The sequence below is a fragment of the Tenrec ecaudatus genome, chromosome 13, assembly GCF_050624435.1.
Source record: "Tenrec ecaudatus isolate mTenEca1 chromosome 13, mTenEca1.hap1, whole genome shotgun sequence".
Lineage (NCBI taxonomy): Eukaryota > Metazoa > Chordata > Mammalia > Afrosoricida > Tenrecidae > Tenrec > Tenrec ecaudatus.
The window spans coordinates 32391240-32463328 of record NC_134542.1 but is presented as its reverse complement, the minus strand read 5'-3'; the positions used below and the strand labels follow the sequence as shown (position 1 = coordinate 32463328).

The 72089-nt window shown below is 41.1% G+C and overlaps 1 protein-coding gene across 4 annotated transcripts; it reads left to right on the top strand.

Annotated features, from left to right (window-relative positions):
• The first annotated feature begins 24396 nt into the window (after positions 1-24396).
• Positions 24397-56704, top strand: ZDBF2 (zinc finger DBF-type containing 2). 4 transcript variants are annotated; one of them, XM_075528903.1, is made up of 6 exons: positions 24397-24578; positions 31264-31311; positions 32024-32098; positions 32900-33004; positions 42276-42403; positions 46442-56704. In XM_075528903.1, exons 4-6 carry the CDS (start codon positions 32945-32947, stop codon positions 53523-53525), a joined length of 7272 nt encoding a protein of 2423 aa, XP_075385018.1. In that variant the 5' UTR covers positions 24397-24578; positions 31264-31311; positions 32024-32098; positions 32900-32944; the 3' UTR covers positions 53526-56704. The 4 variants fall into 4 exon arrangements, with proteins under 4 accessions (XP_075385018.1, XP_075385019.1, XP_075385020.1 ...); XM_075528904.1 differs by having other exon boundaries at positions 24397-24598; XM_075528905.1 differs by lacking the exon at positions 32900-33004.
• The last annotated feature ends 15385 nt before the right edge of the window (positions 56705-72089 follow it).

The following is a 72089-nucleotide window of genomic DNA, read 5'->3' as shown; positions in this document are numbered from 1 at the left end:
AAGGTATCCCTTCTCTTGAGGTCTTCCTTATTCCTTGTCCAATTTTCACATCCATATGAGGCTATTGAAAATAACATGGCTTGGGTCAAGTACATCTTAATCCTCAAGGTGACATCCTGGCTCTTCAGCACTCTAAAGAAACTCTAAAGTACATCTTAATCCTCAAGGTGACATCCTGGCTCTTCAGCACTCTAAAGAAACTCTAAAGTACATCTTAATCTTCAAGGTGACATCCTGACTTTTCAGCACTCTTCAGCACAGAGGTCTTGTGTAAAAGATTTGCCCAAAGCAATCCCTCATTTGATTTATTGACTGCTGCTTTGTGAGCACTGATTGTGGATCCAAGCAAAAGGCAATCCCTAACAATTGCCACCTTTCCCCATTCATTGTGATGTTATTTATCCATCCAGTTGTGAGAAGTGTGACTTTCTTTACACCAAGTTGCAATCCACATGGAAGGCACAAGCCCTTGATCTTCATTGAAGAGTGTTCCAAATCCTCCTTGCTTTCAGCAAACAAAGGTGTGCTATCTGCATATCTGATGTTCTTAGTAAGCCTTCCTCCAAATCTGGTGCTGAGTTCTTCATAAGCCAGCTTCTCTGATTATTTGCTCAGCACACACTTTGAATATGTGAGGTGAACAAATAGAACCTTGGTGTACACTTTTCCTGATTTTAAACTATGCGGTGTTCCCTTGGGCTGTTCGTATACAGGTTCTACGTGAGCATGATGAGGTGTTCGGCAACTCCCGCCCTTCTCAAAGTTATCCTTAATTTGTTCTGATCCACACAGTCAAGTGTCTTTAAATGATCCACAAAACACAAGTAAATGTATTTCTAGTACTCTCTGATTTCATCCAAGATCTACTTGACACCAGTAATGATATCCCTTATACCATGTCCTTTTCTGAATCTGGCTTGAATTTGTAGCAGATCCATGTTGATGCACTGCTGCAACTGTTGTTGAACAAGCTTAAGCCAGATTTTACTTGGATATGATAGTAATGATATTGCTCAATAATTCTGCCTTCTGTTGGGTCACTGTTCTTTGAAATGGGCAAAAGCCTGGATCATTTCCAGTTGGTTGGTGTGTTAGTCTGGTTAGACTAGAGAAACAAATTCATGGACACTCATATTTATATAAGAAAGAGGTTTATATACAAGAGCAATTGAATATTGAGAAAAAAATCCCAGCCCAGTCCAGATCAAGTCTATTAAGTCCGATATTAGCTTATATGTCCAACATCAATCTATAACGTCCTCTTCAGACTCATGAAACACATGCAATGACACCAAATGCTGGAAGACCACAGGCCAGTGGGTGGATAGTCTTGTGGATCCAGTGGTGGTGGAAGCATCTCAGTGCTGGTGTGGGGCTCAGCGTGGTTCCTCCAGGTCCGTCAGCATAGAACCATGTGTCTTGTCAGTAGAGAGTCTCTTAGAGAGTGAGTGAGTGACCCACCTCCAGTGAGCTATTTATCTCCTGAGTGTCTCCAAATGAGGTCATCAAGCTATGACCTGATTGACAGACTAGATTCCACCCCTTCACTCTTAATCCTCTCAAATTGACAACACATTATGTAACTACCATAATTGGCCAGGTAGCTGTCTTCCAAATTTCCTGACATAGACAAGTGACACCGAGTAGAATTATATAATTACTGCTACAAATTTCCAGCAGATGGCAGTAAAAAATATTGTTATATCAAAATCAGTGTATTATGACAATTTTTTGACTGCTTGAAGTAAAATATCTTAAGGAAGGAGGAACAGCCTTGGGCTACGATATTAAGCTTCTGTCTAATTTATATTGTACAGATATCCTCAGTTTTTATGGTATTTCTTAACTTAGCTTGTGCTGTGTTTTGTTATTATGAGTCTTCATTTAATGCTGTTCATCATAGGGTGACCAACTTGCGCCAATCTGCTCAAGACTGTCTCCATATAAGCTTAGAACATCCCGCCTTTCCTTGAAGATAAACAAGCAGCCATCTAGCTGAGAAGCAACAAAGCCCAGCCTGTGTGATCACGAGGTGTTGATGGGATCAGTATCAGGCATTAAAACCCAGAACAAACAATCACATCGATGTGAATGAGGGAAGGGCAGAGTGGAGACCCAAGACCCATCTGTAGACAATTGGACATCCCCTCACAGAAGGACCACAGGAAGAGATGAGCCAGTCAGAGTGCAGTGTAGCACCGACGAATCATATACGACTTTCCTCTAGTTCTTTTTTTTTGAGTTGGAGAATAATATACACATTTTAAATTTTGATAGACATTGTCAATAAACTTTAAAAAATTGTTTTATTAGGGGCTCATACAAATCTTCTGACAATCTATACATACATCCATCGTGTAAAGCACATCTGAATATTCATTGCCTTCATCATTCTCAAGAACCTCTAGGTCTTTAATGCTTCCCCCTCCCCCACTATCATGATCCCAGTTCTACTTTACAAAACTGGTACAGATCAGAGCTGGAAACACAGGGAATCCAGGACAGATAAACCCCTCAGGATCAATAATGAGAGTAGCGATACCAGGAGGGTAGGGGGAAGGTGGGGGGGGGGAAAGGAGGAACCAATCACAATGATTGACATATAACCTCCCCCCCTCCCCCAGGGGATAAACAACAGAAAAGTGGGTAAAGGGAGATAGCAGTCGGTGTAATACATGAAAAAATAATAATTTATCAAGGATTTATGAGAGAGGGAGGGTGGGGGAAGGAGGAAAAAAAATGAGGAGCTGATATCAAGTGCAAAAGTAGAAGGATGGAAAGGGGGAACTGATTACAAGGATCCACATGTGACTTCCTCCCTGGGAGAGGGACGGCAGGGAAGGGGAGGAAGGGAGACTCCGGATAGGGCAAGATATGACAAAATAACGATGTATAAATTACCAAGGGCACATAAGGGAGGGGGAAGCAAGGAGGGAGGGAAAAAAAAAAAAGAGGACCTGATGCAAAGGGCTTAAGTGGAGAGCAAATGCTTTGAGAATGATTGGGGCAGGGAATGTATGGATGTGCTTTATACAATTGATGTATGTATATGTATGGATTGTGATAAGAGTTGTATGAGTCCCTAATAAAATGTAAAAAAAAGAAAAAAAAGTAGAAGGAAAGTGTTTTGAAACGATGATGGCAACGTATGTACAAATGTGCTTGACACAAAGGATGTGTCTATGGATTGCTATAAGAGCTGAAAGAGTCCCCAATAAAATGACTAAAAATAATAATAAATAAAGTAAAAGAATTAAAAACCACCAACAAAATCCTGCCTTCTAAGAAACACTTTATCCATTCATCTATTTTTTCCATTTTGCCCATTCATCTATTTTTTATATAAATATCTACACTTTAATTTCCAAGATCTCTAAAAACACCACAAGTGCGTGTTTTTAATGAACAGTAATTCATCGTCTCAGAGTTTTGGAGGCTAAGAGCACCATTTCAGGGTCTCAGCTGAGTTAAACTCTCTCTCTCTTGTTCTCTCTGCTGTCTCTAGGTCTAGGGGAAGATCTTTGTCTCTTTCAGTTTCATAGGCCTGAGGCATTCTCTGAGTCCCATGCATATGTATCTTCACGTGAACCTGTCTGTCAGGAGAGACCAGTCCCGGGAGGGGCTAGGTCCTTTACATGCCTGGTAAAGCAGAAGGGCAGTAAAAAGGAGGAAGGTTCTTGACAAGATGGACCGACCAAGGGACTCAAGCGTAAGAACAATTGTGAGGAGGATGCAGGACTGAGCAGTGTGTGGGTCTGTTGTCCACAGGGTGTTATGAGTCAAAACAGACTCAACCACCCCCAACAACAAACGTGAACTAATATCAAAGACAGACTCCTCTTGGGAACACCCAGTTTGAAGAAGACTGTGGACCACAGTGGAAGCCCAAAATCCATTTGCGGGGCCCACGCACATGGGTTACACCTCTGGGGAATCCCCGCTGACCATACGCGAGGGATGTGAATAGCCTTGGTCTCAGACAGATCTCATTTTAAAGTTGATTTTGGCAGACATAATTAGGTTAAAGTGTAATATCATTTGATCTCTCTATTGACTCATTTTAAAGTTGTTCAAGTTAGAGAGAGAGAGAGAAATACACGGGGATGCAGCCTTTGTTGAATCCCCGCTGACCATAGACCATGGATGTGACTAGACCTTGCTATCACACAGATGACATCGGAAAGCATATTACCACAGCAGATGCATTTAAGTTAGAATTTAAAAACGTATCCTTTTATCTCCCTCTAACCCATTTATAGTTTGTTCTAATTGTATAAATTTCTGATTTCTTTCCAATTGAGGATTTTCTCTGTTTTACTTTGTTACAGTTGTTGGTATTGATTTAATTTTTTGGTATGTTTTTCTTTATACAAAATACCGGATAGGTAAATCTACAGAGACAGTAACTGGATTAATGGTTTCTTGGGATTATGGCAGGGGAAGCTGAAGGTGGGGTGGGGGATGGGGTGCTAATGGGTATAAGAAAGAAGAAAATGTTCTAAAATGGATTATGGTGATGATTATATAATCCTTAATATGTGATTAAACCATTGGATTATGTGATATGTGGATTATATGTATGCTCACAAAACTGTTAAAAATTTTAAATTCTGTGTTAAAAATAAAACAACAAAAAACAGCGAATTCCTCCCGACATCCATCACCCAAATATAATTCAGTATATATCAGTAATAGGAGCATGGTCTTGTGAAGCCTGAACTACATCTGGTTACAAAGCGAGCTCACCTCAGCAATTTATGTCGCATTAATCTTCTCAACAATGCATCAGAAAATGGACTTTCTCCTTCTAAGCAATCTAAAAGTGGACACACACATAGTATAATTGCGCCAAACCCCAAGTGGGAAACAGATGGCTCTTCAGCCAGAGACATAACCCATCATCTTATGACCTTCTTGTCATCCTTTTCACGAAGTAAATCTGGCAGATGGTGGGGAACATGAGCTTACCACAAAGCATGGCAGCAAAAATATTTGGATCTACTGTATAATAGTTTCATAATGAAATAAGAAAGAATAGAGTTTGCGTGGGGGTAGGAATTATGAATGTGAAGGCTATTTTTTTAAAATAGTAATTCCACCATAGTTTAGTGAATACAATGTTTAGAAGAATTATATATTTTAATCCCTAAAGTATTCAACAGCATACTACTTTTTCTACCATTCCCTTACACCCTTAAAAAAAAACAATGAAAACTTTACCCTGTAAATTGGATGGAAGCTTGGGTTTTCAATGAACAATCCATATTCATTTTAATTCATTGACTGGAATTCCAACAATGTAATATCACTTACCCCACTTCTCCTTTCCTGTTTCCGTTGCTCTTTCCCTAACCCTGTTGGACTTTGTCCTTGGGTAGTGCTGCCCTTTTGATGCCAAGAGGTTGATGATTGTAAGAGTGTGCCCCACACTAGTGTTATCTCATTGTCGTCCCACCAATTCTGCCTCATAGTGACCCTGTAGGACAAGGCTTCTCAGACGGTACTCTTTCTGAAAACCTCGTCTTTCGCCTGGTTCCTGGTGTGGATCTGTCTATTTGAGCATTCAGCCACGAGGGAGAGTTCGTTTGAGGACTTGAAGAGTTGCGAAGGATCGTGGTATCGGTAGCTCCACCAGTTTACATCTGACCAGTAAGCCTGCTTTTCATGCCTCGGAGTTCTATTCCACACTTTCTCCCACTCTATGCAGACGTTTCTAAGGTGGTTCCTTTCAGATCAATATACTTTTAGGAGGATGCTATTGAATCATAATGTATTGTATCTGGACAGCACTCTAATCTCATTTTTAAGAAGATCTAGAGAAGTTATGTGGGCCCAGAGATAGTTAGTGACAGAATTGGAACTAGACAATAAATATCATGAAAATCTGTAATACTACATTACTATTTCTCACATCATGGGGGTGACCCCTGATGGGGATGAAGAATAAGGAATGTGATGGTTCTGTGGTTGTGAGGGGCCACCGAGTTTGGTTTGACTCGTCGTGACCTCATATGCACTCGGGCAAAATACTGCCCAAACCTGTGTCATTCTTATGCCTTAAGCAATTGTATGCTTAAGCAATTGTTATGCTTAAGGTGATTGTTGCAGCCGGTGTGTCAGTCAATTTCGCAGAGGGCCTTCCTGGAGGCTTTCGCCCCCATAAAGAGTTTCAGTCTTCGAATCCCACAGGGGCAGTTCTACTCTGTTCCGTGGGGCTGCTATCAATTGGAATTGACTTGTTGGCAGCGAGCTTGGTTGGCTTTGCTACTTTACCAAACATGATATCCTTCTCAAGGGATTGGTCTCTTCCAATAATATGTCCAAAATATGTGAAATAAAGTTGTGCTATCATCACGTTTACGTAACATTCTGGTTGGATTTCCTTCAAGACAGATGTGTTTATTCTTTTGCGGGTCTGTGGTTGAAGAAATGGTGCAGGAGTCATGTATGACCTCCTCCACCTACCCAAGATGGAAGGAGAATTGAACTCACATCTTTCCCAAATGATTACTGTGTGACAGAGTTCAGACATGCTGCCACCCTCCATACTTCTTTGACAATTCCACCTAAGATTCTCCATTTATCATGATGTTACCTATTAGTCCAGTTATGAGGATTTTAGTTCTTTACATACTAAAGGCTGTAATACTTGTTTTTTATCAGCAAGTGTCTCAAGTCCTCCTAATTTTCAGCAAGTGAGTTTGTGTTATCTGCATATCACAGGTTGTTAATAAACTTTTCTCCAATCTTGATGCTGCATTCTTCTTCTTATAATCCAGCTTTGCTGATTCTTTTTTTGCTCAGCATGCAGATTGAATAAGTATGGTGAAATGATACACCCTTGAAGCACACCTTTCCTGATTTTAAACCATGCAGTATTCTTTTGTTCTGGTGATCCAAGTACAAGTTTTGCACAAGCACAATAGAATGTTCTGAATTCCCGTTCCTCTCAAGAATCATAGTCTATGATTCACATAGTCAAATGTTTTGGTATAGAGAAAAAAAAACACTAGAAAACATCTTTATGATATGATCTGCTTTCAGCCAAGGTCTATGTGATATCAGTGATAATACCTCTTGTTCCATATCCTTTCCTGAATCTGGCCTCAATCTGTAGAAGCTCCCTGTCCATGTATTGCTGCAGCCATTGTTGGAGATCACTGTACTTTAAGTGCATCAATTCTCCCGCAGTCTTCCTAACTCACGGTCCAATTTCTATATGCATATAAGGCAATCTTAAATACCTATGGTAAATACCTATGGTCAGGCACATCTTAGTTCTCAAAGTGACCTCTTTGCTCTGTAACACTTTCAGGAGGTCTTGTGCAGCAGATTTGACCAAGGCATTCTGTTGTTTTTGATTTCTTGACTACTGTCTCCATGAGTATTCATCCAAGTAAAATGCGATCCTGGATGACCTCAATGTCTTTCTCCTTTTACCACGATGCTGTCCATTGGTTTAGTTGTACGAATGGTACTACTGGTGGTGAAACACATTTGTCAAATAATGCGCAGTGCTTCGTTTCCTAGGGCTGCCATATAAGAGCACACAAACTGGGTGGCTTAAAGAAACAGAGATGGATTCTCTCACAGCACTGGCAACTCACAGTCTGAACTCAAGTTATAGGCACGGTTGGTTCTTCTGTTCTCTACCTCTCGGTCAGCTGCTCGTGGTTGGCAGAAATCCTTGGCTTGTAGCTGTGTCGTCCCGTCTCTGCCATCGTTGTCATGTGATGTTCTTCCCAGGATGCAGCCACCTTTCCTCTTCTTCTTATAAGCTCTCCACTTATATCAGAGTTAAGGCCGACTGTAATCCTGTATGACCTTATGTTAATTTAACCAATTGCTCCTGTAAAAAGGCAAAAACTATTTTCAACGAAGTCACATTCTGAGATTCCAAGAAGGGCATTGATTTTGGGTGGGGGGGAAACTATACACCCAGTAGAAGTAGTATTTTTTTAAAAGGAACAATAGGAAAATCAAATGCATAACATAAGGTGAGATTAAGTAGTATTTTGTTCCCTATATCTAGAAAACATTCATGGAAAAATTCCATTATCTTTAAATTCAGTTTTTCCATGCAATTTCTCCATGTTTGTCTGTGTACACATAAGAGAGTAAGAGTATTTCTACTAGGGTTCCAGTCCAGACATTGATGAATTTATTCCAAACCAAGTGTGTTTAAACATGTCCCTGTAATCAGTGGATGGCTGCGGATGACCCAGGAGGTTTCCCATAGGCCAGAGGTCAGATATGACTCTTAACATGCATCCTCTGTACCCTATTCTGACTCCTCCCACAGCACTTTCACTCCTCTGGTGAGCTTGATACTCCCCAGCAATGGCACACCCAACCCCCCGACCATACGCAGGATTATGGGGCTCTCTTTCGGAATTAACAGGTTACATCAATTGAGGATCAGAAAAGATTAAAGATACAGACGTTTTTGTCCACAGTGTCTCTTCCCAACCATGTTGACAGGCCCGATAGTGAGTGCGTGCGTGTGTGCGTGTGTTCGTATGTCTCCTCCTCCTCTTCCTCTCAGTTATATGGCCCCTTGGCTTTACTCCATCTGTGGGTTGAGAAGTGCATTAGGCTGGGTTTTCTAGAAAAACAAAGCCAGTAACACCCATGAAGGTATAATAAAGGATTTGATATGAAGACAGAATTTTAGAACTATTGAATTGTGTGACATGTGAATTATATGTCAACACAACTGTTACAAAGAATTTGATATCAAGAAGGCAGCTCAGCCGGTCTGACTTTCAGACTCACACAGCTGCTAGTGGATGAAGCATGAAGGCGAGGGAAGAAGCTGGGAGATCATATGCTTGCTGGTAGTTAGACTCATGTGGATCCGAGCTCTGCTGGAACATTGAAGGGTGCTGACAACTCTCAAGTCTGAGAGGTCAACTGGTCTGCCGACTTAGATGTGACACACAGATCCCTTTCAAGTAGGAAAATGAGAAGCAAAAAGTATCTCCTCTTCAGTGTCTCCCTTATAAAAAGGTACAACACAAAGAGTATAATTAATGGCACTGAATTATCCATGTAGAAGTTGTTGAATTGGAGAATGTTTTGCTGTATGTGTGTTATTGCCACATTAAAAAAACAATTTCACAAATAACAATGCCTACAAGGAAGAAAAATGTTCTGAGATTGTGATAATTATTGTACAACTCTTCTTGATATGATTGAACTATTGAATTGTAGGAAATGTGGATGAAATGCCAATAAAGCTGTTAAATAATAATGAAAGGTCGAATCTCCAAGAAGGCATCACCAGGCTATGACCTGATAGAGAGGTTGGACTTCACCCTTACCCCTGCACAGGTACCATCAAATTGACATAAAATCTCACCATCACAGGAACCCAACCGCATGGTCTCTGCTGCTACCCAGACAAAGACTATAATAAAGCCATGCTTTCACTCAACACAATACAACTAACATGTGTACAACCAAAAATGTAGTAACCACATCTACATTTTATATTTTATAAATGAACAAAACAAATATATTTGGTTGATACATACACAGAGGAAATACTCATAACAATCACAGTGCTTGTTTCTGCAATTAATATTGTGGGTGTAGCTGGTTTTTCGAATTAATTTCTTCCACCGCCCATTCATTGGCCTTTGTTCCACCGTGTTCGCCATCATTTGGAAGCAGCTGACTTGATGTAATGATGGAATAGTCTTCTAAAGACTTAATTATGGCATGAGCAAGGTGGCAATACCTTACAGGGTTAGGCCTTTGTTCTCCAGGAGGCTGTATATGCTCTAAAGCAATATTCAATATATGGTACTGTTTTTCCAATAGCCAGGATTCATGCATGCACTATTAATCCCAGTGACCCACTCAAAACCATTTTATTTACTGTGCCAACATCCCTATGATATTAAGATCTGAAGGCTTTAGTTCTAAAGAGAGGAATAATCCCACCTGGAGACACAATATTGATTCTGCTGAACTTGAAGTTAATAGTCTCTCAATCACTTTGGGTACATGATCCCTTTGGATCAACAAACAGCAAAGGGAGTTATTATATTGAATGGTGTGAAATATTATGATTACCAAGGAGACATCATATTAGTAATATATAATGGAGTCAGAGAAGAATATGTCTAGAAGCCAAGAGATTCCTTAGGACATTTAAGCAGATTCGTACAGGTACAAAGCTGACAAAGGGTGTATTATGATAGGTGAGTTTGTGTCAACCTGGCTGGGGCAGGATTCTTGGTGGTTTGGCAATGAAGGCCTAGTAATCCCTCCTGATGTGACCTACCTCAATTTAATCAAGTCCACAGGGGATCTGCTGTGATCCGCCAAATCTTTGTAAGATTAGGGTGAAATATAACCTTTTTGTTCAGTCCCAGCCTGATGCAATGGAAGCAAAGTTTCTCCAGAGAAGTGGTACTACTATGCCGTGTGATTAAAATCAGTGGTAAACTACAGCAACTCAATTCTGACATGAGTACTAAAGGCCCAGGTTCTTCAGAAATGAAGGCTTGGGTCATCCCAAGGCAGAAACCTAGGCAGATAACCATGACCATCGAGGTGCTTGCTGAGAGCAAAGGGAACATGGTAGTTCTAAATACAAAACTAGGGTCACATGATCAGTTGCATAGACTGTAATTGTTATATTTCCTCGTTATATATATGCATTAGATATTTTGTTTTGTTCATTTATAAATTATATGTGAATGGAGTAGTGTGTTTTCAGTTGTATGTGTTAGTTGTATCAAGGTAGGCACAAGTATGACTTTATCATTATCTTTGTTAAAGATTTTGTATAGCTTAAGATGTGTACAGGTGCCAAGTTGACAGAGTGGAGTGTGATAGTTTAGGTTTTGTGTCAACTTGGCTGGGTCAGGATTATCACTGGTTTGGCAATGAGGGGCTGGGAATGCCCCCTGATGTGACCTAGCACAGTGTAATCAACTCCATAATGGATTCTGCTGTGACCAGCCAATCAATAATAAGAAGGTTTGGATGAAACGCAACCTTTTCACTCGATCACAGCCTGATGCAATTGAAATGACATCTATTTGGGGGTGTGGCCTACTTCCTGCATAAGGACGCCATGGAAATGCTTGCTTGTTTATTTTATTTGCAGCCCTGAAATCTACATTTGACTCACTGACCTCTGGTTCTTTTGAGTTCAGCTAACAGCCAGTTATATGGCATGCTTATTCCAGGAGCCGTCATCAGCCTGCCACCTGAGCTGCTGACGGTGGATTCATTCATCTTTCCAGTCAAAAGCCTGACTTGCTCACTCTGGATTCATCTACAGCCACCAGTCTATTGGAACTCAGGCAGCACTGGCACTTGCCCCCTTCTTCGACCATGTGAGCCCTTTTCTTGAAATACATTTCTCTCACTCAGTCACTGGTTTTCTTTCTTTTGAGAACCCCCTCTAACACAAAGCCCTCAGCTAACTTTTATTAGGTTACTTAGTTGTTTGCTGTTAATTATGTGAATTTTAAAATATATTTTGGTTTTTAATCCTTATAAGATATTGGCTTCCCAAAATTTTTTTTCACAGTGTGGAGGTTTTCTATTAACTTTCCTGAAAAAAAATTCTTTGATCAACAAGCTTTTAATTTTAATGAAGATTCATTTATTTCTTTTGTCTCTTAAGGTTTGTGCTTTTGGAGTCATATATAAAAATATTTTTTAAAACTAGGTCTAAAAGATTATGCCTCTGTTTTCTCCTAAGAATTATATAGTTTTCATTCTTAGATTTAAGGGTTTTGTTCTTTCTTGTTTCAACTACAAGAAGCCAACATCCCTTTATTAGACCTGGTAAAATTATGGTCAAGAATGGGAATTGTATTATGGGGAGGAATAAAAATGAAGACAAAAGGGATGTGGACATTTTGGGACTGTTTAATGAATTTTAAACTACGATGTGGATCGGGCATTGAATTAATTCTTTATTAAAGGTAACTTTATACTATTCCGTAAGAAGAGATTCCAGATAAGTACTCACTCACCTGAAATGCCTAATCACCTGAAGCAAATCCATTGTTGTTGATCCCAACTCATAGCTACCCATAGGACAACGTAGAACTGACCTGTAGGGCTCCCAATGCTGTAATCTTGTGGTTGGCAGTCCAATGCTTAGCCCACGGTGCCACCCAACCAACTTGGGTTCAATGCTGTAATCTTTATGGGAACAGATCCGCACATATTTTTCCTAGGTGTGGCTGGTGGGTTTGAAGTAGCAGCCAAGTGCTTAACCACCATACCACCTGGGCTCCTTATAATGACTGCAGCTGACTGTAAATGGATTAAATGAAGTCCATAGGAATAGATTTTACAGGGAAAAGACAATTCAAATCCTAAAATGATGGGATCTAAATTAAGTCTTAGGAAAGTGATCTAGCTTCTATCCCTTAGAAACCAGCTTAATATTCGCTTAAATAGCTTACAAATTATATGCAGTACTAGAATGACTTCTGAAAAGAGAAAGCATTTTTTATTCTTTCTTTAAAGGCTAAAAAATCCTTTCTCACCCTGGGCTTGGGATACTGGGAGAGGGAATGGGGCACCTACAAACCCAATCTTGATTTCAAGTGTCCTTTAAGTATTTGCTGAGTGAATGAGTTTAGATCTATAATCTATATTAAAATCTGCAATAATTTAATAAAGTATAAGGGTCAAATTCCAACTTTTTTGCTTAACCTTATCATTAAGATCACCCATCAAAATGTAGTTAATAGAATGCTTTGTTGAAAATCTGGTGCAGGATGGCACAACACTTCTTAATTTATATGAAAGTCCATTTGGAAAAATGCTGCTGACTAGTCTATAGTGCAGTGATTTCTTATAATTTAGCTTGAAGTCACCAGCTACTGCGTGGGAGTAAAATGGGCCTCTCTACGTCTGTGAGGGTCCCAGTCTCAGAAGCCCGCAGGGACTGTTCTACTCTGTCTGCTAGGGTCACTGTGAGTCAGAATTGACTCAATGGCAGCGGGCTTCTTTCTTACTTAGTGAAAGTCTTCTTTCAACCTTAGCTACAGATTATTCGGTGTCACTATTGTAGACACATAGGAAAGGAATTATATATTTTGTTTATAATTTTATGTTTATAATTTCATCACACTGCCTGGTGTGCTGCTTTCAAGCACACTTAGCTGACTTACTAGGATGGCTGCTTGTTTCAAGACAACCCTGTAAGACCCCAGCTGCTAGTCTTTCTGATAGAGGGGCACCATCTGGTTGGCTCAGTATACTTTGGTATAGCACCCATATCTTCAGTGATCACTTCGTGAGGGCAAGTATTATGCAAGGCCACATCATAAGAATGAATTGTTCTTAGATTAGGTCTTACAATTAAGTGCAAGCTCAAAATCTATTTGTATATCTATGGTTCATATAAATTATTGGTCCACTTTAAAGGATAGCATTAGCAGGTTTCTTGAGAAATGTGTTAGTCTGAGTTGACTAGAGAGCTTTATAGCAAAGAGTACTTGTATATTAAGAAAACATCCCAGCCCAGTCCAGAGTAAGTCCTTAAGTTCGATATTAGCCCACTTGTCTCATACAAGTCCATAAATTCTTCTTCAGACTCATGCAACACATGCAATGGAAGATTATAGGCCAGTGGGTGGAAAGTCTTGTGGATCCAGTGGTGGTGGAAGCATTTTAGCACTGGTGTGGGTCTCCACATGGCTCCTCCAGCTCCGGGGGTCTGGCTCCATCAGCAAAGCTCCCTGTGGCTTTGTCAGAAGGAAGATGAAGCAGCGAGACAATGTCTTCTGCCTCCAGCGAGGAAGACAGGAGTTCCCAGAATCTTCAGGAGAAGGCCATGCCCACACAGATGCATGAGTGGTTATGACATGAATGACAGGCTAGACTCCACCCCTTTGCTCAAGTTGACAGGAGATTATGTCACTGTCACAAAATGATAGAAATACTCTCCTTGGGACATTTGGTAATTCTAAGCAAAATATTTTCAACCTAGCCAATAGTATACAATTTAAAATATTGAAAAAATATAAAGCATTAATGCATGTGTGTGTATACACACAAGAAAAAATTTTAGACAATGTTTTCCAGGTCTGTCCATGTCATGAAGTGCTTCGTGATTTCATCAATTTTAAAACTATGCATCATATTTCATTGTGTATGTAGCAGTGCTTCTGAGGTGGGGTGCGTGGCTCTGTGGCAGCAGTGGCATTCACCTGTGGAACCATGGCACGGGCACACTTACAGAAGAAAAGGAAACAAATGGAGAACATGCTCCTCTGGGGAGACCCTTGGGTTGGGCGAGTACACTGAGGAGCTGGTACGGTGTGCCTTCTATGTAGGGCCCCCTGAGGCTGTAGTTCCTCATGCTGTGGTGACCCCCCAACCATAAAATTATTTTCATTGCTATTTTATCACTGTCATTTTGCTACTGTGATGAATCAGGCAACCCCCTGTGAAAGGGTTGTTCGCCCCCCAAAGGGGTCCCAACCCCCAGGTTGAGAAGTGCTGCTGTAACAGACGGGAGGTGTGGCTGGATGAGGAGAAGCAACAGGAAGGGGGTGCTGCCCACAGTGCAGGTGTGAAGAGGGTGGGGAGGGGTGATGCCCAGGGCAGATCCGGCTGCTGGTCAGTGGGGAAAGGGAAACAAAGCGGTCGTGCTGGCTCCTGGTGGCAGGTGCACAAGGTTGTCCCAAGCATCCAGCAAGAGTTGCCAGATGCCATGTGTGTGTCACCACTGGCCCCTTCCCTTGCCCCATCAGTCCCCAAAAGCTCTGCCTTTATTTACTTTTTAAGTTGTTTTCCTGGTTTCCAGGAAGTGAAGGAGTTCCTTCTTGTTAGTTTTTCTTATCCTTGTTTGGGTTGGTTTTGAGGTCTTTCGGTGCCTGTTCCCTGGAACTCCGCTCATGTAATATATAAATATATATAAAATTTAATCATTTTATTGGGACTCATACAACTCTTATCACAAACCATGCGCCCATGCATTAGTGTCAAGCACATTTGTACATTTGTTGCCCTCATCATTCTCAGAACATCATGTAACATTTTGTGGTGAAAGATTCACCTGCCTTTTTCCATCATGAGTAAATTCACCCAAATTGATCTAATACCACAAAAAGTTTGAAAACGTTGTCTCTTGTTTCCTAAGCCAAAGCAAATAAAGTTAATTATCTTTCAAACATCCTACAATTTAGCCCCCCCCTCCCCCCGCAAGCCCATACTACCTTTCACTGGACATTCTGCTTTGAAGCAAAACTTTGCTGTTCCATCTTCAAACCAAACCAGTAACATACCTACTAGGCATTCTGCCTTCTTTCTAGATTTCCAGTCCAGGTTACAATTTTTTTCCAATCATTTTATTAGAGGCTCATACAGCTCTTATCAAATTCCATACATCCATCCATTGTGTAAAGCACATTTGTACATTCGTTGCCCTCATCATTCCCAAAACATTTGCTCTCCACTTAAGCCCTGGCATCAATTCCTCATTTTCCCCTCCCTCTCTGCTCCTTTCTCCCTCACGGACCCTTGATAACTTATAAATTATTATTGTGTCATGTGTTACACTCTCCAGCGTCTCCCTTCACCCACTTTTCTGTTGTCCATTCTCCAGGGAGTAGGTTATATGTAGATCCTTGTAATTGGTTCCCCCTTTCCACCCCATCCTCCCTCTACCTTCCCAGTATCACCACTCTCACCACTGGTCCTGTAGGGATCATCCGTCCTGAATTCCCTGTGCTTCCAGTTTCTATCTGTACCAGTGTGCTTCCTCTGGTCTAGCCAGATATGTAAGGTAGAATTGGGATCATGATAGTGGGGAGTGGGCGGCGGGGGGAGGAAGCATTTAGGAACTAGAGGAAAGTTGTTTGTTTCATCGTTGCTACACTGCATCCAGACTGGCTCATCTCCTCCCCACGACCCTTCCGTAAGGGGATGTCCAGTTGCCTGCAGATGGGCTTTGGGTCTCCACACTCCCCCTCATTCACAATGGTATGATTTTATTGTTTTGATGATGCCTGGTACCTGATCCCTTCCGTACCTTGTGATAGCACAGGCTGGTGTGCTTCCTCCATGTGGGTTTTGATGGCTGCTTGTTTACCTTCAAGTCTTTAAGACCTCAGACACTATATCTTTTGATAGCCGGGCACCATCAGCTTTCTTTGCCACATTTGCATATGCACCCATTTGTCTTCAGCAATTGTATCATGGAGGTGAGCACATGGTGATATGATTTTTTGTTCTTTGATGCCTGATAACTGATCCCTTTGGCACCTTGTGATCACACAGGCTGGTGTGCTTCTTCCATGTGGGCTTGGTTGCTTCTGAGCTAGCTAGGCACTTGTTTACTTTCCAGCCTTTAAGACCCCAGACACTATCTCTTTTGATAGCCGGGTACCACCAGCTTTCTTCACCACATTTGCTTATCCATGTTACAACTTTTAACTAATTTTTAAAGGTGGCCTTCATCTTACTTTATATACTTGCTGCCATAGAGTCAATTCTGAGATCTATAGGACAGGATAGATCTTCCCCTTTGGGTTTCCAAGACTGTGACTCTTTAGGGAGTAGAAACTCTCATTTTTCTCCTGGGTTTTCATTTAGTAGCCTAGAATACACTAAGTACTTTCATATGGGTTTGCCACCCCAAAAGCCTACATTTAATTCAATGAATATGGTAAACACACCTTTTCTAATTAGAGACGATACAGCAATTTGAAGAGGCATTAAGTTAAAAAGGTAGATATCAATTCAACTGCTGGTAAGTTATTAATTTTTCTAAGTTATTAAACTTTAAAGGGAGAAAATTAGCAATTGAAATAATAACTTAAGTCAACATGATCATCACAACATGTAAACGTTTACTATAGTAATTAGATAAAACGATCAAGATAACGTCCATGACAGCTAAACAATGGGGCCTTGGTGTCTTAATGACCCGATGTGCAGAGTAGACTTAGAATGCTCTTTAAGTGAAATTATCTAGACACCATGTGAATCCTCAAGCAATACAGAAAGTAGTAAAAAGCAAAAACAACCCCCCCCCCAAAACCCAATTGCACGAAAGGCGACATAAAGAACAAAGCAAGCATGGTACAGGTTAGGCTAACCACAAAAAGGCAGCAAGTTTAGGTTCTATGACGCCCCATGAAGTTTTGACTTGTCAGGAATGATCTAAGAAATCATGCTGAAGCATCAGCTTTTTTTTTTTTAAGACCATGTAGTTTGGTAAATCCGATCTACCCTTTACCTAGATGCCACACTATTCAAAGAATAAATTTTATTTTCAAACTAGTAATTTTTCCCCAATGACAAGAAACCCAATTCTTCATGTTATTAAATATTAATGCACCTGCACCCTTAAACCATAAATTAATTAAACTTTTAGTCAGATGAGCAAGTTTTTGTATATCAAATAAATTTATCATTAATAAGTTCCTTAAACATTGTCCTTGTTCATTCCTTATGCTAACCCTTTAAAATAAAGAAAATAAAAACACACTATTTAGAAGACCTGAATATAGATATATCTTTTCCTTAAAAAGCATGTTAACTAATTACCACAAATATTTATTTTTTACAACAAATATTAACTCAATTATATATTAGCAAATTCCTTAAAGGAACTTTAAGTTATTTATGTATCACAAGACACCGCTAAAATAAGATTCATTTTAAGTTTAAAAAAAACTTATCTAAATTTAGTTTTCTTCTAAAACTAACTAAACTCACTGCCATCGAGTTGATTCCAACTCATAGGAACCCTGTAGGACGGGGTAGAACTGCCCCTGTATATTTCTGAGACTGTAACTCTTTACAGGATTCGAAAGCCTCATCTTTCTCCAGCAGAGTGGTTGCTGGTTTTGAGCTGTTGACCTTACCATTAGCTGCCCAATGGATAATAAATACCACACTATCAGAACTCCTTAGATTCTTTAGAAACGTCACATTTTTTATCGAAATATCCCTGCTGTTTACTTGAGTCTGGCACATAATGGTCTCAGAGAATAGAGTAGAAGCTTCCCTGGGTTAGAGATAGTAAAAGCCAATGGAAGCAGAATAGCTGAATATATTTGAATGGCCATCTGTCTCAAAATTGCCGTGTTCTGGTCAGCAGTCCAGCGCTTGACTTACTGCCCACATGGACATGTCTTCTTAGAAATATCTATAAATGACCCTACTCACTTGCATATATGAATCAGCTCAGGTTGAGCAAAGTGAAAAACCTTTTTTTCTCCCTCTTCCTCCCCACCCCACTTTTTTCCCCTTGTGAAACATTTTAATTCAATATCAATTCAAGTCGCTTGTAAAGATCTAGATTCCAAGGTTGATATATACATAAAAAACTCCATCAAAATGAATATATACACATCTTATATTTTTTTTCTAATGAACAATATCATCCAGAGGTAACAATGATATATTTTTTTCTATCAATGTTTTGCTTGAACAAGAAAAGCCTTGTTATACTAATCAAAAAATTAATAGGTTTTCCTACAGTGCCTTCTTTAAAAGGACTGCCTATTCCAAAATCACAAAAGGTAGTTTGTTAATGGAAGGGAATGAGATGGCTCTTAAGGGTGAGAGCGAAGTCCATTGTGAACTGCCATCTGCCATTTCCAGCTCACGCAAGAAGCCAGGCACCATTTTTCATGAAGGTCAATGCCTACTCTCTAATAGGCTGTAATGTCATTCACTGTGTTGTGCCTTCTGATATTTCCTCTTATAAAGATTAACAACTGCACAGCAGGCTCAGAGTAGCATAGACATTTCAAAAGTAGTGACGTAATTTTAAACTCTATCAGATTAACCACTTTCAAATGGCTGAAAAATGTTCTGTAAAGGTGGCCAATGATGGCCTAAAGCGGGATCGGGGACTGTCCTGCCTGCAGGCATATTGAGGCCTGTGAAATAATAGTTCTAGTCCTCACATTAGGGCGGGAGGGGGAGTAGTTGTGAGGTGCCGCCTGACTCATGGCAGTCCTATGTGCCACAAGATGAAACATTAGGGGTGGGTTAATGAAATGTTTGACCAAAGATAGCTGGCTAATAGTTAAGTTGATCATTTTGTATGGCCCGCAAATGGTGTTATAAGTAAAAAAAAAGGCCCATGGCAGGAAAGCACCCCCCGCCCCCACCCCTGTTTGAAAGTACCGTTGGTAATTGAACAGTTTCTGTGGCATGAGTAGGGAAGAGGCATTCTATCTCACCAATGAGCAGCACAGGTCAGCACAAAGCGGAACTGTCGCCTCTTCCCCGTCTCCTCTGGGTGAGACCACCCCAAACATACACAAACATTCTGGCAACAATACACAGTGGCAATAGTGCATGGATCTTTTATATATACTTACATGGACATGCACATACATGGGCACGCCTTCTAAAAGTTCAGTGCCATGTAGTCAATTCCTACGCATTGTGACCCTGTAGGAGAGAATAGAAGTGACCCCGGGGATGTTGTATTTTCCGTTTGTTTAAATTTTTACAGGAGAGAGAAGCTTCCTCTTTCTCCTGCAGAGCAGCTGGTTGCTTTGAATCTTTCAGTGAGCAGCCCAAAGCATCCGCTTATAGTTGCCCAGATTCTTTGAAAAATTAGGATTACTTATTTCCAACATGTGAAGACGGATACAAAATGTTTCAAAACAGGACACTGTTTGCAGGTTTACTCTGGGTCACAAAGCGAAACCACTCTATTACCAGAGCATTATAACAGTTACACGCATTTATTTTTTGCATTGCCACCAAACGTGTGCAAAACATTGCATCAGAATCCTACTGAAAATAGGAATCACTGGTGTTGAAAGCCAAAGTATAATGTCAATTTTCAAAAGACTCTGAGTCATATAAAACGTAGGCATCAAAGGCAAGTAGGACAGAGAGAAAGAAGGAACAATCATGGCTGAGAAAATACACAATAATCCCTAATAAGACTTAATAACATTTCGGAAAGCCTGAAACCTGGTTCTTGATTCCAAGAAAGCTTACCTTTGTGGAGGGTCCAACGGTCTGAGAAATGAAAACCCTTTCTTTGAGTTCAGTTTCTTCCTTCTTCCAGATCCCATCAGGAATCCTGCTGACCATGTCACTTGTTTTAGGGTATAAGAGACCCCCAATCTTACATTTAAGAACACCCGAGTCTTAAACAAGACAGAGACCGGCACACACATTGTGGATGAGGGATAAGAAGTCATAATGATATCCAAAGGTTGGCTGATAGAGCTTTTAAAAGGAAATGAAAGGGTAAAGGAAACTGTCACAAAAGCATGATTGGTGTCAGATCAATTATCTTCATTACTGGTAGAACTACAGAAGTGGGAAATGGACAATGATCAGAACACTTACGTTCTGTTAGGAGAGCTCACAAGATTGGTCCAGGTCTTTCTGACCAAGGCAGTCAGGGCACAACTCATGACAATGTGATGCCCAATGTAGGGATCTCCATCAAGGGCACAAAGGAGCTCTAGGGGCATAAAGATTACACATTTGGCTACTATCTGCCAGGTCAGAGTTATAGTCTCAGAAACTCAGAGGGGAAGTTCTACCCTGTCCTACATGAGTGAGCATTGACTTTGATGGCGCTGAGTGTTGGTATCAAGGACACATACCGGGCAAGCCCCTGAGGAAGCATGCCCCTCTGGTGGACGTAATCTAATTTCCAAAGCACTCTACCTGGGGCAAGATTATTCACATCCTTTCTTTAATTGTTTTGGTTGTGTTTGTTGACTTTTTATTGTGGATCAGGTGAAGGTTTGCAGAGAGATTATCGTTTGATGGCCACCAGTTCATGCAGCTTTTCTGACGATTTTCTCACATCCATGGCGACCCCGACACACCCTCACATATCCTACTTCCTCCTTGTAGTCTCTGTTTCCCTTCTTCCTCTTTTCCTAACCCGCTGCACTTTCTCCTGGGGTAAATGTTGCCCATTTAATTGAATTATTTCTTAATCATTTTATTGGGGAGATCTTGCAAATCTTATGACAATCCATCATTAAACTCTATTCAGCACACTTGTACATATGTTGCCATCAACATTTCCAACACATTTTCTTTCTAATTGAGCCCTCGGTATGGGTTCCCTTTTTCACCTCCCTACCCCACCCTCCCACTCTTGTGAATCCTAGATAAATGATATATTATTGTGTCTTACACTCTCTGTTGTCTCCCTTCACCCACATATGTGTTAATCATCCCTCTGGGGGGTAGGCTATATATGCAACCTTGTGATGGGTTCCCCTTTTCTGCGCCACCCCCCATGCCATGATATCGCTACTCCCACTACTGATTCTGAAGGTTTTATCTGTCCTGAACTCCAGGTGTCGAGGGCTTTTATCTATACCAATGTGTGTACTCCAGTCTAGCTGGATTTGTAAGGTAGAACTGGGCCATGGTAGTGGGGTGAGGAGGAAGCATTCAGAACTAGCAGAATGATGTGTATTTTGTTGGTGCTGTGCTACACCCTGGCTGAATTGTCCCTTCCTGATCACCCTTTTGTGGAGGGATGTCCAACTGTTTTCAGATGGGCCTTGGGTCTCCACTCTAACCCCCCCCATTCACATCGATATTGTTTGTTTTGAAGCTTTTGATACTTGATGCCTGATCCCATCAACACCTCATGATCACACAGGCTAGTGTGCTTCTTGCATCTGGGCTTATTTGCTTCCCTGCTAGATGACTGCTTATTTAACTTCAAGTCTTTAAGACCTCAGATGCTATATTTTTGATAGCTAGACACCATCCACTTTTTTCGCCACATTATCTTATGCACCTATTTTATCTTCAGTGATTGTGTTGGAAAGGTGAGTATCAAAGACTGCCAGGTTATTAAAGCAAAGTGTTCTTGTGTTTAGAGAGGCCTTGAGTAGAAGGCCTTGAGTAGAGGCCTTGAATAGAAGGCCTTGAGTAGAGGCCTTGAGTAGAGGCCTTGAGTAGAGGCCTTGAGTAGAGGCCTTGAGTAGAAGGCCTTGAGTAGAGGCCTTGAGTAGAGGCCTTGAGTAGAGGCCTTGAGTAGAAGGCCTTGAGTAGAAGGCCTTGAGTAGAGGCCTTGAGGAGAAGGCCTTGAGGAGAAGGCCTTGAGTAGAAGGCCCAAAGTATTTTAATACTTAATATATAAATATATGCACATTGGCCTGTATCCCTTTCATTTTAAATTAATATATTTACATATCTATAACTACACCTCTATAAATAGCTTTTGCTTCCTACTTTTCCCCTCAATTTCCTTTCACCTTCCTCCTTTCCCACGAGCATGCTCACCCTCCACACGACTATCAGTAACTCCAATTATTCACATCCTTGTTCAAAGATCCGAAGGAATCAGTGGTGGGTTTCATCCACATGGGGACGCTGCAAAAAGACTCTGGCCTTTCACTGTCCTGCAGGTGGCGTAGTTGGTTGACCTTGAGCTGCTACTAAAAATGTCAGCACTTTGAGACCACCAGCTGCTCTGGGGGAAAAGACGTAGCATTCTACTCCTGTAATAATTTTGCACTCTCAAACCCACACGATCATTTCTACTGTGCACTACAGGGTTGCTATGAGTTGAAGTAGATTTGATGGCAGTGAGTTTTTAATAATCTGCAAATGGGGAGCTCAGAATTTAAGAGCTCTAATAAAAACTCTCAAATGCTAAAAGTTTGGTTTCTGTCTCACGTATTAACTGCACTAGGGTGGGATGGGGTTTGATTTCACAGTGGGGCCCGGACTCGTTTCCTGTAAAGAGTCTCAATGTGGGGAAAGGATTAGGCTGTAGTCTAGCATCAGGGGTAACCCTGAAATTCCTACAGTTCACCTAACATTAAACCTCTTAGAGAGCTTCCAGGCCAAGTTTCCACTGGATGCTTATATGGCCAAGCAAACAGCTGTAAGAGGCACTCACACACCCAGCTTCTTCCTCACTCGCCACGTGTGGCCAGTGGATTTAGTTTCCGTTCTAAAATAGTTTTATTGAGATGGAATTCATAGATCATACACTTCCATAGTTCAGTCATCTTATGGAGTTGTATAGTGAACACCACTATCATTTCTAGAATATTTTCCTTCTTGTAATTCATTACTAGTTCCCCATTTCCCTCCAACATCCCCATCCATATCCCCAGTACACCATTACACAACTTACTGTCCCTAGAGTTACCGAACCTGGATTTTATATCATGGAAAACATACAAAAACAAACGCAACAGGCAGCATATATATATTTTTTTTTTTTTAAAGAGAGAAAAGACCGACAGTATTAAAATAAACCAGAGGAAAAACCTCAATCACAAAAAAGCAGGAAATTAAAAACTGGAACAAATTTAAAGTGGGTCAAAAGAGAGATCAAATGATCAAGTTTTACATTTTAACCTAATTGCATTGACCATAATTGAGTTTACAAAACTCTGTCTGGCAGGTAGGTTAGTTAAATCCTTCAGCTGTGGTCAGAGGAAATTCATCAGAGGCTTAATTCATGTAGGGACCCTGCAAATGGATTTTGGGTTTCCACTATCCTTCAGAATCTTCTGCAAATTAGGTGTTCACAATTTAAGCTCGGAGACCATTCTCACCTCTGGATTTGGATTTTGTTATTTATCATCCTTGGTTCACACAGGCTGGTGTTTTGTTCCATACCTCACTCACATGGTTCTTTGAAGACAAACACTTAAGACCACAGACGTTATTATTTTTGATGGTACGACATCTCATTTCTTCACCACACTTTGCTATAGCACCCTTTATCTTCAGTGATCTCTTCAGGAAGGTGAGCCTCAACCCCTTCCAGAAGAACGAATACTTTCCAACTTTGGGCTAGAATTAAGTGTGAGTCCCTAATCCATTCATATATCTATGGTTTATATGTCTCTGATTCACTTTAAAGGCCTCGGTATCATTTCGTGACAGAGAACATTGTGCATCGTCTCCCCTGGGGCACAAGGTAATACTATTGATAAAACGTCATTAATTTTTCCAGTGGGTGCAGGGTGATGGGCAAGGTTGAGGTCATGAGGTCCTGGGGTCTGGGGTAGAGTTTGTGGAGCTGCTAGGTAAATGTCTCAGGTAGCGGTCGCGGGGTCCGCCGGACGGTGCCGGGTCGGGTCGCCGTCATGGGGCGGGTGACAGACGCGGGACAGAGTCGATAACAGGGGTCAGGGTCGTTGGGTAGCGGTCAAGGGGCCGTGTTGCAGGCCTGGGCTGGTTCGCAGGGTCCAGGTCACGGGTGCGCGAGCACACCGGCGCGGACTCGCGGGCATGGGGCAAGGACCGAGGCGCAGGGCCGAGATCCAGACAGTGGGTGCGGGTGGGGTCGCGTGCATGGGGTGGGGAGGCAGGAGGCGGGGCGCGGGGCGGGGCTCGGGGCGGGGCGCGGGGCGGGGCGCGGGGCGGGGCGCGGGGTGGGGCGCAGGCGCGGGGCGGGCGCAGGCGCTGGGCGGAGCCTTCTTGCGCGCAGCCTGAGGTGGGGCCTGCTTCTCCACAGCCCCCGGCTTCTTCCTCCAGAGGGACTCACAGATTGCTCACCTGGTTCCTGCGCAGACCGTCCAGGTCCTCGGCTTCTTCGCATCCGGAGTCCCTCTCTGCCCCTTCCGCGTGAGCGAGGCCGGCATCTCCGGGCTGCGATCGAGGTGGCTGGGCATGGGAGCAGGTGGGGGCGCCAGCGGCCGGCGATTCCGCTGGGCCTTTGGGTGGGGGGAGTACGGCCTGGGGGTGGGGGGGTCTCGGGGCTGCTGGATCTGGGCAAGGGGCGACCGGCGGAGGTGGGCTTTGGGTAGGGCACTGTCCCTGCCTGGGATGGTCCAGGCACCTGTACAGCCAGGGTCTGGAATCACCTGTCCACACACCCCTTTCCTCGGTACCTTGCGCCGTTTCCAGCTGTCTGTGGACCTAGGCCCTTGTGAACCTACGGCGATTATTTCTGGAATCCTTCGGTTTGTTTCAGCGAACCTTTTTTGCTATCGGGCAACAGTTGTGCGATTGGTCATATGACGCCGCCATTATTACCGGGGGGAAAAAACCCAAACTCGTTGCCATCTAGTCGATTCGGACTCGTTGCGACCCTGTTATAGCGATCAGCCATTTTTACTTGCCCCGAGGAGGTTCTCCCAGCTTCTAAGATTGTCCGGCGCCATGATTTTAGGTAGGGCCTGGAAGAAATGCGTAGCGAGATACTAGCTCTCGGGAAGGGAATACGTACCCCTCCCCTGAAAAATGAAGGTTTTTTTGTTGCGTGTGTGCTTTGACGATCCTCTACGCCCGCTGTCATAGAGTGGATTTCAACTTCTAATGACCGTATAGGACAGCGCAGAACTGCCCTGGGGATTTCGGAGATTATCAGTCTTTGCTTGAGTAGAAAACCTCATCTTTCTCCCGCTGATGGCCTGGTGGGTTGGAACCGCAGACCTTGCTTTTAGCAGCTCAAAGCGTAACCCATCTACTCCCACCAGGGCTCCGGATACAATTAACTACTCCGAGGGCAAAACAAAGCAAACCATTTAGAAAAAGGAGTCATCATTAACAATTTCTGATGTATCTTAGACCTTCTCTGAATGACAACATAAACATGCACGTATGCTACTTAAATGGGGGTTACTTTGGAAATCTATTTATTTCACTTAATACATCTGGAAAAAAATGGTATCTCTGCACAAAGATCTGATGGAGAAAACGCGGCTCCGTCCTCCTATTGCACTGATCCAGGAGCTAAAATTCAGAAAACCTACTGCCATTAAGTGCAGTGACTCATTCAAAAGAAAAAAAATTACTGCCACCCAGCCGTTTCAGACGTAAGCTGTTTATTCCATAGGACAGAGTAGCATTGCCTCTTTGGGGTTTTCGAGGCTGTAAATCTTTACAGGAACAGAAAACCTCATATATGTTTTCCAGAACAGCTGGTAGTTTCAAATTTATAGGGACCCTCAGTAGGGTTTCCAAGGCGGCAATTCTTTATAAGCGTAGGGAGCAGGCAGCCTCCGCTTCCTTTTGAAGCGTGGCTGTGGGTTTAGATTATCAAGCTTGCTGTTAGTCATCCACTGCTCACCTGGCATGGCCCCCTGCAAGGACAGATTTTTCTTTATCTTCCTATATGTGGGTTGAGAGAGTTGCTAGATAGCCATGGTAGCTAATATGTGGACTAGAAGTAAGCTGAACATTCAGGGTAGAAACCAGGTATGAAATATTGTTTGTTCCATTTAATATCTTTAAAGACTGACATTTTGAACATATTCATGAATTGTGAAATTAATTTAGTATTTAAATGACTTGCATTTAAATTAGGAAATAAGGACAGAGAAAATACCAAAATGCATCGTGTACAGTGAGAATTGTTTTGTGAAACTTAAAGTCTTTGCTTGTGCGTGTGGGGTTGAAATATAAATGCATTGGTGTGTCGTGGTAAATAAATTGGAGTCTCAGGAATCCTGGCATGCATCTCACAATAGAAGCAATGATGCAATTAAGATAAACATTAGTTTTACTTTTTTTTCTTTGTAATATGTGACCGAGTTTGTTGCAGCAAATTAGATACCTAATTATTTGTTTTCTCCTAGTACTAAAACAACCAATTAGCCATCCTGCAAACAGGGGAAGCATGTCATTGAAGTGAAGAGGTTAGGCGCTTAAGCAGCACCAATTTCTTTGGAGTCAGACCCCAGCTCCACTGCTCAGTGTATGTGAGCTGAGCCAGCGACCTTTTTTCTCGAAATCTCAGTTTCCAGATTTGTTTTGAGGGGGTGGGTGGCACAATCTGTTTGGTTCTTGACAACTAGCCAAAACACTGGCGGTTCTTGCTTCAAAAGCCAAGCCTAGTGATCTGCTTTCAAAGGGTCACAGCCTTGACAGGGGAGCACAGTTATGCGCTGCAGATCTGGGGTCGCCACGAGATGCAAGGGAATGGACAAGAACAACCAGAGCACCTGTTTCAATGTGCTTGAGATCTGGGTGGTCTAAAGCATGAGAGGCTGTTGATGGAATGCCTGAACTAGATTGAGCATTCCACAAAGGAGCCCTGCTAGCGTAGCTGGTTATGTATTGGGCTGCTAATGACAAGGTCAGCAGTTTGAAGCTACCAGGCACTCCAAGGGAGAAACCTGAGGCTCTCTGCTTCAGTAAAGATTTACAATTTAGGAAACCCAAAGGGGGAAATTCTCCTCTGTCCAATTGGATAACTATGAGTTGGAACCCACCTGATGGCAGTGCATTTGCTTTCAGAGGCATTAGCTTAGGAGCCCAGGTAACAGTGGGTAAGTGCTAGGCAGGTACATGTGGTACGTGGAGATTTGCTCCCCTGAACAATGTGTTGCTGCTGCGGTGTGCCGTGGAGTTGATTCTTACTCAGAGCCCTTTGAGGCCAGAGAAGAACTCGCAGCCTAGGTTTCTCAGCTGACAATGTTACAGACTTAGGATATGTTGTCGGGAGAGACCAGTCCCGGAAGAAGGGTAGAAAGGCCGTGAAAAAGAGGAGGGCCAGCAATGAGATGAATTGACACAGTGGCAGCAACAATGGGCTGCAGCCTAGGAGCAATTTTGAGGGTGGTGCCGGACTGAGCTGTGTTTTGTTCCGTTCTGCATAGGTTTGCTGCATAGGAATGCACTCAGCGGCACCTAACAGCAGCTGGCTCCCACCATTGTGAGCGACGCCTGCTAAGTCTCTTCCTCACGGTAGTGAGTGGCTGGAGCGTTGGAACACAGGTTTGCAGCACAGTGTTTAACCATGGTGCCACCAGGACTCCTCTCCCTCAAAGGCGCTTCCTTTTTGTGCCGTTGATTCGGTTCAGACTCATGGCTACTCTCTAGGTCAGAGCAGAGCTGCGCCATGAAGCTTTCAAAAGCTGTCTGTACAGAAGCAGGCTGCCACTTCTACGCAGTGGCTAATGGGTGTGAGCGGCTGACCGTTCAATTAGCAACCAATCCCTTAGCTAGTGTGCTATCAGGCCTCCCGTGAAGATCATAGCATAGAAAATCCTGAGGTGGGGGTCACTATGAGTTAGAATCCATTGTTCCCAACAATAAGGGTTAGCTTTTATTTTATAAAAACTGAATGGGGTGTCCAGAATGATGCTGGTCTCCAGAGGAAAATCAGACCTGAATAGAGCAGATAATTCAAAAACTAAAGTTGGGAATATTTAAGTGTTGTGTAAAGAAAGAGACAGAAATTAGGTGGTCTTATGCCATCTTCTGGCCATTAGTTCGTTCCCCCCCCCCCCCCCGCCCTGCGCCCTGCCCCTGCTGCTCAGTAGCTGACTTAGATGGTCTTATTCATAAGCAGACCCGGTTGTCCTGGTGGCAGAGTCGCTAAGTACTCATCTGCTACTCACAAGGTCCTTGGTTCAAACCCACCAGGCCTCCAAAGGAACCTGGGTACTCTCTTCCCTTAGAGCCTGTTCTCTGTGGCCTGAAAGTGGATTCAGCCTCGTCACAAACCTGGAGGACTGAGTACAGCGGCCTCCCAGGGCGCCTCCTAGGTCCTCATCTCAAGGAGAGCAGAATGCTCAATCTTCCCCCCACTCTCTTTAATCACTCAGCCCTGAACTAGTGGATTCTTCTCGTTAACACTGTTCGTTTTTGTTTTGTGCCATTGAGTCCTGACTCAAGTGACCGTATCGGACAGAGGAGAACCGCCCCATAGGTTTCCTAAGCTTTACAGGGGCAGGTCAACAAGTGCCCCCGCTTTACCCTCCCAGAGCAGCTGGTGGGTCCTAAAAGCCGACCTTTTGTGAGCAGCCGTGCACTTAGATACCGGGCCACTAGAGCTGCTTCCATCAAGGCGCCCAGCCAGAGCCCCTCTGAGGCAGAGCTCATCTGTCCTGTACCGTCATTATGAGTCACAATTGATGAGACAGGGCGTTCAATTGACCATAGGCCCTTCCATTGTCCTTTCTCATTTTTTAAGTCTCATTGTTAAGCCTCTCATCAGATAAGGGAAAAATATTACCCACGGAGAGGCTGAACTTGGTTGATTTTTTTTTTTTTATGCCACAGTGAATTTGAGAAACACACCTTACAACTCCAAACTCCTTTCAGGGTTCTCCTGGTGTTTACCTTTGCAGCAGTACAAATCTCAGGTGTGCAAGAAATAGTCCTTCCACAGGAAAACTCCACCATATTTTTTAAGTTCATTGTGCTGAAGTCATCTTAGCCAGTCAGTCCCAAGATCTCTGTTCACAGCCCCAAACTGGAATATTACCATTGGCAATGTTCTAGAAGCCAATGACATTGGAGTTTTGAATATCATTTTTCGAATCCCAACATTTTTGTGAAAAAATAAATGCTTTGGCGAAAATCTTAAAAGTCCATCATAATTTTTTTAGATTTGGATACACTTTTTTAAAGTTCATGTTCTGCTTGAGAGAAACCACAATGGGCAGTGGTGGAGGATATGTTTTCTGTGAGCTCAGGTAGAAAAAGGGACTTGGAACCTCGGCACACCTATTTACTAAAAAAATGTTTAAAAAAAACCCAACAACAATGTAAGACCTAACTTGACCTTAAGGCAAGCATTCATATAAGTTTACATGTTTATGTTAAAATATTAAAGTTAGATCTATTATCTTTGAAAACTACAACAACATCCTACTTATTGATGAAAAAGTTAGTGCAACAATTTTTGGTTCTTTTTGGGTAGCAGAGTTTCCATCTGACACGCAAAGAACGGTACTATGCAACCATACATACTACCGTACTGTGCAGCCGTGACATGTTCTGCTTGGCGTCATGCGTAATGACACAGACGTGCTCCGCATGTATGTTTAAGTGATGGCATCCGCTACAAGATGATATACAGCACCATTTCAGTTTTGTGAAAATGTGTAGAACCAAAAAGTACACAGAACGTGTTTACCAGTCAATGGTGGACTTAGGCTGGCTTTATGCTATTTTTCTTTATCTGAATTTTTCTAGTTATACTATAACAAACATGTACTTCTGTAATAAAAAACGAATAAAAACCATTTTCAAAGAAAAAAGTGTGTCTTTCTAATTTACAAAATGTAGACTAGATATTTATTGATTCTGTGGGCTATTGACTCTTTGAACTTGGGTTTTTTGGGTATTATCCAAACTCTAGTTATCGGCGTTGTGTGTTATAGGAATTATAGGATTTGTCGTCTTCTAGGAAATGCTACCTACTAGTTTACCAGTTAGTTATGTTTCGTACTCCTTGAAGAACTCCTTAGCATAGGGGAAAAACCTTTTTTTTTCTTCCAGAATTTCCTTCAAGCACCTTGTGAGGCACTCTTAAATAAGTAAACAAACAAAACAAACCAAAACTCTATACTGTCTGAAATTACAGTCGGAATTCTTTAGTCTGTATTTAAATCTGTGTCAAAACCCATCCTTTTCTTGCTTGTTTTCTTCTCAAATTCTCAAACGGAACCTTCAATTCAGTTGAACTTCTCGACTTGGCTATTTCCAAATGTACCTTTGAGTTTTCTTTGTGTTTTTTTTTTTTTATGTGTATCTTTGTACCATTGCTTGTTTGCTACTTGAAAGACCTTTTCCTGGCCTATTTGTAATCAAATTCTACTCTTCCTTCAGTTAAAAAAAAATCAATATCCACTGTGGCATCTCAGGCCATTCCAGCTACAGTGGAACCAACCCTTCAGCACGTCTTGTTGATACTTGGGCTTTCTCAGACAGCACTTGGCACTTCTTATAATTCCATTAGTTTCCTAATCCCATTTTAAAACTTGAGGGCAGAAAAAAAATGTCATAGAATTCTCTTTATCCATCAAAGCTCCAAGCACAGTACAAGGTAGATGCTTCATAAGGAGTTTCTCGATTCTGTGGTGGGTGTCACTGGCCCCAAAGTGTGTTGGTCCTCATCAACACGGAAGAGTAAACAATCAGTCATTATTTTTGCTCAAATGTCTACTGATAGAAATAAGAATTGACAGCATTTTTCATTAAAACTACGATGGTAGCTAAGAGTTGGGTAGCTGTATAAGACTAAAACTTCATTCTAGCTATCTTTCTTTTAAAAACTTCATTTTGGGGTCTAAGAACATCTTTGCATCTTGACCTTACCAGGGCCACAGTTGCCCCTTCGGTTGTTTTGACAGCTCCTGTTCCAGGAACCTAGGGGTCTGAGGCGTTGCTCCTGGATTAGGTGGCCCAGCATGCTCTCTGCTCTAGAACTGCCAGGGAGGTCGTGTGGGATTCCTCTTTATGGGCAAAAGTTAATTTCATCCCTCCTTTTATTGGAAATGTTATGACATCACTTTTGTAACAAATGTGACATGGGATAATTATTTGACGAATTGTACGTGCGTATGAGAGGGCTTACCTTCTTTTAAAAGTGTTTATTTTAATTTACAGATTTTTCCAGGACTAATAATGCTGATGAAATACCTTTTACTTCTTAAGGTAAATAATTTGTTACTTTATAAAAATACCAGTAGAATTCAGAATTCACATAAGGAGATCCATTCAAGCATGTGAAAACAATACGTTTAGACTCCTAAGGCATTATTTCTTTATTAAGTAAGAATTTTATTAATACAAATAAAATGATGCCACAGTGTTGCACCGACCCATATCTGAATCACATTGGAGTATTTTAAATATCCCTATTAATCATGTGCCCAGGCTCCTGTTGGGACTTTGATGTAGTACGTTTCAGGTGGGATTCTGGCATGTGAATTTTAATAATGCGAACAGGTGCTTCTGAAGCACTGTAGTTGGCTGTCATTGGGGCATTTATATGACACTAGCTATTACAAAAATGACAGGTGAAAATGCCATGGGAGTTAACAGCCATAAAGGTTAATGATTCTCTTTAAGGATACAGTGGTGTGTGTGTGTGTGTGTGTGTGTGTATTTTGTGACAATCTACTCATACGTGATTTTGCCTTTCATTCAATGAATGCTTTAAATTTATTACCAATAAAGCACTAAAATGTTTGTTTTGCTGTTTTTTTCAAAGCTTAGGTTTAAGTTTTATAGTTCCTGTAACATTAAAGTGGTCATATCTATAAATAGAACACTTTTTTATTGCTTATTTTAGTATATAAAATAAATTAATGAAAATAAAAGACCACTTTTTAAGAAATAATCTCTTCTCTGGTCTTTATTTCAGGCGCTGGCTTTACTGATTGATTTCCCATAAGGGAAGGGAATCGGAATCCAAGGGTCCTCGAATGAAATGTTCTAGGTAAGTAAATGTTAAGATAGCATTTTGACTAAATAAATCTATCTTCATGCTGTTCGCATGAATGTTGCAATTTCATTTTCTTAGTCACTGAGTTCAGTGACTAGGCTTTTTCAGCTACACACTGATCTTGGGAAGGAAACTCAGAAGTGCTTGCCAGCATAGAATCTGTTCTGATTTTTCATCGACAAACACATTGGTGTCGGTGGAGAGAAATCCTCATTCTTATGTGGTGGATATAGTTGTCAGGCATTTCAGAATTTCACTTAGTTGTTATGTCAGTCTTTAGCAACTGTTGGATAAATTATCTTTGAATTTGTCTCTTTTGTAAACCAGCCAGAAAATGCCATGACAAAATCAGTGGTTATAAGGGACATTTCTGACTCAGCCAACTTGGTTTCCTGTATAGGAATATGCTGCAAAAGTTAATGATATTATATAAAATATCAAATATAATAAATTTGTTAAAGCAATAACTTCGAACTTCTAAGTTGCTTAAAATTGAGATCTGTATCCTTCAGTACAGAATTCCTCACAACTAGTTAATGACTAGCGGATTAATAAAACAGCCAGTCCTCAGGGCTCCAAAAAATTAGCAACAAAGTACTCTTTCAAAAGTACTTCTTATCCCTCTCCTGGGCTTGCAGATGGATAGTTCAGGGCAGCCCTATTAATTTTACACTTAATTATTAGCAGTAGGAATGGATAGGGCTTATACATGAGTTTCTTTTCTTTTGTATTTTAGCTGTTTTCCTCATGGTAATCAGGAATGATTGTAATTTTGGCCATTTTCCTTTTTTTCAGTTTGAGCATTCAAAGATAGTAATCATTTGCCTTTGGTTATTCAATATGCAAAGTGGACAAGGATATTGCCGCTATTGCCATGTGTACTATAGTAACTGGGAACAGGTGAGAGATTTCTATTAATGTGGTAGCGCCTTTCAGGACCTAGCTGTGACTTCCTTGTTTTTTGCATTATGTTAAGTTTATTCATTGAATAGATCATACTGAGAACCTACTTATTGCCAGGTGTTAAGCTTCTAAGGATCCCACTGTTTAAAACTTAAGTTCCTTTCCCCCCAAAGGGCATATATCCCAGTGAAGTAATACAGTGAATCTCTCCAATGAATCAATTCTGATTCATAGTGACCCTCTAGGATGGAGTAGTCCGCCCCTGTAGGTTTCTGAGACTGTACATTTTTGTAGGAGCAGAGAGTCTCATCTTTCTTCTGCAGGGTGGCCTGCTGGGTTGAAACTGTTGACTTTGTGGTTGGTGTCCTGAGGCTTAGCCCACAGAACCACACAGTTCTCCTCACATAATAGATTGTAATACATACTAAAAATAGGAAAGCGGTTCCTATTTTAGGTACAGTGCTCAGGTAAGGTCTCTTTAAGAAAGTAGCATTTTTAGTTAGGATCTGAATGAAGGATGGGGCCATCCTTGCAGATATCTGGGGGAAGAGAATTTCCAAGTTGAACACAGATGTTTTGTGATTAGCATATTAACTGAAAAGTCAGGAGGCTAGTGTGTCTGCTGTGGAGTAGGGAAATAGGTATTAATAATGGAGGCATTCAGAGAAGAAGAGTATGTAAGACTGGGTAGGTTAAAAAAAAGACCTTGGATTTTATTCCAAATGAGAAGGAAAGTCTTTTGAGAATTTCTATTAGAGGAGTAAACTTAGTGTGTGTGTATGTATATATATACATATACATACACACACATACATACACACATATGTATGCATGCATATCTATGCATATATATATATATATATATTTCCTACTTATATTTTGAAAGCCCTATTTGGAGTCTGTGGAGAGAAAGGCTGAATGGAGATATTTTTAAATTATTACTGACATATAATTCACATATCATAAACTTCACCCTTTTAAAGTTGTATAGATCAATACAGTCATCCCCACTATCAAATTACCAATAGTTTCATTATCCCAAGAAGAAACCCAAATTCTGTTAGCAATCACTCCCTATTTTCTCTTCCCTCATCGCCTAGGAACCATTAATTTAATTTGTCTCTGTATTTTTCTGTAAATGGAATTATATACTCTGTGCCTTTTGAAATCATCAGGCTTTTTTAACCTGGCATACCGTTTTCAAGGCTTACTCGTGTATCAGCAATCAATTCCTTTCTGTGGCTGAATAATATTATAGTTGTGTGGATATGCCATATTTTTTAATCTACTGAGAAATCGATGGACATTAGGCTTGTTTCTGCTTTGGGGCAGTTCTGAAACTGCTCTTAAGAACATTCATGTAAAGGTTTTTGTATGGACTTAAGCTTCCAGTTCTCATGGTTATGTACCTAGAAATAGAATTGCTGGATCATATGATAACTATGTTTAACTTTTCTTGAGGAATTCTTGGACTGTTTCCCAAAGTGGCTGTGCCATGTTATATTCCAACCAGCATTGTGGGTATAAGGTTACAACTTGTGCACATGTGTGTATGGGGTTACAATTTCTCCGTGAGTATGAGGTTACCATTTCTCCACATCCTTGCCAATATTTGTTGCCACGTATATATGCCATAGATAGATTATGTATTATTATAGTAGGTGTGATGTACTCTCATGTTTTGATGACTATTTCTCTAATGATACTGATCACTACTCAGTTTGTATTCTGTGGTGGCTTGTGTGTTGTTCTGGTGATGCGGAATCTATAGCAACAGGATTTCAGATATCAGCAGGGTTACTCCCAGTGAACAGGTTTCAGGAAAAGCTTTCAGACTAAGATGGAACGAGAATAAAGCATAGGTCGCCATGGCTGTGGAACATTGTCTGATGCAGGGCTGGTATATGAGCTCCTCAGGTTGGAAAGCATTGAAATACAACAGGAGAACTACTGCCCCCTCAAAGCAGAGTTGACCTTTATGCTGCGGATAGCTCAAACCCTTCAGCATTTCCATTTTCTCACGAGAAGAAACGTCAACCTCTATTAATAATTGGAAGATGGAATGTGTGACATATGAGTCTAGGAAATTGGAAGTCAGCTACAATAAAGTGGAACCTATCAAGATTGATAGCCTATGCATTAGTGAGCTGAGCTGGACAGGTATTGCCCATTTTGAATCAGACAGCCATGGTTTACTGTACTGAGGATGACCAAGAGGAAAATGATGTAGCAGTCAGTGCGAGAAAGAACATTTAAAGATCGATCATGAAGTTAAAGATCTATCATCATTAAAGAACATCAGATCTGAAGGAATAACAAGATGTCTGTAGAGTTTTGAAGATGAAGACAAACAAATAAATGGTGATCCCCTCCTGCGTAGAAATAATTGAGTGCTTGGCTACTAACCTATAGGTAGTTTATACTCACCCATGGGTGCTGCAGAAGAAAGGCCTGCCGGTCTCATTCTGTAATGACAGCCAAGAAAACTCCTTGTAGTAGTTCTACTTTGCGACACATGAGGCTGTCATGAGTCAAATTCAACTGGATGGCAACTGGCAAGTGTGCAAATGCAACAACAGTAAATATTCAGTAGGCAATAGACTATCTGTCTTACCAAATATACAATTGTGGAGACCAAAGTATGTTGGCAGTTTAGGGGGCAGAGTCTGTGCAGTCATTGTATCAGGGACACAGAGCATCTATGAGTGAAGGAAGGGTAGTATTGACTCCAAGACAAAGTTCACAGGGTTAGGAAAGGAGGAGGAATGGAAGCAGGAAACAGGGAGGAAGCAGGAAACGTGATGGCACACTGGAAGATTGTAATGATGAGTCAGAATGCTAAGGAACTGTTTAATGTAAAACTGTAATCTGCTCTGTAAATGGCCACCTAAAGCACAACAAAGAGTTTGAAAAAATGAAGAAAAAAAGTGATGGAAACACTTGGTAACAGTGGTGATTGTTGACCAACAAGGTGAATATCATTAATGCCCCTGAATTGTGCACGTGAAGAATGCCGAAATGGAGAATGTTTTGTTTATCCTTCCTAACTATGGACAGAATTACAAAACAAAATTTTAGTGTATTTATTCCTATATTCTATGTAAATCACGAGTCATAATTTCTGGAGGAAAATGATGGCCTTTTTGTGAACTAATCTTGGTCCTCTTTTAATACAGTGATCAAACATTCCTCTTAATAGTTTGCATGATTTTTATTAATTTTTTAAAGATCATTTTATTGGGGGCTCTTAAAGCTCTCACAACAGTCCATACATCAATTGCACACAGCGTATTTGTACATATATTGCCATCATTATTTTCTAAACATTTACTTTCTATTTGAGCCCTTGGTATCCACTCCTCTTTTTACCCCTCCTCCCCCTCCCACCCTCGTGACCCCATGATAAATTATAACTTATTATTATTTTCATATCTCACACCAACCACTGCCTCCCTTCCGCTGCAGGTTCTTCCCCACTCCTCTCCCCACCTTCCCTCATCCCCGGGTATCACTACGCCCATTTCTGTATTTGAGGGGTTTATCTGACCCGGAATTTTGAAAATATTCATGATTAAAATTTGTTAAGGAACTTAACAGGTTACAATGCGAGTGAGAAATGCTCTAGAGATAGTTGTTCAGTTAGGACACGTTACAGAGTTCTCTCAGGGCTACTAATAAATGCTCAAAGTGCACGCCCACGTCACTGCAAGCCTCCACCGACAGGCACTTTGCCCCAGCCCCGTGGATCAGTGCACCCTAGAGCTAGTGCCCAGAGACACTCCCTGCCTCTGTGAGCCTCAACCCAAAGGTGCTCAGCTCAGCTTTGTGGCAGGTCCCATAATTAAAGCTCCCAGAGGCACCCCACTCTTCAAGCCAGCTTCCTGCCCCAAAGCACTGGGCTTTACTTGCTCAGTGGGCTGGGAAGTCCAACACTGACTCCCTCTGCCACTCGTCTGGGGTCACAGCTGTCTCTGGAGCAAGGAGGTTCCCTCTGTATGACAAGTTCCACTGCTGGCCCTTGCTGACAGCAAGATCTCCCATGAGGCTCCTGAGAGGGCTCATTTTATATGCAGCAAGATGTCAGTTACAAAGAATCTTGTTAACAAGCTCGCACAATTGAATCCTACCAAGGTCTTCCCCATCTTACTCAGCTCAATTAGGAAGAAGTTATTTGGTGGGAGTTCAGAGCTATGTCTACAAGTCCCACATTAAATGATTCATTACCCTGCAGGGTTATATCCTGTTTGGGGTTCATTCAGCTTCATGAATGCAAATCTTCTCATTTTTCATGATATTAGGGCATTTTCTTCCAATTGTGCTCCTTCATTGTTGGATAATGTTCAACAGTTCAAGGTCACTGACAGTGTTCTGTAATGTGTGCATTCTATTGGACCACTTTTCTTTAGGATGGGCACAAATATGACGCTCTTCCAGTCACTTGGCCAAGTAGCTTCCAGATTTCCTAGCACAGATGAGCCAGGCTTCCAGTGCTTCCTATGGACCTTCATGGTCCATAGGACATCAATGCCTGGAGCCTTGTCTTGGCTTTCAGTGCCGCTTGAGCGTCTTCCTGTAGCACCATTGGTTCCTGCTCATCCGCTACCTCCCGAAATGGTGGACTGCCGTCTAGTTAGTTCTTTGTGCAACCGTGGCTCTGGGTTCTCCCCATCTTCCTTGGATGCTTCCTGCATCACTCAATATTTTTGTCCATGGAATCATTCAAGATTGCAATTAAAGGATTGAATTTTTTCTTGAGTTCTTTCCATTTAAAATATGCTGAGCATGCTCTCCCTTTTTTTTCTTTCTAATTTTAAGTCTTTACACATGTCATTTTAATATTTGTCTTCTCGAGCTGCCCTTTGAGATTTTCTCTCCAGCTCTCTGACTTCATCCTTGCTTCCATTTGCTTTAGCTACTCTGTGATTAAGAGCAATTGTCAGAGTCTCTTCTGATACCCACGTTGATCCTTTTTTTTTTACTTTTTAGTGACCTTTTGCTTTCTTCATGAGTAATGGTCTTATGTCATCCCACAATTTACCTCTTGCTGAGATGTTCTCAAAATTCAGGCGGGACGGGGCTTATTTTAGCTCTTGTGGACTTGTTTTAATTTCGGCAGCTTTATCCTGATCTTCCACACGAGCAACCGATGGTCTGTTCCACCGTGAGCCCCTGGTTGGATTTTAGCAACCGATAGTGACTTTCGCTATCGGGTCTTCCCAGAGATATTCTCAGTTTGACTTCTGTGTATTCTCTCTGGTGAAGTCCATTTGTGTACGCCCCTGTTGTGCCGTTGAAGAAAGATATTTGCTATGAACAAGCTGTTGGTTTTGCAAAATCCCATAACGTGATTTCCAGCTTCATTTCTGTCACCGGGAGCTATTTTCCAACTACTCTCCTTCCTCTTTGTTTCTAACTTTTGCATTCAAATGGCCAATAATTATGAATGCATCTTGATTACATGTTTGATCAATTTCAGACTTAAATTGATTATAGAATTTTTCCATTTCTTCATCCCCAACTCTTGTGATTGGTACCTAACTTTGAATAATGGTTGTGTTACTTGGATTTCCTTGAGAACGGAGTGATAGATTCCCGTCCCAGACGGCATTGCCCTTCACGGTGGGATTTGCCATCTCCTTTTGGAGAGTGAATGTTGTGCCATTCGTCTCGCCTGTGCACTTGATGACTGAGGGAGAACATGGTACTGAGAAGTGGGGTTGCCCCTCTAGCAAAGCCTCAATGGAGTCGTGTTAGAATTGGGTAATCGGTGGGAGTTCAAAGAGCTTGAGCTGCGTCTTAGTGAGAGCCTGGGCTGTTTTCAAGACACTGCTGGCAGAATGGTAGACATCAAATGTCACTCTGGTGAGAGCGCACAAGGAAGGGAAGGGAGCTTTTGGGAAAATCTCTACTATCTTAGCGACTACATATGATACCAGCACAGAATGTTGCTAGAAATGTGAACATTAAATGTGCTTTTTATTGTGATAAGAATTGTACGAGCCCCCAGTAATTGATGCAAAAAAAATAACGCAAGTATAAAATGTGTAGGTATATGTAAATAGATTACGTACTTTATGTCACATTCTCCACTAGATTACAAAAGTTTTACATGGACCAATTGAAATTAATTTTATACACTAAGATAAAACCATTCTACTTTTTAAAAAAAATGTGCTTTTCACGAGGCTTTAAAAGAAAATGATGAGCATACAATTGGACCGTGGAAGAATGGTGATTTCTTTCCTTATATAGTGGCAGAAGCCTGGTGTGAGTTTTGTTCAGATGTTTGGTGGAAGATGATTATTGTCACGTGCCACCCTGTTGGTTCTGACTCAGGTGACCCTTGGTGCAATAAAAGGAAACATTGTCCAATGTCATGTCATTATGTTTGATTGAGCCCACTGTTGTAGCCACTGCATCCGTCCATCTTGTTGGGGTCTCCCTCTGTTCACGGCCCCTGCACTCTACCAAGTCCTTTCCCAGAGATGGCTCCCTCCTGATAACATGTCCAAAAATACACGAGACGTTGTCTCAGAATGCTTGCATCTAAGAAGCTTTAAAGCTACACTTCTCCAAAATAGATCTGTCTTTTATAGACCATGGTGTATTATAGTCCGGTGCTCCTTTTTATATACTGCGTTAGTCTGGGTTGACTGGAGAAACCAGAGGCACTCATATATGTATAAGAAAGAGCATGATTTATAGAGTAATTGTATATTAAGAAAACATCCCAGTCCAGTCCAGATCAAATCCATAAGTCCGATATTAGCCAATATGTCCGATACCATTCTATAAATTCTTCTTCAGACTCACCCAACACAAGCAATGATGCCATGCAGGAAGATCACAGGCCAATGGGTAGAAAGTTTGTGGATCCAGTCTCAGCACTGTTGTGAGTCTCCATGTGGCTCCTCCAGCCCCAGGGCTCTGACTCCAACAGCATAGCTCCTCCTGATTGACAGGTTAAACCCTACCCCTTCACTCTTAATAACCTCAAGTTGACACCAGATTATTTAACTACCCCATACACCAATACCATAATTCAGAAACATGAATTATTCTGTGGTCTTGTTATTCATTCTCTGTGCATGTGAGGGAATCGAAAATACATGGCCTGGATCAGGAGCACCTTAGTCCTCATAGTGGCAGTTCTGCTCATTGACACTGGAAACAGGTCTTGTGCAGCACATTTGCCCATTTTTGCTTTCTTAACTGCTGCTTCCAGGAGCACTGGAAGTTTGCGACTGCAAGTCAAATGAAACCCTTGACAATGTCAGCCTTTTCTCCTTCGATATGTTGCTGTTGGGCCGCTTCTCGAGACCTTTGTTTTCCACACATTGAATTGTAATGCATTCGGAGGGTTGCATTTTTGAACTTCATCAGTAAGGGCCTCATATCCTCCCCTCTTGCAGCAAGGTTGTCCTCCGCATGTCACAGCTTGTTAATGAGCTTTCTTCCAGTGCTGATACCCAGTTATTTTTTGGGTATTCCATCTTCTCAGATTGTTTGCTCACATTAAAAAATTGGGTGAAAGGAAACCGCGATGCCTGCCTCTTCTGATTTTACACTATGCAGGCTTCACTTGTCCCGTTAGCATGCCTCAAGACTCTACTTTCAAGGATCATTTCTATAGTTCTTTACTAGAATGATTGCCTCTTGGTCTGTGCGCACGGACACAGGAAGTTATGTGGTCTGGATTTCCCGTTCTTTGCGGTGCTCCCCAGTTTGTGAAGATGCACGCAGCTGAAGGCCTTTGCACAGTCCAGAGAATCACACACGTCTTTCCGGCTTCTCTGCTTTCACCCAAGAGCGATCTGATACGAACAATGGCGTTCTTTGTTCTCAAGTTTCTTCTGGCTCTCACTTAAACGTCTCCGACAGCCTCCTGTTAATGTACTACTGCAGCCATTGTTGATTATATTCATCAAAATTTACTAGCATATGATATTAATGATATGGTTTGATGGTTTCTTCACTTTGGAGGGGGGCGGTTACAGCTTTCTTTGGAATGGGTAGCACTTTTCCACCCCCCAACTTTTGCGTTCCGATGACCAGTTGTCATCAGTGTAGCTTGATTTCATGTATGATTAATTCCAGACTGAAGATCTTGGTAGAATTCTTTAATTTCTTCATCTTTTGCCCTAGCACCTGGTGCTTACATTTGAATAACAGTTGTACGAAATGGACTTCCTTGTGGGCATATAGATGCTATCCTAGCACAGGCAGCGTGATCTATCTTGAAATGTTCTTTTTGACAATAAATGTACTGTTCTTCCTCTTGAATTTATCATTCCCAGCCTATTGACCATTTGAATGTTCAGCCCAAATGGCCATTACCAGTCTATTTCCGCTTATGAGTGCCTAGGATGTTGATCTTTCCAGGTTTCACTTTACTTTTGATTACTTCCAATTTCTGAGATGGATGCTTGATACATCCCAAGTCTTGCCATCAGGAGCACTCTGGACATACTTCTTTCAAATCAGATTGGTTTGTCATTTTAGCAGCAAATGTTATTTTCAGTAGTCTTCTCCAATGCCATAATTCAAATTCATCATTTATTTTTCAATCGTATTCAGTGTTCAATTTTCACATGATATGAGGCAATTACAAATACCATGACTTGGGTGAGGTGCACCGTAGCCCTTAAAGAAGCATCCTTGCTCTTCAGTACTCTATAGAGGCCTTGGGCGGCTTGTTTACCCAGTGCAACACATCTTTGGATCTCTTGACTGCTGCAGTGCCTAACTGGCACTATGGATTAAGTGTTGGGCTGATACTGCCAGGTCCCTGGCTCAAACTCAGCAGCCACTCCTGGGGAAAAAGAAGAGGCTGTCTCCACTAGAGATTTACAGTCTCAGAAAATACTATGTAGGGTTGCTATCAGTCAGAATTGACTCAATGACAGTGGATTTGGTGTCGGATTTAGAAGTCTTATTTAATGTGCAATAGCATTATGGAAAAGTTTGAAATGTTTTGAGAATTAACAAAATGTAACGTAGAGACAGAGCGAGCACATGATGGTGGGGAAATGGTGCCAGTAGACTCACTCAGTCATCATAGAGTTGCTTCAAACGTTCCATATGTAAAAAACACGGTATCTGCACAGGGCAATAAAGCTAAGTGCAATAGAATGAGGTACACGTGTGTTTTCGTGGTTTTTGTATGCATTTTCACATGCTACAAGGGGACATCCAGCGAGGCTGCTACCAGCAATAGAGTGTGAATCCAGTTTGTGTCACTGTCAGTCCGTCCCTTTTTCTCTTGCAGCATATCTCCAGTGCCCTGCACAGAAACGGGGCCTTATTGAACAGACAGCAGCTGGGCGCCAGAAGCCTGATGGAGCGTTTCTTGCAGGACGTGCTGCGGCACCACCCATATCAAGATCAAGAAAACAGGTGAAGTAGCCGAGAGAAGGAACAGGAGTTCATGGTTATATGTTACACTTGATGTTTGTGTTCATGTCCCAATACTACGTATAGTTAGGGTTGCATTAAGAAATATAGTTGATAGAAAAATTGATCTAGTCATTTTCTTTTGCAATTATGTTGTTGGTTTAAATAAAGAATTTTACCTCAAAGGAGATTTTCTTCCCTATATCAAAATCAGGGGTCAATCAACAATGACATATCAGTAAGACAAAGCAAGGAGGAGCAAGAATAGAGTTTAAAAGATTAGTAACAGAAAAGTTGGTGCAATAGCAGCGAGAGTATAGTTCAAGTGAAACCCAAGTCCATTCATATGTTTGCTAACTCTAATACAATTGTCACCAGAAACAGAGTAATTGGCTGTATTTGTGTGTATGTACACGTTGTGTATCCAATTTTGAATACCATTTTTAAACCACTTAAAACCCCATGAAAACATGACTATTTAATTCCATTTATATACTTTAAAAATCAAAGTTTATGTTTTGTTTTTATTTATTCACTCTTTCCCATGTAGGCTTCTTTTATTTGGCTTTCTTACAGATCAGCTTTTGCTTTGGGTTTTACTTCCCTTTTAGGGTTTTCTTTATTCTATTTGGAAAGAAGAAGGGAGGATTTGGTTATTTTTCCATATTCCTGAGTTGAATATTCATTTAGTTAATTTGTATCTTCTAATTTTTTTAAATGCAGATATTTAAACATATGAAGTGTCCCATTTTGGCCACATCTCATATGTTTTGATATATAATTGTTTTATTTACTTCTGTAAATTTAAAAATATTTATGATTAACCCAAAGATTATATTTTAAAAAATACTTTTTAGCCTATAATGGTTAGATTTTTGAAAGGGAGCCATGACGACCCAGTGGTTTACACACTGGCCTGCGAACTGGAAGGTCACCAGTTTGAAACCACTGCCCGCTCCGACAGAGAAAGACAGGGCGCTCTACTCTCATAAACAGTGACAGGCTAGGAGACTCACAGGGACGGTTCTACCTTGTCCTGTAGAGTCATTCACTAGGAGATGGTGGCACCTGGATGGCAGCTAGTTTGGTTTTGGTCTGCTGTTGTAATGAAGTTAATTACAAGGGACTAGGAATATGGATTGTGCTTTAATTGTTAATCTTAAACAATCAAGGTACAAGTCAATCAAGGTACAAAACAACCAAGATACAAATCAAGGTGTTTAGATTGCGAATGCCTAACCCTTTCGGGGTCTTACCAATTTGCTTCTTCTTCTTATTCTGCCTTTCTTCAGTTTTATTCTTACCCAAAAGTTACAAATCAGTTTCCTTGGAGAAGATCGTGATCTTCTTAAAGGCAAATAGAGATCATCTAGAGACGTGAAAACTGCGATCAAGTAATGATTGCACTGTCGTTTCAGTGACTAGTATTCAGAAATTGGAAGAGTTGGAGAAAAAATTGACCCTCAGTGACATTATATTTTCATGTTAGGTTTATCTTTTGTTTTTTTCAAATTCCATCTTATTATTATTAGGATAATAAACTTCGATGGGAAGGGAATTAGCTTCACTCTTTATAATATGTTAAAAATAAAACAACTTCATGTGGCCAATTTTTGTATGCCTGCCCTCTTAAGATAAATGTGGCATCTCTCACATTGAAAATTATTTCATAAAGATATTTTAGGCATCAATTTCTTTTATAAAATTTATATTTACTTATTTTCAAAAAACTTAAATTTTTTTTTAGAAAAGCTGTAGATTCATGCAAAATTGAGAAATAGTACAGAGAGTTCCCATGTGCACCCTCATCTCTCCCCCAAAATATACCAACTCACTGCCACGGAGCTGGTGCAGACTCCTAGCAGTCCTCCGGGACAGGCAGGACTGCCCTGCGGGTGGCCAATCCAGAGCTCTCTATGGGCGAGGAGGCCGTGCCTTTTTCCAGGAGAGCATCTGGTTTTCAATTGCTGACTTTACCGTTAGCAGCCCGATGTGTGACCAACAAGCTGCCGGGACTCCTCAAACTCTCATCTGGTTTCCCCTTTTGACATCCTGCATGGGACGTAGAAACTGAAGAAGAAAATAGGTAACAGCTAAGGAAATCTGAATAAGCTATGCACTTTAGTTAGTAATGGTGTTTTGATATTGATTCACTAATTGTGACAAATGTATCATGTGACTGTACCATGTAATACATATATATATATTCTCTTAATTTGTCCCAGTGTTTGGAGTGGGATCTTCTGCATCATAATATGTTCCTTGTGGTTATATTGCTGACTTTTTAATTAAGAGTTCATGACATGCTAATATCATTAAGGCAGCTAGTTATTTTTATATGAGAGAGCAATCCCTAAAGAGCTTTGGATCCAGCGTGCTGTCTTTGTGCTGGTAAAGGTATTCAGAGGCTGATTTTGGATAAGGACATTTTAGATCTTTTAAAAATAATGTAATTATAGAGCTTAAATATATACATGAAGACATAATTCAAAAGGTATATACAAGTGACTCTCCCTCATGTTCCTGTGCCAGCTCTCAAGCTCACCTGTAGGCAATCAGTGCGTCAGTTATCATGAGTCCTACAGTATTCCAATTGTATTTTCTTCCCCACCCAAATATATATTCTTTCCCCATCTATGTTACATATACGATAGCATGCGACAGACTTGCTTTTTTCACCTATAAACAAAACAGAACAGACCCCAAGGCCATCAAATCAATTCCAATTCATGGTGATCCCATGTATAACAGAGTCTAACTTCTCCATAGGGTTTTCTTGGCATTAATCTTTACTGAGGTAGATTTTCAGGCCTTTATTACACAGAAGCACTTGAGTGGGTTCAAACGACAAACCTTAAATTTTTTTAGTGGTGAAGCATAAATCGTTTCCACCACTTAGAGACCAATGGCTTTTTCCCCACTGACAATGCTTTTATAATAACTGATCTGTATTAAAAGTGAATATAGAGGTACCTTATTATTAAATGGTTCAAAACAACCAGCTACCCCATGAATGAAAGTTGAAGTTTTGTGCTTCCCTAAAGCTCCCCGGCCTGTACAGGGTCGCCATAAGCCAGAATCGTCTCATTGATAGTGGTTTGGTTTATTATTAATTTAAACTTAAATCGTTCCATCAGTTATTTATCCAGTACACAATTGATGAGGCGCCTGGGTTTCATAATGGACTATGTGTTAGACTGCCATAGGGTTAGCAGTTCGAAACCACCACCTGCTTCGTGCGAGAGACCCGAGTCCTTCTGCTCTCAAACAGACTTACAGTCTCAGAAGCCCTGTGTTAGGCCCAGAGGGTTGCTGTGGGTCAGAACTGATTTGATGGCAGTGAGCTCTGTTTGTTTGTTTGTTTAATATGCATTCAGGTCCATTTATTTGTGAGTTTAAAATATATATATATAGTGTTGAATATTCTGGTATATACTCCATATTGAGCACGCGAGGAAACCAAAAATAGGTCAGAGCGTATGTACAATTTTAATTGTGACAATTGTTTTTCACAGAGGTCAAATTAAACTCCTAGCATCAGAGTAGAAAAATGCCAGTGTCCTTATAGCCTTGCAAAGAAAAGTGTTATAGAAGATAACATTTGTGAATTCTTCAAAAAAGTTCTTTACTTATCACAACTAATTTGCTCCACAGAATAATTTGATTGAAAATACTGTTATTGATTGTTGACTTTTCAGAAGAGAAAATTGAGTCAGAGTTTAAGTGTCTTGTTTCAAACTTTCTGATATTTACCGCTCTGATAAAGCTGAAAACACATTGTTGCATTTATTTGCATTTTCTTATGTTTTGAATTTATTTGTATTCAGTTTTAATTGGGGTAACTCTCCATCTTCCACACTGATGATCTCCCTGAAGTATGTAACTATAGAGTCTGGTATGATTGCCTTGATACTTTATCCTTTAGGGTTGATCCAGGATAAGAAGGAGAGAGAGAAAAAGAAAACTTTAATTAGGCCTTTATTTTAATATTTTAAATATATATTAGAATATATTTATGGATTTTCCCCCTTTGCCTTTTAGATCAACATGTAATGAGAGCCAACCTAAGAATACTGTGTCACCTGAAGTAGCTCAAATTGATCATTTTATTTCGGAAGAAATTGTTAGGGACACTTCTGGAGTCAGAGGAAATATATTCATCAAGGGATTGGAACCTTTTGAAGAGTTATGGTCCAGACCTATAAAATCTCAGGAATGCACAAGGAATGTCTCAGTTAGACCATCGGTTATTCAAAAACTGGAGAAGGGAAAGCAGCACCCCCTAGAGTTTGTTCCTAAGATCGGGGACAGTCTGAAAGGATTTAATCCAGTAGATGTTGGTCAAGCTCCAAATAATGGACAAAACCTAATGTGTCCTTCAGTGATCTCCAGTGCTCCTGCTAGTTGTTTAACTGAGCCTCCTTCTGATAAGCCAGCTCTCTCTCATACTATGAAGTCACCACCAGTAGCCCATTTGGATTCAGTTAGCAAATGTGACCCAAACCCTGAAAAGCTAGGCAAGAGCTCAAGCAATCCGATACGACCATCCCACCTAGAAATTTCTTCAGTTTCAGATCAGAAACCTAAAGAGTCGAACAAAAAATCATTCATAAAACCAGGTAAATTGATTTTACAGAAAGATGTAAAATCTCAGGGTAAAAGTGTGTCAACTGACTCGACGTTTGAAAGATTTATGGATACTAAGAGGTCCTTAGAACTTGATTCTCTCTCCAAATTAGCAGTGTACTCAGCAACAAAATGGAATAAAATTAACATGCCGTCTAACAAAGGAATCTTTGAAGATGCCCATCCAAAGAACTATGACGATTTATTTTTGAATACGAATCCTGCCCCACAGCCAGACAACAATGTATTTTTTAGCAAGTCGGCCTTCTTGGATCAGAAATTCTCACTGTGTTCTCAAATGAAGTTTAGTTGTAAGTGTTTTCAGTCAGTGTCTGATCGACCCCAAGAGATTAACCGAGACTTAAACCCTTTGAAGGAGGAGCAAGTTGGCTTGGGAGAGAAGGGCCGTGAAACCAGAGGTTCTGAAACGAGTGCTGACTGTAGTTCCTCTCTGTTTCCACCAACTGACCAATCGAAGACGACTGCCAAAGAAGGAAGCTTTCAAGTAGAAGCAAATGCTGACCTGCAGTGTAAGAATAACAAATCTTCTGGAATAAGCTCTGATTGTGATGCTTCCCGTCAGCTGGTTTCCAGCCAGTCTCAAGGGACTGTTAAAGAAATACGCCTTCAGAAGCCTGTGCGTATTAATCTGGTTGACCAAAGTTATGAATCTAGTAGTTCTGAAATTAGTTTTGATTGTGATACCACATTTCAGTCAGTTATTGACAACTCCCAACAGTCTGTCACAGAAGTCAATCTTCCCAAGGAGGTGTACAGTGGCTTGGTGGATGAGAGCTATGGGTCCAGTAGTTCTGAGAGAAGTGCTGATTCTCCTTTCCCCTCTCAATCTGTGGCTGACCAATACCCAGTGGCTGCTGAAGAAATGAACGTTCAGGAGAATGCCTTGGTGGATAACTCTGAAGCAAGTTGTGAAACAAGTCTCCAGTCGGAGGTCGACTATCCCCAATTAGCCGTCAAGAGGAGAAACCTAAAGGACAGGCATGTTGATGTGATAGATGAGAACTGTAGGGCCAGTAGTATGAAAGAAGGTCTTGCTGGTGATGTCTCTCTTCATATAATGATGGATGAGCCTAGGAGGGTTGTGGAAGAGATACAACTTCTAAGAGAGAAGAACGCCAGACTCGTGGATACGAACTATGAATATCATGATCCTGAAATGAGTTTGCCTGGCGACGTTCAGAGTATGGCTGACCTGTCACAAGGAGCAGGTGAAGATGCGCCACTTCAGGACACTGACCTGGACACTGACCTGGAGAATAGCAGCAGTGACTCGAGCACTTCGGATCTAAGCTCTGATTCGGAGGCTTCTTTCTATCAGCCAGCCAGTTACCCACCTCAGGGGACTCTGAATGAAATCAGTCTGAAAAAGTTACGTGATGACATAGAAGTTAGTAGCTCTGACAGCTCCAGTTCTGATCTGACATTTGATTCGGATCCCCTTGTAGCTGGTGCTCATCAGTCTCAGATAGATTATGAAGAACTACGAGGCCATCTTAACCTTCAGAGTAAGAGTTGTGCGTCAGATAGTTCAGAAATAACTTTCGATTCTGATCTTTCTCTTCATTCAGTTGACCAACCTCAAGTAACTGTTTATGAGGAAAAGAGTGTTGATCTTGAAAGTCAAAGTAGTGAATCTTTTATTTCTGAAATAACTTCTGATTCGGATGTCAGCTCTTCTTCAGATACCGACCAATCTGATGAAGTACCTGTCAAAGAAATAACCATTCATGAAGAAGAACATGTGCACATAGAAAGGAAGAGTGATGAAATAAGTTTGAATTCTGATATCCCCATTCATTCAGTGACTACTCATCCTTACGGAGCTATTAAAGAGCTAAATCTCCAAAGAGAAGAGCCGATAGAATTTGAAAATAAGAGAAATGAACCCAGTGGTTTAGAATTGAGTTTTGATTATGACAACACCATCTGTTCAGTGACTGGCTTTCCTGAAGCTTCTGTTAATGAAGTAAACCTTCAGAGAGGAGGACAAACATATTTAGAGAATAAGATCAGTAGACATGTTTCTGTAATCAGTTTGGAAAGTTCTATCCCTCGTCACTCGGTGATCAATCATTCTAACATAGCTGATAAAAGACTAATCCGTCATAATGAAGAGCATGTGCATTTTGAAAATAAAGGCAATGAATCTACTGTTTCTGGACCCAATCTGAAATATGACATGCCTCTTTCTGTAATTACTAATTATTCTACCACAGCTGCTAAAGAAACAAACTATCAGGAAAAAGAGCATGGATACATAGAAAACCAAGGCAATGAACTTAGTGTTTCTAAAACAGGGTTCACTTCTGATAGCCCCTTTCAGCCTGTGGCTCACCAACCTGAAGTATTGGTCGAAGAAATAAACCTTCAAAACCAAAAGCATGCTGACTTAGAAGATGAAAGTGCTGAATTTAGTGGTTCTGAAATTTCGGATTTGGATGATCCTCACTATTTAGTGACAGAACCTCAGGTCTACGCTGAAAAAATAAACATTCAGAAAGAAGAGCACATTGTTCCAGAAAATAAGAGTGATGAAGGTAGTGATTCTGAAATAGATTTGGATTCTGATGTCTGTCTGCAGTCATTGACTCAACAACTTCTAGATGATCGTGTTGACCCAGAAGAGGAAAGTACTAAGCCTAGAGGTTATGAAGTACATTTGGATGTTGATGCCCCTCGTCATTCCGTCACTGACCAGCCTCATGTAGTTCAACAGCAAACACGTGTCGATCTGGAAGATCAGAGCAGTGAAGCCAGTTATGACGATTCTATGGACCCTCTTCAGTTACTGGCTGAACAGATTAAGAAAACTGTTGAAAAAATGGGCTTGCAGGAGGAAAAGGACATTGTCCTGGAAAATAAGATCAATGAACCTTCTGATTTTGGACTCATACAGGACTCTCGTGGTTCTCTTCAGGCCGAGGCTAGTGAAGCTGAAGTAGCCGTTGAGCAAATAAACCTTGAGAAGGACAATCATGTGTACCCAAAAGATAAGAACAGCCAATCTAGTGGCGCTGCAATGAGTTTGGATTCTGAGTTCTTGCTTCACTCCGTAGTTGACCAAGCTCAAATAACTTCTTTAGACCAGGCACATCGTGAAGTAGAAGATAAGCACAACCAATCTTGTGTTTCTGAAATAAGTTTTGATTCTGATGACCCTCTTCAGTCAGTGGCTGACCAACTTCAGAAAGCTGTTACAGAAATTAGTCTCTGGGAGGACGAGGAAGTTCAACTGGAAGATAAGAGGGTCAAGCCTGGAGCCTATGAGGTTGTGCACGATTCTGATGTTATTCAGCCAGTGGCTGGTCAAACTGCAGAGGTTCTTAAGGAGCCCAACCTTTGGAAGGAACATGTTGACTTGGAAGATAAGATCATCAAACCTAGCGATTCTGATGAACCAATTCAGTCTGTGGCTACTGAAATTCAAGACCGTGTCAACGAAAATCTGCTGAGGGAGGAAGAGGTTTGTCTGGATGACAAGGGCTATGAACTCAGTGGTTCTGAAGTGATCTATGCTTCACATGTCCCCCCCCAGGCAGTGGTGGGACAGCCACATATTTTGCCGGAGGAACACTCAACGTTGGAAGAGAAAAGCGATGATCCTTGTAGTTCTGAAATAAATTCAGACTCCGAGGGTCCTCTTCAGCTAGTCGATGGCCAGCTTCAGAAAGCTGTTACCAAAAAAAGTGTTTGGAAGGAAGGCCATATTTATCTGGGAGATAAGAGCTATAAGCTAGGTGATTTTGATGTAGCTTTTGATTCTGATACACCCATTCAGTTTGTAGCCGATCCTTCTCCTGTATCTGACAAAGAAATAAACTTTCAAGGGAAGAATCACAATGGCCTAGAAAGTAACAGCTATAAATTCGCTGCTGCTGAAATACACTGTGACTCTGGTGTTCACTTTCAGACCGAAGGTGACCCACATCAAGTGGTTTGCAAAGAAATGAATCAGAAGGCCAAATATCTTGGGATGGAAGAAAAGAGCAATGAGCTTGGAGATTCTGAAATGATCTGTGCCGCTGGAGTCCCTCTCCAAATTGTAGTTAACCAATCTCAAGAGTTGGGCAATGAAGAAAATCTTCATAAGGTGGTATTTTTGGACCTGGTGACCAAAAATAGCGATAGTGACTGTGAAGTAATTTCTGATTCCGATAACGCTTTTCAGCCTGTGATTGAGCCCCCTGAAATGGCCATCAGAGAAAGAAACAGTATAAATGCCGACTGCATTGCTCTACAAGAAGAGAGCTGTGATTCTTGTGATTCTGACATAAGATATGTTTGTGAAGGCCCTCCTCAGTTAGTGAACAACCAATCCAAAGAGATTTTCAAATTTATAAACAAGAAAGGAGATTGTATTATTCTGGAAGATGTGAGCCGTGGGTCTTGTGGTCCTGAAATAGATTTCAGTGCTACTGTCTCGCATCAGTCCATGACTCACCGATCACAGGGGTCTGATAAAAACATGGAAAAATATGCAGTCTCCGAAGGTAGGAACTATGAGTTTGGCGATCCTAAAAGAGATTTCACTTGGGAAGGCTCTTTTCAGACAGGCACTGACCAGCTAAGAAAAGCTACCAAAGAAGTCAACCCTCGAAAGAACGTCAGAGCTTCTGGCTCGAAAAAAAAGAGTTGCACATCGACTGCGTTGGCAGTGGACGCTGATGCTTGCCTGGAGCCAGTCGTCCAGGAACTGGTCTATAAAGAAAACCCTTTGACACTAAAACACATGGCTCTAAGCTACGAGCCTTGCTGTTCCGAGATGAATTTACACTGTGACCCCTCTCTTCAATGTGATAAGGACCGGCCTACAGAAGCAGTTAATAAAATAGGCCTATTTAAGAATATAACCTTTGACCTGAAAGACATCCATGATTACCATTCAAGCTCTGTTTCCATGGAAAAGGCAAAGGAGGCCATAGAAGATAACGATGAACCCGTTCTGGAAGCCTTGCCTCATGTCCCTCCCTCGTTTGTAGGAAAAACATGGTCTCAGATAATGAAGGAAGATGATGTGAAAATAAACGCTCTGGTGAAGGAGTTTAGGGAAGGTCGTTTCCACTGTTACTTTGATGATGACAGCGAGACCAAGCAAATTAAAAAGCATAATTTGAATCAAGACAAAAAGACGATCGGGGCTGCCCTTAACCAGGAAAGAGCATCGATTCAGGTGCTGTCCGATTGTGATGTTATTGCAGGGGACGTTTTAGATACTGATGACTTTTCAGTGGCCTTAGATAACCCATGCCTTCATTCTCAAGTAAAGAGGCCTTATGAACAAAAATGGCAAGCGGCTTCACAATGCCAAACTGTGAAAGTCAGCCATGGAACTGAATCCAGTTTCACTCGCTACCCAACGAAGAAGAGGAAACTAATTAGTCAAATGGAAGACTCACCAAAAAAAAAGTGCTTGCTTTTACAGAATGATAAAATAACCAAAAATGTTGAATTTCCTGAACCATGTACTGAAGTCTTGAATCCTTTGCAACCGAATGCCTTAGTCTATGTTCTTTCTTCTCCAAATCTTAAGCAGAAGGACGTTGAATCCTTCGACTTCTCCAAAATAAGGGAAAGTAATGACACAGAAAGTTGGGATAATGCACAGTACAAATACAAACAGAGTTCTAGTCATTATAACCCAGCGACTAAGCAATTTGTAATTGCTCCTCTCGACACGGTCGTACCAGCACCTGGCAGTCAGACCTGGGCTAACTTCGATTTGAGCAGGAACGAACCACACTCCAGCGCACAAGCTAATGTTGCTCATGTACAAAGCTCCGCTTTACCATCTTTTGTGACTGTTCCAGTGAACTATGGGTTAAAGTCACATCAGGGGACCAGTGGATCTTCTGTGTTTCTAGAGAACTCGGAGGTTCTGAATTACAGTGCTGCCCAAACATCTGCAAAATCAGTTCCAAATGAGTTTTTAGAAAGTAAAAGTCAAAAGAAAACATGGAAAAGGAAGATGGCAGTTAATAAGCCGTGTTCTTCTACAAAGACGCATCAACCAGTCGCTCTCCAGCAAAACCCCGCGGAAGCCTCAGAAAATGAATTAATTTGGATGAGAACCAAACCAAGTGATATAATTAGAAAGTATATCCCAAAATACTCTGCTTTTTTACGTCATAGATACCAGTCCAGGAGTGCTTTTATTGGAATGCATCTTGAGAAGGAAGAATCTGATGCCGGTAAGCTGAAGATCAGGAGACCAGCCAAAGAGACCAGCTCAACGGTTGCAGCTGGCACTGGGGAGCAGGTAAGGGGAATGGCCAGCTCTGCTTCTAGACACCGGGTGCTGGCCTCGTCCAGTGTGGAACGACAGAAGGTGAATGATAATAAAAATCGCCTTAGCTCACAAAAACAGCCTTCGAAACCTGTTAAAATATATGCCTTGAGAAGTTTATCCTCTCAGACACCACAGCCTGATAGAGTGAGGACTCGGCGGGCAGGCAAACTGAGAGGCAAGAGGGGAAACTGAATGTTTTGTTTTAATGCTAGTTGGGAATTAAGTACTTCAACTGAAAAATATTTGGTACTTAGTGCACATAGTTTTCCCAACTCTGGTGGGAAAGCTCACCTTGAACTTTTTGCTATGGATATTATTTTTCCAAACTTTTATATTCATTTGAAATTCGTGCCTCGGCTTCTCTTTCTTTTGATGCCTTCTTTTAAATCTCAGAAGCACCCTTTGTCCATCACTTTCAGTTGGAAGAGCTTCATCTTACTTTATCATAATTTGTAATAATATCCTTTAGCACAAAATATACAATTTTAATTTTATCCCATGTTCCTTTTGTTTCTTTGTAATGATTCTATCTCTCCTGCCAGCAAATTATAATAATTAAAGAAAGAACATAGCAAACTCATTAAATGCTATCTTATCTTTGTCGGGAAAGAAGGACCCTTCTGTTCCCGTAACGAGTTCCAGTTTCGGAAACCCACAGGGGCAGTTCTCCCCTGTCCTCTAGGTTTGCTGAGGTCAGCATTAACTGGATGGCAGTGAGATTTTTTGCTTGTTTTTTTGAATCTTACCTTTGGATCCCTGGTGTAATGGTTTCTTGTTGGGCTGCTAACCCAAAGCAAGGTCAGCAGTGAGTGACCTCACCAGCTCCCAGGGGAGAAAGACGATGCTTTCTGCTCCTTTGACGATTTACAGCCTCCGAGACCTGTGGGCATGCCTCTGCTAGGGAGGGCCACTCGGTGTCAGAACTGACGCGATGGCAGTAGGTGATCCTATCTTGTTAAAAATCCGAAGAAACGAATATATACCCACAGGCTGTGTTTTCAGAGTGCATTGCCAAGATAGTCTAACTGGATAATCAAAAAAAAAAAAAGAAATATCTATGATAAATTACCTCAACTTCCGACTGGGGTTGATGTAAGTGATCATAAACAAAATAGTTTATTTTTCTTCTAAAATCTATCAAGTGAGATTCCATAATCTTTAATCATCTTAACACACATGCATCTACCACCTCTGCATGTTTTTCTTTAGTGTTACATTTTAAGAGGAAAACGAACTTGCCAGTGTTACTGTACTTTTCTTCTGTCTCATGAAGAGTTGGCTAATTAATAAAAAAAAAATCCTGGTTATTTTATGGCCTCATCTTTTAAAATATTTTAGAAGAGAACTTTTCTTAATAGCTTGAATGGAAATTAGTTGGTTTGGTAACATTTGGGGAGGCCATCGATTGTTATTAATAAATTATCAATCTTAATACTTCAAAAGATTGAATGAAATGGGTAAGTGAAAGCCCATTCTACAAAGGAAAGGCTATGTGTTTTTGCATTTGTTTGACTTGCCTTATACTTGGTTTTAGTAGTTCAATTACGAGATGTTAATGTAGATCAAGTCTGGGGTCCTCCGAATATATTTAGGTCTTTTATTTAGGGATATTGAACGATTACAAATGCGTTCAATTTTTCAGTTAACATCCTGGAACCCTTTCTACCATTGTTAGGAGGAAACATGGATTTTAACGGTATCGTGCTACTGCCACCTTTTATTGAAATTAGGATCAATGGCAGGAGCCCTGCCTTGGTGGTGGTGTGGCGACGAGTTTGGCAGTGATCCAGAAGGTCAGCAGTCTAAACTCTAACCAGTCACTCCACGAGAGAAAGACAGGCCGTTGTAGTCCCGAAAGTTGCAGTGCTGGAAATGCACAGGCCGTGGCACCCTGTCCCAAAGGGTCACTGTGCGTTGGCATCGACTTGACGGCAGTGAGTTTTTGAGAGGATCAGTGGTTAAAGAGGCCCCATGATTTACGAGATATAAAACATGTTATCTTAGAATTGCTGAGATAGAGCATGGCAGTTGGTTTTTAAATATTTTGTTTGCAGCGCCCTTATTTAGCCAGTGGGTTTGTTATGATGGTGTTATGTTATAATAATTTCTAAGTTGAAGCTAATTGTGTTAGGAAAAATAGACAGACGTCTATATTTTTACTGGCAAAGCAGCACATGTAATGCCTTCTTCAGTCTTTCTTCTTACATACATACCTTTTAATTTTCTTTAAAAAAATCACTGTGAACCACTAGTTTAAAGTAATCCTCCAATTTAATTTTGGAAGAAAACTGTCCTACTGATTAAGAAGTAAGCAAACACTTAATATAAAAAATGTGTGTTCTGTTCGTGAGTATTGGTGTCTTTTTTCCTATGAAATAGTCAATAATTCCTTCCAGTATTGTTGATGGATATTTTGTGTGCTTTTAGTGTAAATTAAAAAGCAAAATGCACATCAGCTGCCGTCAAGCCCATCCTGCCTCATGCTCTCCGTGTGTATCAGAGTAGCACCGCTGTACTCCGTGAAGTTTTCAATACCTGATGCTTCAGAATTAGATCGCCAGGCCTTTCTTCTAAGGCATCCGTGAGTTTTCAAAAACAAGAGGAAGCATACAAATAATGTAAATATGATGTATCCGATTGGTTGTTATTACATCATGCAAAAGTTCAGTTCTTAAAATTCAAGTGATCAAAAATTTAAATTAAAACAAATTGTTATCTTTTCAGATTGGAAACTTCCAAGTGCCATTAAAAAAAGTTTATATTTAAATTTTATATCACGGAAAATATGAAAGTACAATACAATTCCGATGATTTTGTTTTAACAATTTGGAAGTTACTACTAAATTTTTATAGTGATATTATTTTGACAACAAGCTGGACAACTTGAAATTATAAAAATTATTATTTCAGTTCAATCAGAATTTAATTGATTTCAGAATTAGGTAACTTACAAGAAGTTCCCCTTTACCTGGATATATTTGGCTTAACTTGAAGACAAAAATCTGTTTTTGTAAATTCAAGAAAATATAAAAATCCCTTAATAGTAAAAAAAATCAAATTATAATAATTATGAGTATATTGTTAATCTTGTCATTGTTGGGTAATCTTGCATAAGTATTTTCATTTCTTAAATTAAATGGTATGTGGACCATATTGTGTAAGAAGTGTTTTGTGTTTGTGCATTTATTTATTACGTAACTGGAGTTCTGAGCGTCACCTTTTTTTTTCCTGAGTCAAGAGAACGTATATTTAAATATTGAGATATTTATATATTTTCATGTAAGCTAATGTGAAGACTAATGGTGTATTTTTTATACTGTAATTTAAAGAGTAAACTTGTTTTTGAAGTTATTAAAATAAAATTTATTGTATATTGCAATTTGTCTTACTTTTCTTATGTGGGAAACTTTCCTTGGGACTATATCAAGAACCAGATAAATATAGAAACAAGTACAATTTACAATTGCTTGGAAAAGTAATAAATTAAAACTATAAATGCTAGTGAGAACATAGCTTCACTAAAGATACACCAGTTACATTCGATGGAGCGCTTATATCAAAGGAGTGATATTAAACGTGTCTCTTAGTCGTCTGGAGTCCTTTTATATAGAGAAAACATGGTAAATACTAAACAACCTTGTCACTCGGGAATTACACACTGAAATGTCAAGAAAATAGGAAGGAAGAAGAGAGGAGGAGAGATTCTCAGAATTTCCTTATTGCATATGTGGCTCCAAGTTGAGGGGAATAAGATGCTTACTGAGTTTTCTTTAATTCTTTTTATGCCTATATGCATATTTTAAAAGTTACGCCAAAGTATTTTAAACTACTTGGTGCTAGTCTGGGTGCTCTAGAGGAGCAAAACCAGTGATTTAAAACATATGCAGTTCTATATGTGTTGTTAGGGGCTGTCGAATCCATTCTGCAGCATAGCAACCCCCGTGTACAGCAGAACAACACTGGTCTTGCACCACCGACATTTTTCCTCTCTTTGAACCTATTGTTTCAGCCACTGGGCCAGTATGTCTCTTATTGAGGGTCTTGCTCTTTTTTAATGCCCTGCTTATTTACCAAGCATGTATGTCCTCTAGGGGCGGGTCTCTCCTGACAACCTGTTCAGAGGAGATGAGGTGAAGTCTCAGCATCCTTGCTTCTAAGCAACTTTCTGGGTGCACCTCTTCCAAGACAGATTTGTTGGTTCTTTTGGCAGTCCAAGGACTTTGAATAGTCTTCCCCAGCAGTACAATTCAAATGCATCAATTATTTTTCAGTCTTATTCAACGTCCGACTTTCACATGCATATAAGGCAATTGAAAATAACATGACTCTGCTCAGGTGCAGTGACATCTTTGATTTTCAGCATCTTAAAGAAGTCCTGTACTATTTACCCATGCAGTGCGTCCTTTGATCTCTTTTTAAAAATACATTGTCTATTGGCAGATACCTCACATGTATGGTTTAATCATTCCATCATATTCAGATTTATGCAATTATCTCAACATCAGAACATTTGGTGTTCATATTCGTTGTTAGCTCCCCATTTCCTCCCCTTCTCCTCTGCCATGCCTCTATCTAGTTACTGCCTCTATAAATCTACATATCCTGGATTTCACATACAGAAAAACATACACAACTAAACAATCATACAAAGCAAACAACCCAACCACAACAACTAGACAAAATACAGAAAAACCTCAAGAAAAAGAAATTTGAAAACGACTTTAAAATGCGTCAAAAGGGAGATCAAATGATGGGGTATTGCATTTTAACCTAACATCTGCCTTAGTTGACTTTACAATGCACTCTGACAGCTATTCACATCCCTTGACTATGGTCGGAAGGGAGTCACCCAAGACTTGATTCATATGTTGTTGTTAGGTGCCATTGGGTTGGTTCCAACTCAGTGATCCGATGCTCAGCAGAAGGAAACCTTCCTCAGTTCTGTGTCACCCTCCCAGTCACTCCTCTGGCTGAATCCATCGTTGCAGCCACGGGGTCAGTCCATCTGGTGAGGGCTGTGGTAGTTAGGTAAGTGCCTGTAAACTTGATAAGTGTAGGGGTGGAGTCCAGCTTGTCAATCAGATCACAGCCTGATGATGCCTGTGGCCGTGTCATGAGGATTCTGGGAACTTCCTCTCTTTGTCCCTGGTGATGGGCTACACTCTCTGCTTCTATCTTCCTGTTGACCAGCCATGTGGAGCCTTATATTCAATTACTTTTTGATATAAAGCTCTTGCCTATACGTATATGAGTACTCTGAATTTGTTTCTCTAGTCAACTGTGCCTAACATTAATGTTAGACTCATATGCCTAAGAGAAAGCTTTATATCAAAGGGTAATTGCCTATTAAGAAGACAGCCCAGTCCAGTTCAGCTCAAGTCCATGTCTTACAATTAGCCTATTAGTCCGATACTAGTCCGTACATTACTCTTAAGACTCACGCAGCACATGCAGTGATGCAGAGTGCCGGAAGATCAAAGGCCAGTGGATGCAAGATCTTGAGCGCCCAGTGGTGGAAGCATCTCTAGGGCTCTCGCAAGACTCAATGTGGCTCCACATGGCTTGTCAACAGGAAGGTGCAGCAGAGAGAAAGAGGAAATTCCCAGGATCCTTCTCACGAGAAGGCCACGCCCACAAGGAGGCATCATCAGGCCGTGACCTGATCGTGAGGCTAGACTGTACCCCTCCATTTCTTTATCAAAGTTGACATGAAATTATGTCACCACCACACGGGCCTTTCTCTTTGCCAAGGATGATGTCCTTCTCCAAGGACTGTTTTCTATTCGGACAACATGTCTAGAGTATGTAAGGCAAGTTCTTGCCATCTTTGCCACCAAGGAGCATTTTGGCCATACATCTTCCAAAAAAAAATTGTCCTTTGGCAGTCCATGGTGCTCTTAGCATTCTTCACCAGAACTACAATCCAATTGTATTGATTGGTATGAGGGCCCTGCAAATGGATTATGGGCTTCCGCTGTCATCCACAGCCTTCTGCAAACTGAGTGTTCACAATGTAAGCTCTGATAACCATTCCCTCCTTCGGATTTGGGTTCTATGATTTACAATATTTGGACCACACAGGCTGGTGTGCTGCCTTCAGGTGGACTTATTTAGATGGCTGCTTGTTTTAAGACAAGCCTTTAAGACCCCATACATTATTCTTTTGGACACCCAAGCATCATCTGGTTATCTTCATTACACTTAGCTCTAGCATCCATATCATTAGTAATCTCTTTATGTGGGTGAGCACAGAGCAGGGCCATAGGCAATCAGACATCCCTATACAAGACGGTTTGCGGGGAGGAGATGAGCCAGTCAGGGTGCAGTATAGCATCGATGAAACATACAACTTTCCTAGTTCTTTTAAAATTCCCCACCCTCTGCCACTATCATGACCCCAACTCTACCTTACAAATCTGGCTAGACCAGAGCATGTACATGAGTACAGATAAGAGCTGGAAATACAGGGAATCCAGGACAGATAAACCCCTCAGGACCAATATTGAGAGTAGCCATACCAGGAGAGTATGGGGAAGGTGGGGGGAGATCGGGGAAACCAAACAATAATCAATATATAACCCCCTTCCAGGGGGATGGACAACAGAAAGGTGCATGAAGGGAGACATCGGTTGGTGTAAGACATGAAAAACTTTTTATAAATTATCAAAGGCTCAGGAGGGAGGGAGGGAGGGGGAAATTGAGAAGCTGATACCAAGGGCTCAAGCAGAAAGAAAATGTGAAAATGATGATGGCAACAAATGCACAAATGTGCTTGATACGATGGATGGATGGATGGATGGATGGATGGATGGATGGATTGTGATAAGAGTTTCACAAGCCTCCAATAAAATGATTTTAAAAAATTTACACCTTTGCCTGTTTCTAATACTTCAGTAGAGATTTTACTTTACAAATAATCTGATGGAAAAAAGGAACAAATTGTTACTAGATTTAAGGCTAGAATTAAGTGTGCCCCCAAATCTGTTCACATATTTATGGTTTATATATGTCTCTGGTTCATTTTAGAAATATCATTTTATGATACAGAACATTTCTAATCATCCCCCTGGAGCACAAGGTAATTCTATTGGTAGTGTCATTAATTTAGCCAATGGTTTAAAATTTAAAGCACTGTTGAGAAAAAAAAATAGACCAAGTATAGGCCAGCTTCCGACTGCAATACATGAACTGTTGACTTACACAGATTAAACTCTTAAGTAACTGGACACTTTACACAAACAATGGAGGTTGGTGAGACGACAAAACTTTCCATAACACTCATTAACAAAGGCAGAACCATGCCTTCTGATTAATACACGTCACCAGAAGTCAAACATTGTAAATATATGGTAAAATTTACCAGAAAGTGAAATTGTAAATATATGGTAGTGCTAGGCCAACATTACTAGGATGCCCTCAAAGCACTGCATCTGAACCAATGTCTAACAACCTCCAATTCCATGACCTTGGGATGGCAGTGGCGTGGTTCCGTGTTGGGCTGCTAACCGAAGAAGGTCGGTAGGTTGAAACCACAGCTACTCGGAAGGAGGAAGATGAGGCTTTCTGCTCCTAGACAGAATTACAGTCTCAGAAAGTGCGAGGGACAGTCCTCGCTCAGGGTTGCTGTGTGCTGGCCTCAACTAGAGGGGAGTAAGTTTGGTTGGAGAGTTTTCAGCTTCTGCTAGTGCGGGTAAGCCTAAGACCAAAGCAGAATGTCAGTTTCCCTATCGAATCAGTTGTGGCCTATGAAGGATGCTGGGAAGCTCTAAAGCAGGCACCCTCAAACGATGGCCCGCAGGCCACATGCGGCCCACCAAGGACATTTATCCGGCCCGCCGGGTGTTTTCGCCCAGTTTGTTTTTTTACTTAAAAATAAGATATGCGCAGCGTGCATAGGAATTTGTTCATAGTTGTGTTTTTTTAAAACTCTATATAGTCTGGCCCTCCGACGGGTCTGAGGGACAGTGAACTGGCCCCCTGTTTAAAAAGTTTGAGGACCCCTGCTCTAAAGGACAGAGTCTGAAATCCTCATAGTCTGTACACATGACCAGGGTCAGCAAGGGCTAGATAGAAACTAGACTACAAGGGTCCAACTAGGGTATATAATTCCCTGGGGTTCTAGATAAGTGTTCGCATTTTCTTCCTGATGAGGGTTGCCTCTCCCAGTTGACCCACCAAGAGTAATGTAATTGCTTTCTCTGACACATACATGCTCCCTGGCCTACCCTGGATTAGACTTTCCAGTTTATAGTTTCTTGTCAGCTCTGTGTCTGTTGACTAGGAATGACCTTAGGAAAATGTTTTATGACAACAACTGAATGGTCTCTCGCTTCCCACACCTTGAACACCTGACCCCAGCTGAGTTGACTTTGAAGGATGTACATATAAAGAGGGAGATACATAGTTCAGGGATGCTAGGCAGGCTCTCTACCTTGTTGCTTTGGAGACAGGAGTAGCAAATTGCATTACCTGAGAGCAGAAGCCTGCTTTCTTGGCATTTATCCTTATAGAAGTAGACTCGTACGATATTTGTCGCGTTGTGGTTGACAAACTTCACTCAGTATAACGGTTTCCAGGTCCTTCCATGTCATGGGGTGCTTCATGGTTTCATTTTGTTTGTTAGAAGTACATAGTGTGTATGCAGCAGAGTTCCTGTACTGTTCTACTGATGGATATTTGGGTGATTTGCAGCTGCTTGCAACTGTGAACTGTGCTACAATGAACATGGGAGACCATATGTCTCATTTCTTTGTCGTATGTACCCAGCAAAGGTATTACTGGATTGTATGGGATTTCCATCCCTAGTTGTTAAAAGCAGCGTCATATTGCTTCCTACATTGGTAGTAAATATTTACAAGGCCGCTAGCAGTAACAAGTGATCCAAAATTAGTAGCAAGGAGGGTGTGAGAGGTCTCGTAGGGATTCAGCAAGGACAATGTAATCGAGAGAAATTACTGAAACCCAAATGGAGGCTGAGCATGATTGTGGGACAAGAGGAAAGTAAAAGGAAATAGAGGAAAGAACTAGGAGGCAAAAGGCATTTATAGAGTTCTAAACACTGGCATGTACATATGTAAATATATTTATATAGGATGGTGGGGAAATAGATCTATGAACATATATTTAGAGTTTAGTATTAAGGCACCAGATGGGCATTGGACCTCCACTCAAGGACTTACTCAATGCAAGAACACTTTGTTCTATCACATTGGCATTCCATGCTGCACACCTTCCTGACACGATTGCTGAAGACAAATGGGTGCATAAGCAAATGTGGTGAAGAAAGCTGATGGTGCCTGGCTATTAAAGATATAGCGTCTGGGGTCCTAAAGGCTTGAAGGTAAACAAGCGGTGATCTAGTTCAGAAGCAACAAAGCCCACATGGAAGAAGAACACCAGCCTGTGTGACCACGAGGTGTAGAAGGGATGTGGTATCAGGCATCAAAGAACAAAAAAAATCATATCATTGTAAATGAGGGTGAGTGCAGAGAATATTCCTCTGGTTCCTTGAGACTTCCTCACCCCAACTATAAGGACCCCAGTACTGCTTCTCAATTCATACTAGACCAGAACATGTGCACAGGTATGGAAAAGAGATAGGTGTTCATGACACATGGAATCCAGAAACAGGAGTAGGAATAGTGATACCATAAGGGTAAGGATAAAGGGCAGGGAGAGGAAGGGAGAATGGGGGAATTGACCATAATTATTGACACATAACCATATACCCCTCTCCAGGGGGAACGAACAACAGAAAACACCAGGGAAGGGAGACAGCGGTCAGTGTAAGATATGAAAATAGTGGGAAATGAGCCCGATCCACCCCACCACACCGAGGCAAAACACTAAAGGGAGTGCAATAGAACAGCAAGGGGAGCAGAGCAAGAAAGTCCCGAGGGAGTGCCAAAAATAGGCTTTGGAGCCAGGAGTGGCACCCCATCAGACTCGACCAGTAAACACTCCTAAAGGTCAACAAACAGATCTTGAACTATTTACAGGCTTTTCTTTTTTTTGTCATTAGTTTGTTGTTCTTGTTGTTTTGTGTTCTTTTGTTGCTGTCTTGGTTTTGTGCGTATTATTAAGTTTGCAGGTCTATCTAGATAAAACAGACTGGATAAACAATCTGGAGGAGAAAACAATGGGACTGATGGTTCCAGGGGGCCATGGGAGAGGGGAGGTGGGGGAAAGCAAGTGGTGGTAACAAACCCAGGGACAAGAGAACAACAAGTGATCCAAAATCAGTGGAAAGGAGGGTGTAAGAGGCTTGGTAGGGCTGGATCAAGGGCAATGTAATCGAGAGGAATTACTGATACCTAAGTGAAGGCTGAGCATGATAGTGGGAAAAGAGGAAAGTCAAAGGAATAGAGGAAAGAACTAGGAGGCAAAGGACATTTATAGAGGTCTAAATACAGACATGTACATATGTAAACATATCTATATATGATGATGGGGAAATATATCTATGTGCATATATTTATAGGTTTAGTATTAAGGTAACACATGGATATTGGGCCTCCACTTAAGTACTCCCTCAATGAAAGAACACTTTGTTCTATTAAACTGGCATTCCATGATGCTCACCATCCTGATACAATCGCTGAAGACAAATGGGTGCATAAGCAAACATGGTGAAGAAAGCTGATCGTGCCTGGCTATCAAAAGATATAGCGTCTGGGGTCTTAAAGGCTTGAAGGTAAACAAGTGGCCATCTAGCTGAAAAGCAACAAAGCCCACATGGAAGAAGTACACCAGCCTGTGTGATCAGGAGGTATAGAAGGGATGAGGTATCAGGCATCAAAGAACAAAAAAAAATCATATCATTGTGAATGAGGGGGAGTGTGAAGTGGGGACCCAAAGCCCATCTGTAGGCAACTGGACATCCCTTTACAGAAGGGTCACAGGGAGGAGATGAGCCAGTCAGGGTGCAGTGTAGCACCAATGAAACATACAACTACAACTTTCCTTTAGATCTTAAATGCCTGCCTCCTACCCACACTGTCATGATTCCAATTCTACTCTACAAATCTGGCTAGACCAGAGCATATACACTGGTAGAGATAGGAACTGGAAACACAGGGAATCCAGGGCAGGTGATCCCTTCAGGACCAGTGGTGAGAGTGGAGATACTGGGAGGGTGGTGGGAAGATGGGGTGGAAAGGGGGAACCAATTATAAGGATCTACATATAACCTCCTCCCTGGGGAATGGACAAAAGAAAAGTGGGTGAAGGGAGATGATGCAGAGTGTAAGATATGACAAAATGATAATTTATAAATTATCAAGGGTTCATGAGTGAAGGGAGGTGGGCAGGGAAGGGAAAATTAAGGAGCTGAAACCAAGGCTGAAATCAAAAGCAGATGTTTTGAGAATGATGAGGGCATGGAATTTACAGATGAGTTTGACACATTGGGTGGATTGTGGTAAGAGTTGTATGAGCCCTTAATAAAAGGATTTAAAAATAAAATTAAAAAACGATATGAAAGTAATAATAATTTATAATCTACCAAGGGGGTATAAGGTGGGGGTGGGTAGGCAGGAAGAAAAATGAGGAGCTGACACCAGGGCTCAATAGAAAGTAAATGTCTAGAAATGAATGAAGGCAATGTATGAACAAACATGTCTGATGCAATCAAATTATGGATTGTAAAAAGAGATCTAAGGGTCCCCAATAAAATGATAATTAAAAAATGAAAGACATATCAATGCCTCCTCTAAAATGTAGATAATCCTCTCCCCTGATCTTAACTTGATTTTTCAGTAAGGTTCTCCACACATTCCTGTGGAGGGCCTGCTGATTTGCAGTAAGTAGTCTTGTCTCAATGATGCATAGCATCAAGTGGATCGTCATCTTGCTATTCCGCCTTCTTGAAAGAGTGACTCCAGTCTATGCAAGGTCTCCTCTTTTGAGGTCAGTTTACTCTTCTGATGCATAAGTGATGTAACTTCAGCATGCCCCAGACATCTATTTTGTCTTCTGCTGTGGGTGTTTCCTGTAGTATACTTGGTAGTCTATATGTGCCTGGCAATAGGGCCCTTAACTTTGTTACAGTTTTCTCACTAATAATCCTGATAGCTCTGGGGTTTACATTTAGAAGAGACTGTCTTTGAAGAGACTGTCTTTGTTCCATTGCATATTTCTAGGTCTTTTGTCAAAGATTAGTTGCCTGTAGGCTGATGCATCTATGGCTGGGTTTTCTGTTCTGATTAATTAATTGATCTATAAATGTCTTGTTGTGCCAGTGCCAAGCTGTTTTGACTACCGTGCTGTGTAGGAGGTTTTTAGTTCAGACAGCATGAGGCCTCCTACTTGGTTCTTTTGAAGAAGCTCTTTGCTAATCATGGGTCATTTGCCTGCTCATATGAAATTGGTAATTAGTTTTTCCTTTTCTTTAAAGAATGTATTTGTGGTTTGGATTGCTATTGCATTGTAGGTGTTTTAGATAGTATTGACATTTTCATAATATTAAGTTTAACTATATTAAGTTTGACTATGAGCACAGGGTATTCTATTTATGTAGGTCTTTTTTTGTAGTAAAGTTTTCTCTCTATAAGTCTTTTTTTAAAAACATTTTATTAGGGGCTCATACAACTCTTATCACAACCCATACATATACATACATCAATTGTATAACGCACATCTGCACATTCCCTGCCCCAATCATTCTCAAAGCATTTGCTCTCCACTTAGCCCTTTGCATCAGGTCCTCTTTTTTTTCCCCCTCCCTCCCCACTCCCCCCTCCCTCATGTGCCCTTGGTAATTTATACATTGTTCTTTTGTCATATCTTGCCCTATCCGGAGTCTCCCTTCTCCCCCTTCTCTGCCGTCCCTCTCCCAGGGAGGAGGTCACATGTGGATTCTTGTAATCAGTTCCCCCTTTCCAACCCACTCACCCTCCACTCTCCCAGCATCGCCCCTCACACCCTTGGTCCTGAAGGTATCATCCACCCTGGATTCCCTGTGCCTCCAGCCTCCATATGTACCAGTGTACAACCTCTGCCCTATCCAGCCCTGCAAGGTAGAATTCGGATCATGGTAGTTGGTGGGAGGAAGCATCCAGGATCTGGGGGAAAGCTGTGTTCTTCATCGGTAATACCTCGTACCCTGACTGACCCATCTCCTCTCCTAAACCCCTCTATGAGGGGATCTCCATTGGCCGACACTTGGGCCTCGGGTCTCCACTCTGCACTTCCCCCTTCATTCAATATGGTATATATATATACACACACACACACACATGCATATACATACACACACATATATACATACATATATCTTTTTTTTTTTGCATGATGCCTTATACCTGGTCCCTTTGTCACCTCGTGATCCCACTGGCTGGTGTGCTTCTTCCATGTGGGCTTTTTTGCTTCTGAGCTAGATGGCCGCTTGTTCACCTTCAAGCCTTTAAGACCCCAGACGCTATCTCTTTTGATAGCCAGGCACCATCAGCTTTCTTTACCACATTTGCTTATGCACCCATTTGTTTTCAGTGATCGTATCATGGAGGTGTGCAGCCAATTATATGATTTTTTTGTTATTTGATGACTGATAACTGATCCCTTTGGGACCACTCGATCACACAGGCTGGTGTGTTCTTCCGTGTGGACTTTGTTGCTTCTGAGCTAGATGGCCACTTGTTTATCTTCAAGCCTTTAAGACCCCAGTCACTATCTCTTTTGATAGCTGGGCACCATCAGCTTTCTTCACCATATTTACTTGTTTACCCACTTTGGCTTCAGCAGTTGTGTTGGGAGAGTGAGCATCATAGAGTTCCAATTTAATAAAAGAAAGTATTCATGCATTGAGGGAGTGTTTGAGTAGAGGCCCAAGGTAAGTCTTCTGTTTTTTTTTTTAAATTGTCTCATTGTCCACATTTTATTTTCTTTTTTTTTTCTCTTCTATAAAGAAAAATATTTTATTCTCACTTTCTTTTTTTTTTCAATTTCATTATTTTTTTTAAACAATTTATTGGGGCTGATACAATTCTTTTCACAGTTCATTCATATACATACATCAATTGTATAAAGCACATCTGTACAGTCTTTGCCCTAATCATTTTTTTCTCTTTTCTTCAGTCTTCTGTTTTTTAAGTTAGTTTTATTCCTAAGGATTTCATCTTTTGTGTGGTTATTATAAATGCTATTTTTTTTCTTAATGTCTTTTTCGTAGCCTCTTGGTATACAGGACTCTGATTGATTTCTAGTTGTTAATTTTGTAGCCTGCTATCTTGCTAAATCCCTTGATTGTTTCTAGTAAGCTTTTTTATAGAGACTTTGTCATTTTCTATGTATAGGATCACTCGTTTTTAAGAGTGAGCGTTTCATTTCTTCTCTGCCTGTTTGTAGTCCCTTGAATTCTTTTTGCTGTCTGGTGGCTCTAGCTAAGACTTCCGTCATCGGAGTGAGTAAGCATGGTGCTAGGGAATTTGCTTGTCTGATCTCTATTTTCAGTGGAAATGGTTCTCACTTTTCCCCATTGAGCACAAATGATGTTAACTGTTGCTTTTTTTCACATATAACTTTTATTATGTTGAGAGATTTCCTTTCTATTCCTATTTTGTTGAGTGTTTTGATCAAAAATGGATATTGGATATTGTCAAATTCCTCTTCTATATCTAATGATGAGATCAAGTGATTTTTATTCTTTGCCTTGTGTATGTGGTGGATTACATCCCTTCCCCCTCTCCCACTGCCCGCCACAAATATTGAGCCTTTCTGCATCTGTAGAATGAATCCCACTTGGTCATGGTAAATTATTATTTTTATTTTTTTTAAGTAAATTATTGTTTTTATATGGCATTGAATTCTATTGTTGAAGATTTTACTAATATCATTAAGGATATTGGCCTAAAATTTTCTAACATTGTGGAATATTTTCCTGGTTTGGGTATCAGTGTTTTGCTGGCTTCATAGAATGAGTTTGGGAGTTTGTTGCCTTTTTCTATGTTCTGGAATAGTTTGTGTCTTACTTTCAGATCTTCTCTGAATACTTGATTGAATTCCCGTGTGAAACCATCTGGTCTTAAGCTTTTGTTGGTTGATAGTTTCTTAATGACCTGCTCCATTTCTTCCTCTGTTATAGATTTGTGGATTTTTTTCAATATCTGTGTCCATTAATTTGAGTGAGTGATCTAATTCTAGGTCTATTTGTTCTAGAGTGTTGAATTTGTTTGAATACAGTTTTTCATAGTAGTGTGTTATTCTTTTTATTTCATTTGATCTGCTGGGATGTCTTCATTTTTATCTTTTATTCTGGGTGTTTGCATCTTTTACTGTCTTTTTTCTTAAATTTGTCAGTGGTCTGTCTATTTTGTTAATCCTTTCAAAGAACCAGCTTCTTGTCTTGTTGATTTTCTTTATATTAAAAGATCATTTTATTTGGGGCTCTTACAACAATCAATTGTATCAAGCATATGAGTAGATATGTTGCCATCATTTTCTAATCATTAACTTTCTATTTGAACCTTTTGTACTAGCTCCTCTTTCCCCCTCCCTCCCCCACTCACCCTCGTGACCCCTTAATAAATTATAAACTATAATTATTTTAATATCTTACACTGATCACTGTATCCATTCCCCCATGGTTTCTGTTATTCATTCCCCTGGCATGTGGGGTGTGGAGTGTGGGGGCACGGTTGTGTTTTGATCATTGCAATCAGTTACCTCTTCCTCCTCTTCTCTCCCTACCTTCCCTCTACCCTCCTGCTATTGCTGCTCCCATACCTGTTCCTGGATCACCATGTGTCCTGCGCTCTTATCTCTTACCTGTACCTGTGCACATGCTCTAGTCTAGCCCACAGTGAAAGGCAGGCCTGGGGTCATGATAGTGGGGGGTGAGGAAGCTTCAAGGAACCAGAGGAATATTGTGTTTCATTGGTGCTATACTGTGCCCATCCCTTCCTTGTTGGTTGACTCACCCCTTCCTTGTGATCCTTTTGTGAGTGGATGTTCCATTGTCTACTGATGGGTTTTGGGTCTCTGTTCCAATTCCCCTCATTCTCAACAATATGATTTTATTTGTTTGTTTTGGGGTCTTTTTGATACCTGTTACCCAGTCCCATCAACACCTCATGATGGCACAGACTGGCAAGTTTCTTCTGTGTGGGCTTGTTGCTTCTCTGATAGGTGACCACTTGTTTAACTCCAAGCCTTTAGACCCCAGATGCTATATCTTTTAATTGCCGGGCACCATTAGCTTTCTTTACCACATTTGCTTATGTACTCATTTTGTCTTCAGCTATTGTGCTGGGAGAGTGAGCACCACAGAATGTGGGGGTATTAGAACAAAGTGTTCTTGAGGGAGGACATGAGCAAAGGTTTAAAGTCCATCCAATACTTAGTGTATTGCCTTATAAATATATGTACATAGCCAAATACCTCAATTAAAAAATTAATGTAATTACATATGTACACACCTATGCTTATACCTCTATCCATGGCTTTGCTTCTTAATTTTTTTCTCTGTTTCTTTTTACCTTTCTCCTGCCCCGCCATCATGCTCACCCTTCTTCTGCCTCTTAGTAATTCCTTTCAACTAGATTGCTGTTGCTCTGCGTCCTCCCCATTGTTGATTTTAATTCCCTAAGTGGGTGTTGTTTAACTAGGGGCATTTTAATTCCCCTGTCTATGGCATTGTTTGCTAACCATCCCTTCCCCTGCCTCCTTCTGCCCTTAAGTCCCTCCTGAACCATTGGTCCCATTGCTTTCTCCTTCAACTTGCTTCCCATGTCTATCTTTTATAAGTAGGCAAACCAATAATAACAGACATCATACAAAAATCTGAATAAAAAGAGAGAAAAAAGATAATAATGACTAGCCAAAAAAAGGGCATACATAATTCCAGGTCTGTCACTGACCTTTATGACTATATCCCCACTGGTCTTGGGGGGAATTCCAGCAGCTGCCCCTCCTAGCATGAAGTTATTTTGGGGCTCCTCAGGGGCTTTGTGGCTTTGCTTTTCTCCCATTGCTGATGTGTAATGTTCTCTCCCTGGTTTGCTGCACTGTGTGGTATTGAGATCAGACTAACTCCCTGCCATGCATCCCCACTATTGTCATCTGTCATGGTGTACTCCAGTGTTGGGACCCCATGTCTTAGCTGCTGTTGGCCCTACAGTCCTCTCTGTGTCTTAGTAGCTCTGTACAGGGACGTCATCCTCCAGGCTTGGTGTGCTGTTATATAGTCTAGACTGTTCCTATCGCTTTTTCCTTCTTAGTTTGCTTCTGTGTGGGTATGGCATGCCAACCCCTCTCCCCAACCTGTAGGTTTAGTGCTGTCCTCTGTTGCACATACTTCTAGGGAGGGGGCCAGTTTGACTCTGATTGGGGCTGGCCCTGTAGCCCACTCTTTTCATGCGTTGCTTCATGTGGCTACATTTCCCTCAAGGTTTGGTGCGCCATGGTGGGGTCTGCATTCACTCTCCAAATTCTGTGGAGACATAACCAATACTCTTTTTCCTGGGTGGGTTAGTGCCCTGCTTCCCTCTGCCATTGTCTCTCCCCTCACTCCCCCACCCCTCTTTCTCCCTCTCCCATCCCTTTTTTCCATTTTTTTTTTGTTTTGGAATAACATGGACCCTTTCGGTGTGGTCTGATGCCACCCAACTGTCTGTACCTCAAACCATATAGTATGAGATAAGTGCCTTTTCTTCTACACCAACTGTGCTGATTATACTTATCTCGGGGACTCATGTTGTACTTGTCCTTTTGTGATTGACTAATTTGGCTTAGCATCATTTCCTCCAACTCCTCCCAAGAAACAATGTGCTTCATGTGATCATCAGTGCTTGTTAGTGATGTGTAGTACGCCATTGTGTATATATGCCAGTTTTCTTATCCATTTGTCTTTCAATGGAAATTTAGGTTGTTTCTAATTCTTTGGGATTGTGAATTGCGCCCCAATAAACACTGGATCACAGACACCAAGTCGTGGTCTATTTCTTACCTCTTTTGTTTATATGCCCAGTAGAGGGATAGCTTGGGTTATAAGGTATCTCAATGTCCATTTGCTTTCAATACTGCCAGATTGCTTTCCACAGAGGCTGTAAGTATCTACATGACCACCAGCAGTGGCGGAGAGTTCATATCTTGCCACATCCCCTCCAACATTTGGTGCTCTCTGATTTGGCATCTCATGGTTGTTTTAATTTGCTCTGATGGCTAATGATCAGGAGCATTTTCTCATATATTTATTGGCCATTCGGGTGTCCTCCCTAGTGAACCTTCTGTGTAGGTCTTTTGTCCACTTCCTCAGGGGGTTAACTGTTTGCCTCTTTTTCAGGCTAGGACGGTATTGTAGAGTTCAGTAATAAGCCCTTTGTCTGTTGTGTCCTTGCTAAAAATTCTCTTCCAGTCTGTGGGTTCTCTTGTTATTCTCTTGGTGAAGTCTTTTGAGGCACACCGATGTTTTATTATTAGTATATCCCACCTGCCGATATCAATTTCACCTGTGTGTGTACCTTTCCCTATTGCAGTTAATCTATGTGTTCCCTGAGCCAAGGCTCTTAGGTTTGTCCTGATACCTTCGTTGATGGTCCTGATATTTTTGGGTTTTGCTTCTAGGTCTGAGATCCACCTTGAGGTAGTTCTCATGCATGGGGTGAGGTAAGCATCTTGTTTCATTTTTCTACAGGCGGATATCCATTGTTCCTAGCCCCACATGTTAAAGAGGGCATCCACCTCCCACTTGATGCTTTGGGGCAATTGTCAAAGATCAGTTGTCTATATGCTGATGATTTTATTTCTGGCTTTTCTGTTAAT

Excerpts from the sequence above, each read along its gene's own strand:
- ZDBF2 (XM_075528903.1), top strand. The coding sequence starts at position 32,945 with ATGCAAAGTGGACAAGGATATTGCCGCTATTGCCATGTGTACTATAGT. Across the intron at positions 33,005-42,275 it reads ACTATAGTAACTGGGAACAG|CATATCTCCAGTGCCCTGCA; the intron begins GTGAGAGATTTC and ends TTTCTCTTGCAG. Across the intron at positions 42,404-46,441 it reads TATCAAGATCAAGAAAACAG|ATCAACATGTAATGAGAGCC; the intron begins GTGAAGTAGCCG and ends TTTGCCTTTTAG.